Consider the following 72,089-nt stretch of genomic DNA (forward strand, 5'->3'; position numbering starts at 1 on the left):
CCCTTCTACTCTCGTTCTCTAACAGAAGAGAAGGTCCCTGCTTCTACCAAAAGGATCAATGGAGGGTAATGCTTGATTTACCTGGATCTCCCAGATCAGCCTTTTTTTCTGTCTGAGGTCTGGAAAGCAGAGTCTGTATTCTACTTAATCTTGATGTCCAGAGAGCCATGCATAGTGTCTTTACATAGTCATTGCCAAATAAACTGTGATGGATAAATGGGTGGATGAACGAGTGAAGATGATAAAATTTGGGATGAAGGAGGCACAAACTTCCAGTTGCAAAACAAATAAGTCATAGAGGTGAAAAGTACAGCATAGGGAATAGAGTCAATAATATTATAATAATGTTGTAAGGTGACTACACTTATTACGGTGAACATTGAGTAATGTAGAGAATTGTCAAATGACTATGTTGAACATCTGAAACTAATATAACAATGTATGTCAACTATACTTCAATAATAAAAATCCGAAAGACACTGATGTATGCAGTATGTTACAGGAATTTAGAGAAAAAGCTCAAAATTTCTTTATTTTTCATTTAAAAAATTTGGGATTAAATAAAAAAAAAATAAAAAAAAAATAAAAAAAATAAAAAATTTGGGATTAAGGAAAGGAGTTAAGACAACTAGGAGAATGCTTTCACTATTATTTGCAATAAAGGGTATAAGAAAAGGAACACATTTTCTGTACCAAAGTGAGCTCTGTTTAGGACATAAAGCATTTTTGGCTCAGGGGAACATCTATGAGTCTTGGGCAATTATAAACTTCTGGGCTCATGGATAAAACTGAGGGTTTGGACTAGGTGATCTCCAGGTTACCTTCAAGTTCTGTGATACTAAGTATAATGATTAAGGATGAAGCTGACTAGAATTTACCAAGGTCTAACAATAGTTTAAAATGTGGGAATGCTCAAGGTGCCTGGGTGGCTCAGTCAGTTAACTGTGGGACTCTTGATCTCAGCTCAGGTCTTGATCTCAGGGTCATGAGTTCAAGTCCTGTATTGGGCTCCACAACCAGTGTGGAGCCTACTTAAAAAAAATAAAATGTGGGAATGCTAAGTCATCAGCGAGGAGACAACTGTGTGTTGATTTATTAAAGTATCTAGTTTTCTGATGCCTTCTTCCACTCTACAAAATGATGTGTGCCATTTATGCTTAAATTAAAGTGAATAAATTGATCTATCTTTAGCAGACTGTTCTTGAGATTCTCGTCCAACATATTGCAAAACTTAGTTGGACGTTATTCTTTTAATATCTGTAGCTGGATTCTAAGAGAGATTGGGAATGACTAACGAGAAATTTTTCAACTAGTGCAGGCCTGGTGGGTTGATTACCCCATTTACCTCTTACAGATCAACAAGATCTCTCAAATCTCTTTCAACCCTTGGATTCTTTGGTTTTAGTTTCTACCTTCCACCTTTGAGCCAATGTTTCCATTGTCCAGGCCCACCACTTTGCAAACTCTACAGCTCTCTCTGCCAAAACCAAATGCTATCTTTTTTCTCCCCCTGGACGATTAACTCCCACAATCTTGGACCAAAATATACATCTAGATGCCAGCAGTGAATGCTTTAGCTCCTCTTCTATCAACATTGTCCCTCTGCCCAGGGCTAAAAAAAGTCAGAAAGATCAGTGCCAAACAACACTGAGCTTTTCATATTGATTCTCCTTCTTAAAATTAATTTCTTTACAGACTTCTGAATATTTTATTTGTATTGTCTCCTTTTTTTCTTCCTCTTGAGTTCCCTAACTACTTTCTATCTTCTCTAACACTGTAAAGACAAGGGGCGTGGATTTAAGATTTGTTCTGCTATGTCCTATTTATTTGCCCAAGTCCTGGAGATTTCTGGCTTTCTAAAGGTCAGTGTGTACATTTACAACACAAATACCCAAAATAAAAATACCACAGTATTTGATTTTTATTCACTTTTTGAGGCAACTGTCCAAAACAGGGTCATTTAAAATATCTAAGTCCTCTATGTATATTCACACAGTCACTGTGCCCAGCAGAATCTGACCCAATTTGTTTTTGACCAGTACAGAAGATTCCCAAAGTATTGTAATTTGTTTTTTTGTTTTTTAAAGATTTATATTTATTTATTTGACAGAGAGAGAAAGAGAGCACAAGCAGGGGGAACGGCAGGCAGAGGGAGAGGGAGAAGCAGGCTCCTCGCTGAGCAGGGAGCCCGATGTGGGGCTCGATCCCAGGACCCCGGGATCATGACCTGAGCTGAAGGCAGCCGCCCAACCGACCGAGCCACCCAGGCGCCCCTCTTTTTTCAATAGCTGTCATTATAACATTTGTTGTCACAAACTCTTACTCCAAAAGGACACAGAGAGCCATAAAATGAAAACGACCAGGGTTTCATTTACTGTTTAATGCCAGCAATGTTCAAATGGACAACCTGAGACCCTGTAAGATCTTGAGCTACTGTTCGAACCTACAGAGATTCAGATACAATCTGTGATTCACAATCTAAGATTATGTTTGGAGCACTTTCAGATAAGGAACATTTTATTAAAAGATTTGAGTTATTTGGGAATGTGTCCACAGTCTTTGGTATTTATGGTAATATTGGTGAATCAGAATAACCAGTTTACCAGAAAACTCAATTCCTCACTCCGCTGGGGAGAAAGGAGGAATGCGGAGGGGCAGGTGGGGGGGGGGCAGGGAAACCCCAAAGAAGCCAAACTAGCAAGTCAAGCTTTGAACACACCCTCTGGTCTGCTAATTCCAATTTTAGCCATTTTTTTTTTTTTTTTTTTTTTTTTTTTTTAAAGATTTTATTTATTTATTTGAGAGAGAGAGAATGAGAGAGAACACATGAGAGGGGGGAGGGTCAGAGGCAGAAGCAGACTCCCTGCCGAGCAGGGAGCCCGATGCGGGACTCGATCCAGGGACTCCAGGATCATGACCTGAGCCGAAGGCAGTCGCTTAACCAACTGAGCCACCCAGGCGCCCTTAGCCATTTGTTTTTTCATGAACTCTGTCATAAACCTAATTTTTTCTGTGCTGCTGTGAGAGTATATTTTATCTTCTAAATATGACACTTCTTTAAATTGCACAGTGCTATCTTTCCATTAATATTTTGTCCCCAAAATTAAGTTCTCTGGGGGCAAAGCCTGGGTTTTCTAGTGTTAGCCTCAGGTATGCCAGGAATTACTCAGAACAACACTTAACAATTGTCTCCATTGTTTAGTTGAGATAACCGAGGTTGGTAGAGGGGAAATAATGTGGACAAAGTCAAGATCTACAGTTAGCAAGCGAGTAAATTGGAATTTTCACCAAGATCTGATATGTACTGAGGGTCATGCTCAGTGCCTCAGTAGTATAGGAAATTATTACATACAGGTACTCTCTAATTTTCATTTGATAGAATTTTCATTAACAAGAATCCAGATAACTGTGACTCGCAATTATTTTTTTAATTGAATTTCTTTTTTAAGAGAGACAGAAAAATTACAGGAGTGGTAACTTTATTAATAGCAATTAAAACATAACCATGTATATATACAATTCCAGGGAATATTCTGTCATTCCCCTGAAACATATTAGGTCTAACATTCTATTCTCTAATATTTATAAATATTGTAGAATGATTAATATTTTCGGAGATAACCCCAAGCCTTTTAAATAATTCAAATCAATGCCAAAACATTAATTAAACTAAATAATACGAATACAGGGAAGTAGTCTTCTCTATTTCATTTAAAGACTGTTTAGATTTCATGCTTTTCTTTAATTTCTTGATTTATAGAAGCCTAATTGTTCTCAGATATGTTACTTTAAATAACATATTTTCTAGTGTAAACAAATAATTATTTATTGTAGAATATTTAGAGAACATAGAAAAACAGAAATTCGACAAACCAGAGATACTTTTATATTTCTTCCTGTCATAAATAGATACAGGTATCTACATGATTCCAACTTACAAAATTGAGATTATACTGTATATATATTCTTTATTCTGCTGTCATTATTTTATCAAGTCATTTGTAATTCTTTACTTGCGTGAATATAGATAGCCTAAAAATCCTCATGTGGGTATATTTTACTTAATAGTTTCTTTTTTGAATATTTGAGTTGTTATATATAACATAACAATTAAGTTACTCATTCCTATCTTTTTTTTTTTTTCCTAGGTTAGATTCTTAGGAGTAGAATTATCGAGTCAAAGACAGAAACATTTTTGAGGTTCCTGAGAGGTATTTTTAAATTACTCTCCAGTAATGTTGCACCATTTTTCACTCCAGGATCTACCTCTCCACACCATTACCGGCAATGGGTATTATCGTAGCCTGTGAAGAGTCACAGTACGGCTTCATTGTAAATGATTTGCTTTATCAAGTTTGAAAAGTGATTCTCTTTTGGTTCATGGAATATGTTTCCCTAAAGGTTCTGTTGTCTAAGGTAATAACAGAAAACATGCGGTAGCTATTGTGCTAAGAAATAAAATGATCCCTTAATTCTAACCACCCTTTGTTTACATATATATGTATATAATAATTTTCAAGATGAAAAAAATTATCTCAGAGAAGTTTAGCCACTCACCCAAGATAACCCAACTAGTAGTCGGTACAGTTTCAACCAGGTCTGAGTCCAAAACAAATAACATTTTATTTATTTATTTTTCAGCAGATAATTCAAGATCAGGCACCCAAGATTCGCTGACCCTCAACATTTCTCTACATTGTTAAAAGGTTCTGATCTCTTCCTTTCCATTTGTTTTCCAGATGAGCTATATAATCATTTTATCAATTCCCTCAAAATTGGCATTTTGACTGATGTTGCATTAAGGGTATACACTGCATTTAAGAAATGTAATGTATTCACAGTACTGGATTTTTCAGCAACGTCACAGCAAGACTTTTCTCAGGTACTTCATTTAGCTTTGTGGTTTCCTTCAGCATAGCTTCATCACCTCCCCTGTTTAGGTGCTTTGGTTTGCTTGCTTTTCTTTTTTTTTTTTAAGATTTTATTTATTTATTGACAGAGAGACACACAGCGAGAGCAGGAACACAAGCAGGGGGAGTGGGAGAGGGAGAAGCAGGCTTCCCGTGGAGCAGGGAGCCCGATGCGGGGCTTGATCCCAGGACCATGGGATCATGACCTGAGCCGAAGGCAGACTCTTAACGACTGAGCCACCCAGGTGCCCCGCTTGCTTTTTTTTTAATGAATGGCCTCTTTTCTTTATTATATTTTGATTGACTATAGTTAACATTGAATGGTGTATATTTGTGTTCCTTTTTATTATAATTATTATAATAGTTTTCTAACTCATTTACTAAGGTTTTCCAAATAGACCATTGTGTACCTGTGACATTTTTTTCTTCTAGTTTCTATTATTTTTTTTTTAGGATTTTTAAAATTTATTTATTTTGAGGGGGGAGGGGCAGAGGGAGAGGGAGAGAGAATTTCAAGCAGCCTCCAAGCTGAGTGCAGAGCTGGTCGCGGGGCTCGATCTCACGACCCTGAGATCATGACCTGAGCTGAAATCAAGAGTCAGAGGCTTAACCAATAGAGCCGCCCAGGCGCCCCTCCTAATTTCTGTTTTTTATCTATCTTTTTCTATGTCATTGAATAAAACTTCTAGAACAGTGTTAAATATTGATGAGACAGTAGTTATAAGAAACATCTTTTTTTTTTTTTCTTTACTGTCATGGAATTATTTCTAGTATCTTGCCTTCAGGTTAATGTGGGGGTGAGTGTGTGTGTGTGTGTGTGTGTGTTAAATTGTGGTAAAATATGGGGATAATGCAGTTAGTAGAAATCCCACCTTGACTTTGGCACTTTTATTTATTTTTTTTAATTTTTAATTTTATTTATTTGACTTTGGCACTTTGTCAGTTTTTAGTTTTCAGTATTTTCATGGCCAATTTAATGAGGAATTGGAAACAGGTATATGGACCTAAAAACTTATTGCTATTGTAACTCTGAAATTGAACACATAAATTTTAGAAAGATTTTTAACAAATGGTACAATATATTATTGCCTAATTAACTTTAAGATTCAATTCACTTCCCTAAGCATCTCAGTCTTCTGAGGTAAAATTATAATTGGCTTTTCCTAATTAAGTTTATCCCACACTCCATTATTTTTCATTATACGTGCTATTTTCACCTCCCACTAGAATGTGTAGTTTTCCAGACCCGGACTAGAGAAAGTCAAACTTGGAGTTAATCAGGAAAAATCTCTTGAACTGAAAGCCCACCATCTATCTCACTCCAGTGCCTTAGAACCCACAGATTTCTGCTGCACAGCAAGAGGACTTGGTTCTGGCTGTTCTTGTATCTGGAGCTCTTGATGACATCATGGTCAAGTCTAGCCACATGACTCTAAGGAACTGTGATTTTCTTTTATATATATATATATATATACTTTTTAAAATTTTTAAAAAAGATTTTATTTGCCAGAGAGAGAGAGAGCACAAGTAGGGAGAAGGAGAAGCAGACTCCCCGCTGAACAGGGAGCCTGATGTGGGGCTCCATCCCAGGATCCTGAGATCATGACCTGAGTCAAAGGCAGACGTTTAACCGACTGAGCCACCCAGGCGTCCCAGGAACTGTGATTTTCTGAAGATAAAAATATATAGGCTTGTCTATCAATGGATGAATGGATAAAGAAAATGTGATGTAGGTATATGCGTGTGTATATATGTGTGTGTGTATAATATATATATATACCTATTTATGGAATATTTATATATATGGAATATATATAACGGAATATTATTCAGCCATAAAAAGAATGAAATCTTGCCATTTGTGACAACACGGTTGGACTTTGAGGGCATTATACTAAGTGAGATCAGTCAGAGAAAGACAAATACCATATGCTATCACTTATATGTGGAGTCTTAAAAAAAAAAGCCGATAAATACAGAGAACAGATTGTCAGTTGCCAGATAGAGACCAGGGATGGGGGTGGATGAAATGGGTGAAGGCGGCTGAAAGATACAAACTCCCAGTTATAAAATAAATAACTCAGGGATGTAATGTATGGCATTTGACTGTGGTTAATGACACTATATTACATATTTGAATGTTACTAAGACAGTCGATTTTGAAAGTTCTCACCACAAGAAAAAAAAATTTGTAGCTCTGTATGGTGACAAATGTGAACTAGAGTTATTGTGATGATCCCTTTGCAATAGACGCAAATACCGAATCATTGTTATACACCTGAGACTAATAGACTGTTATATGCCAATTATACCTCAATTAAAAAAATATGGGCTTATAGTGGTGAATACATGTCATTATACATTTATCAAAACCACAGGATGTACAATATCAAGGGTGAACCCTATTGTAAACTATGGGTTCTAGGTGATAATGACATGTTAACATAGGTTCGTTGATTGTAACAAATGCACCACTCTGGTGGGGGATGTTGATACCAGAGGGGGAGGCCGTGCATGTGTCGGGGGCAAGGAGTATATGGGAACTCTCTATACTTCTGCTTATTTTTTCTGTGAACCTAAAACTGCTCTAAAAATTATGTCTCTTACCAGAATGTATGAAACGTATAATGTTATATGTCAATTATATCGAAATAATAAAGAAAGCAAACACACACATAGTGTGTATAGACTTAATAACCCCAAACACTACCCGATGCCATGCCCAGAGAGCCCACGGACTCCAGCTCTGCCTCCACTGAATGTCTAGCATCTTCTAAGGGACATCCTCCGTGTCATGGTGTAGGATTCTGAATCCAACAGGGTTAATTCCTCAGGACAATTCTCTGCTCCCTCATCTGTCTTGCTGCCTCTCCTTCTGTTTCTTCTATTCCTGCACTTTCAGCACACACATTTTCCTTATAATGAGAGATCTGAGAAGGGTCTTTCTATTAAATAGCCTGACCTCTACATTCTGAGGCACATCACGAGGGTCCTTTCTTCATGCATCTCATTTTAAACAGTTCACTTGCCATCAATTGGTAATATTGCTATGCCTGAAAGTAACACAAACCCTCATCTTTCTGTAATACTCTAAATAGGATTATTTCAAAATCTGCCCCTTTACTGAAAACCCAGAAAATTATCGAAAAGAATAAATGAGTGGCGGGGATCACAAGACTAACAACAGAATAGTCCCCACTATGTAGTTCATGGTATCATTTACTACATCATACAGTGTGCCCTGTATGGGGATCCACAGAAATATCTGGAACAGATCTCCAGAGCTGGTTATTTTTCAACTCAAGGACATTTCAAATCCTATAGTTTTGTTTTCCTCTTGACTTTGGCTTCCAGGGAACTCAGAATCAAGTATGAAGAAGAGCTCAGCTTTCAGAAACATAGGACCATCTGGCACGCATTATGAATAGTGAGTGTACCCTTGTTGTTTTCTAATTTTTTTTTATTTTATATTCCCTTTGCTCTTATTTCCTAGTCAATTTATGTGGTATGAATTCTTGCAAGCCCCCCAAGATATCAAAGGAGAGTATAATACTTTTTAAAATGACAGTTAAATTCTCAGCATGAATGTCTCTGGCTTTGCAAATTTTTTTGGCCAGTTTAATTACATACTGTCTTCCCTCTGCCTTCTGGTACATACCTGGATCATATAAGCTCCCAAATGCAACAGCAGTGCAATGTTAGTTTAACTCAAGCATAATTAGGAATCAAAGTTTTCAGAAAAGCATGTCATGCAGTGAATTCCAGAAGCAAGTGAAAATGACTTGGGGTATTTACTGTATGATTACTAACACTATTATTACCTGTGCTATTCTTTCTTTTTCTGGTAGGTATGTATTTTTGAGAAAAAAAATCCAACCAAGATTTTGTGTGGAGGAAAACTTCATAACACAGTACATGAATCAGTCAGAATGTTGCTGCATTCATCCTGTTTTCACTGTTTTTGTTTTAATGTGACCATGGAAACATGGAAAGCAGCTAATAAATCTTTGATGATACTCAGGCTGCATATGATTTTACTGTCGTTCGGTATCTGCTGTTAGTGTTGGGTTAATTGCAGCACATAATTTACCAGATGGCAACAGTAGGTCTGTGTCCTATAATTTTTTATTCAGATCTGTAACAGTGTCTCATATATAATAGATGCTTCATAGTTGTTGAATGAATGATTGTGAGAATAAAGGAATGAGTGACTGAGGAGTGAAAGTAACCAGGCTCAAGCTTTAACAGGAGCATTGGCAAGGCTGTTGAAGGGAAGGAAATTCCACTGTGGGCAACTCAGAATCCATATTAGAAAACACCTGTTCAAAAGAGAACCCAGCTTTCTCTTAATGTTGGAGGTGCTGGGACACAGCTTTAGGCTTCTAGCATTCCTGTGAAGGGATATATTTAATGCTGAATCCCAGGGGCACCTGGTTGGCTCAGTCAGTACTGCCTGCAACTCTTGATCTTGGGATTGCGAGTTCAAGTCCCATGTTGCGTATAGAGATAACTTAAAAATAAAATCTTAAAAAAGAAAAAAAAGCTGAATCCCCTATTAGGGTCTCTGATGAGATGCCTTAAACGTTTGCAGGCACCTGAATTTTACCTGATGGGTCAGCTGATCCCCCTCACTCTCTAAGGACTGTAGGGGAGGAGGCTGAAAATGAACCAATCTCCAGGGAAGGGAAACAATTCAACATCCAAGCTCCATCTCATATATGCAGGACTGGCTACATAGTTGAGAAGCCTGGTGGGTAAGTGCTGAGTCCCTTGTTCAAAAGTATTAAGAGTTGCAAGATTGTGGCAACAGAGCATTAAACCAAGCGTGGAGTCCTTCTTAAGTGCAGGTCCCTTTATGACTACACAGATTGCAAGCCCATGAAATGAGCCTTGCATATGTGTTCTTAGACTCTTATTGTTTCTGAGCAAAGAAAACTGAACAGGTCTGGTACAAATGATTGTTATTGTAACGTAGGGTCGTTGAATAGAACTTTCTGCTATGATGGAAATGGTCTCTATCTATCCGGCCTAATACATAGCCATTGACTACCCATGACTATTGAATACTTAAAATGTGGCCAACGTGACTTGAAATTCAAGTAGTTCTACTTGTACTTTAAAGAATTGTACTTTAACTTTATTTAATTTTAATTAACATAAATTTAAATAGCTACATGCAGGTGTGGCTAATGGCTGCCATATTGGACAAAGAAGTTTAATGAATCTACTAACCTATACACAATAAAGAAAACAGTTCCATATAGAAAGAATTCGTAACAACTTGTAACAGTGAAAAACAAACAATGCCTTTTATATTAACTGTTTTGAGCAACTACAACAGCTAACTTTGCATGATACCGCAGTGGAAGGTGGCAGCAGAGCTTCTAAACTTCTAAACAGAACAAGAAATTTCTTTAAGATCCAGAACTGTGAAACGTGGTGCAGATCCCTGCCTCCAAAATTTCCCAAGGAGAGAGTTTCCATGGCAACGGAGGATCCATCCAAATGTAATTAAAAGTGAGTAACTAGGGTATCTATATTGTTTGGTTCTAGTACATTTCACCTTTAATTATATTTTTCTAAGCCACTGATGTGCTAAAATGTCAGACGGTATTTGTTCAGGACTAAGGCTGATAAGTCATTGTAGGAAGAAAGAAAAGAGGACACAGTCATCTTGGAGGAGCATTAGGAATTCTGCAGATACAATAAAACAAGAAGAAAAGATGTATTCTTTCGCTACTCTTTGGAGTTCATTCCAGGAGTGATGAGAAGGCTGGCCACTCTGTTAGGGTTTCCCACTTCTTAGTATGTCATTTCCCATCGAGCACTCCTACCAGGCCTTATCATCCAAAGCCCCACCCTTGAATCCCAAGAAGCATCTGCCCTGGTTCCCCAGCCAGGTTCTAGCATCCGAGCCAATCCTGCCTATGGGATGTGGACTTCTTTCCTACCTGCCCCCAGACCATGACATGGCAGCTTCAGGAGACACAGACAGAGAAGTCCTGACAGACACCAGGATAAACATTAATTACTGGTCCTAGTTTAAAGTTAATGACAAGAAATTGGTTTTGTTGCCCATGATATTTGCGACAACAACAACAACAACAAAAGGTTTGTCATTTAACACAATTATACAATGAAATACTAGCTGTATGAGTGAATGAAAGGAGTGTAGAAAATTTTTAGTTTGTTTTGTTTTAGTTGTAAATCACATGTCCCTGAGTGGTGAATGAAAACTCCCAGAGATGCTAAAGTGAACTAATTTATTACTAGAAAAAACCACCAGAGCAACCACCGGCCCAAAATCATTCTCAAAAGGAAATACTGTTAATGACTTAAATAGCAGTTGTCTGGATTTAGGATGTGGAGCAAATCCAGCTGCGTGGGTCCATGGAAGATACTGGTGGTGATGTAGGAAAGACATTAGGGTTCGAAGCCGTCGGCCAAGAAAGAATTCCTGAGATGTCTTTGGCGCAAAAAGGTGACTTTATTAAAGCATGGGGACAGGACCCATGGGCAGGAAGAGCTGCAATGGGGTCATGAGGAGTGGCCCATTATATACTTTCAAGTCGGGAGGGGGTTGGGGATAGTGTAAGCCTTCCAGGTATTTTGGAAACAAGGTTTCCAGGATCCTGAGGGGGCTAGCTGTTGTTAGGAAAGTTCATTTATTACTGTTTAGTAGAAACTCAGATGTATATCAGGGGGTCATATGCTTGGGGATGATTGCCAACATGTATCTTGGGGGGTTTAGAGATAAAGGAAGTTTCCAAAGGAATTTTTATATGTTAAAGTAGACTTACAGGATCCTGGGCGGGGGGTGGGGGGTGGGGGTGGGGTTGATGTTGGGGGGGTGGGGGGGTGCGGGCTCAGGCTAGGATTGCCTTTTGCCCTTAGCAAAGTATTAACATTGAGGCAGTTGAGTCCCTAGAGGAATGTCACTCTGCCGTTTCAAGGACTTGTCAATGGGCTGTAGGTAGTAAGGACATTTAATAATTTTTCTTCTGCCTTTGTTTCCCACATCAGTGGCAAATGAGACAAAAGGAAGTGGGGGAGGGAAGAAGGGAAGGAGGGAGGAAGGATAATGAAATTTTGAGTTGGTTTAAGAGGACATTTGATGTCTATCTTAAATCTTTCATTGGGGTTCACAGGGTAAACTCCGTAATTCCGTATTTGCTCTCTCTTTTACCACTGGGCAGCAGTACCCCGGGCCATATTTAGTTTGTATTGGTCAGCCATAAGGGTGGTGAAAGTTGAACAATTTGAGCAGTGAGTGTTATGAGCATCACTTATGTTAAAGGAAAAGCCCCGACCTAATTCAGTGATGCTCAGCAGGAAAGGGGTAGAGTACAATCTGCAATGGAAGGAGATTTCTGAATTTCCAGATCAGGGGAAAGACCAGCTTTTTCTACACATACCCACACATAGATTTTGATGCATTCGCTTGGGGGTGGAGCCCCATATTCCTTTTTTTTTTTTTTTTTTTTTGAGACTTCCTATATGCAATCAATTTTTGCTAATGGGACCACATTGTACCTGTGAAGAACAAGGAGGCAGGGAAGATGTTGAGGCATTGTTTCCATTCTTTTCTTCTTAAAAATATCTCTCTAGTCTCCTTAAATGTAGAACAGCACCTCATCCTCACTCTACTATTTTTGTCTTTTGAGACAAATGTTTTTGAAATATCCAGACCTATTCTTGTGGAATGTCTCACAATGTGGATTTGTCTGATTGCTTTCCCATGATTAGGTTCAGGATGTTTGTGGCAAGAACACCATACAGGTGACATGGGGTACTTCCCGTTGCCTCACAGCAAGGGCCCATGATGGGTTTCATCCCACTGTAGGGGGTACGAAGTTTGATCTCTTGGTTCAGTTCGTGTCAGCTAGATCTTTCCATTGAAAAGCTAACTCTTTCTCTTAACAATTAAGAAGTGCTTTGTGGAATAATACATTGAGACCATGTGAAAGTCCCATTTCCCTATAACATTTTTACCCAATGGTCTTAACATTGTTGATCCTTGCCTGATTCCACTTTTATGTGAAAAATTGTAAAATGATGACTTCTTGATTCTATGTCTTTCTATATTTACTAACTAGATCCTCCTATTAAAAAAATGGCTACTCCCCCTCATTTTTAGTGACATTTTAGTATATCACTATGGATTCTTGGATTCAGTTTTTTTGACCTCTTTTTTGTTGGATATCATACCACTTCTCTTAGATATACCTACCAATCTAGTGACCTGAGAAACACTAGTCCTGTGAAATGTTCTGAGGAAAAAAAGCATTCTATGGTCAAATAATTTAGAGACAGAATGAATCTAACATCTCTCTTGAAGTTATATAATGTATATTAGGATATTGAAGACTCCAAGGAGTTCTATAGTAGAAAACCTGCTTAACTTTGTTTAACCAGGTGTTTCTCAAACTAATTTGATCATTAAATTCTTTTTCCTATTTAACACAGACTTAGTAACACAAACTTGGTAAAATACATTTGGGGATACACTGGCCAAGAGCCAAACCTGCCAATTAAATGTTTCAATATTTCATCAGTAATATGAAACAAAGACTAATTAATGATGGCAGCTCCATCTTTATTCAACAAATTCTGTATGATTAAAGTAATTATTCTAGGGACACCTGGATGGTGTCCGACTCTTGATCTCAGCTCAGGTCTTGATCTCAGGGTCATGAGTTCAAGCCCCATGTTGGGTTCCATGCTGGGTGTAGAGCCTATTTAAAAAAAAAAAATTATTCTACAATGACTCTACGCATAAGGTCAACTTAGCATACCATTGAGGAAACTGAGGTCAAGAACAACCCCAAAGTAAAGAAAGATGTCTTCAAAAGAATAAAAATAACTATAAAAGAAAAGATTGGTATATTGACTTCATTCAAATTAAGGACTTCTGTCAGGAGACTCCAACAAGAGTGTGAAAAGGAAAGCATCAGACGAGGATGGTATATCTGCAAATACATATCCAGGAAATATAAAGAACTACAAATATACAAGGAAAAGACAAACAGCACATTTAAATGATGGGCAAAAGACCTGAACAGGTACTTCACAGAAAAGGATAACCAATGGCCAATAAGCATATGAATATTATCAGCCTTCGAGAAAAGCAAAGTAAAAGCCACAATGACATACCACTACACACCCACCGGAATGACTCAAATGAAAAACACTGACAGCAATAGGTATGTGTGTGGGTGTGTGGAGTTGGTAGATGCTGTGAGGCATCGCCTCGTTCTCCTTTCAATAAGGCGATTGTTGCCCCAGCTGCTGACATGGCTGAAGGCCTCCATCTCCGGTCCTTCAGAGACTGTCTAGGCTGCATCTCACCCAAGGTCACTGTGTCCGGTGGATGGAGGGCATAAACGATTAGCCAACTTGACCCAACCTGGGACAATTCTGAGGGGCCATTCTAATTCCCCACCCTTCTCCCAGGTTGTTAGCCCTGCATGTCAGCTCAGCCTCTTTGTCCAATCTTACTTTCTCCCACGGAAGTGAGAGATCCCAGTGGCACTTCGTAAAAAAGACCCTGCACCCTAAGCTCTGTCGCAGAACGTGCATCCCAGGGAGCCCATCCTGTGACATGTGCAACTGAAGTTGTCACCCATTGCTTGTTAATGTGTAAATTGGTACAACCACTTGAGAAAACTGTCTACCCAAGCTAAATAACAAGCCTACCTGGGATCCAGGAGTTCCACTCCTAGATATTTACCTGGGAGACATAAGCACTATGCCTGTCCACCAAAATTACATATAAGAATGTTCATAGCAGCTTTATTCATAACAGACCCAAACTAGGAAAAATCCAAATGTCCATTAACTGCAGATTGTATCAATAAAATGTGTTCATAAACAAGAACACTATACAATGGTAAGAAAGGACAGACTACTGCTACATGAACAGCAAGATTGACTCTCACAGACACAATGCTGAGCAAAAGAATCTAGACACAGAAGAATACATACTGTATAATTTAATTTATACAAAGTTGAAGAAGGCAAAAATAGCCAAAGGTGAAAGAAGTCAGAACAGCATTTACCTCTGGGCTGTAGGTATTGACTGAGAGGGGCACGAAGAAGCCCTCTGGAGTGACAGAAATGTTCTAAGTCTTGATGTGGTTGGTGGTTACATATGTAAAAGTCCATGGAGGTATATGCACAAGTTTGGGGCATTTTACTGTAGGTAGGTTATGGGTCAGTTAAAAAACAAACACACCTCAAACTATAGTAAATTCTTTATTAGCCAGTTGCAGAAACTGTTTTATAGACTATTTGGTTTGGTTAAGGTCCCACGGTGACCTGTGATATTGTCATCTCCTGGAAATAGGGGGGGTGGGAGTGGGGTTGGTAATGAAGTAGTCCTGATTAGTGCATTGCCTAGCTCCTCTGCAGCAGGAAAAAACAAACTTTGGGGCTTGTGGTCTAGTGGGGGAAGAGAGGGCCCCCCCCCCCAGGTCTCATGCTCCTGATTTAATCAAAACAGTTCCTCCCACTCAGATATCTACCACGAGATCTTATCAGCTGCTTCTTAATTACCAAGGCTCTCTGAAAGAGAATCTCTGTAGGGAGGAAAATAATCTCATTTCATGGGCCTCTTAGGATAGTCCATAAACCAAACCAGTTAATCTGCAACTGGGTAAATGCAATGAATTGACAGTTAAATCAACTGTCACCAGAGACTTAACCTGCTTTGTTACTGACAATTACGAACCAAATTTACAAAGGAAAAAAAAAAAGAAATCAGATATTTACAATTCTTAAAATTAATTTTATTAATTTGTCTGGTCAGTCTTGAGTAAGAGAGGTTAAAGGTAACAAGTTAAAACTCAACCCTCCCATCCCCTCACTGCCAATAGCAGAATTGCTTCTAAAGTCCACCAATGGAAGACTACTCTGTCGAAATGCTAGTTTATCACTTAATGAAGGCCAATCAATTTCCTTTGAAAACTGTCCTGGTTTGGTACACTGGGGAAATGTATTTGGGAAGTGATTTGGGAATACAATTTGGGAATTATCCCAAATGGGTATTTGGGAAATTATTTTACTTGAATGGGGAAAGCTAAATTTAACTCATCCCTATGTAATATTCCATACTTAAACATAATCGGCTCCTGCCCTTCTAGTTAGCATTATAGTTGATAAGGACTTCCTATATGTCTGTCGTGCACTGGACATTTTTTCTAGATATAGAGGTATACATGATGGTAAGGGAGGAATTGAAATCAAGATAAATGGAAAAAAAGAGCACACACTGAAATCCTTAGGATTGTGGGACCTAATTCTCTAAGTAGGGCAATAATATGGAATAAAATTCATAATACTATGTGGTAGGTGGCCTTCTAAGGTGGCACCCAATGATCCTTGCCTCCTGATATTCACACCTGTGTTAGTCATAGTTCTCCAAAGAAACAGACCAATAGGATGTATGTATGTATGTATGTGTGTGTGTGTATGTATGTATGTATGTATCACCTATTTATATAGAGATTGATTACATGGAATTGGTTCATGAGATTATGGAGACTGGTAAGTCCCAAGACCTGCAGTTGAGTCAGCAAGCTGGAGACCCCGCAGAGCCCATCAATAATGCAGTGCCAGTCTGAATCTGAAGGCCCGAGAACCAAGAGAGCCAATGGTATGATCCCAGTCTGAAGGCTGGCAGACTCAAGGCCTAGGAAGAGCCAATGTTTCAGTTTGAGTTTAAATGCAGGAAAAAGTCAATATTCTAGTGCAAAGGCTGTTAGGCAGGAAGAATTCACTTTTATTTGGAGAAAGGTCAGCCTTTTTGTACTCTTCAGGTCTTCAGTGGATTGGAAGAAGCCCACCCCCATTAGGGAGGACAATCTTGCTTTACTCAGTGTACCAACTTAAATGTTAATCTCATCCAAAGACGCCCTCACAGAAATACCCAGAATGTTTTGCCAAATATCTGGGCACCCCATGGCCCAGTCACTGTGACACATAAAATTAACCATCCTGAGACTCTTTTTTTTTTTTTTAAGATTTTATTTATTTATTTGACAGAGAGAGACACAGCAAAAGAGAGAACACAAACAGGGGGAGTGGGTGAGGTTGAGAAGCAGGCTTCCCGCGGAGCAGGGAACCTGATGCGGGGCTTCATCCCAGGACTCTGGGATCATGACCTGAGCCGAAGGCAGATGCTTAATGACTGAGCCACCCAGGGGCCTCAACCATCCTGAGACTCTTGTGTGATGTCCTTTTCTTGAGTGTGGGCTGAACACAGTGACTTGCTTTTAACTAAGCGAATAGGGCAAAAGTGGTGAGGTATACCTTCCGAGATAAACACACAAGACTCTGTGTGATTCTGTTTTGCTCATATGCCTCTCTTGCTCTCACCTGCTGGTTAGGAGAAGGCCAGCCGCCATGTTGTAAGCTGACCAATGGCGAGGCCCATATGGGCAGCCTCCGGCTGACAGCCAATGAGGAAGTAAGGGCCTCATGGTAATGGCCCTACAGAAACTGAACCCTGCCAACAACCACTGAAGGATCTTAGTGGTTGATCTACCTTGAGTGAAACCTTCAGATGACTGAATGCCCAGCCCACAGCTTGATTGCAGGCTTGTGAGTGACCAAAGCCATGCCTAGACTCCCACCCCACAGAAACTGTGAGATAATAAATGTTTGTTGTTGTAAGCCGCTAAGTTTTGGGGTCATTTGTTACACAGTGATAGTAACTGATACAGAGTGTAAATGAACTGAAAGGTAGTGAATAATGAAGCAAATGAAATAAATTGAGGGAAAACATATTCAAACTCTACTTACAAGAAAGGTGTTATTGGGCTCTGGTGGAGAAAAAGCTGCCCCCTAACCTGTGTTGGTTTTCACCTCCATCTCTGTTCCACTCTCAAAAGGAGGATGGCTGCTGGAGGGCAGTCAGATCAAGCTCCCTTTAGCCGTGTAGCAGGCTGCCCAGATGGCACCTCCAGGATAAAGGCCAGGGCCTCCCTGCTCTTCCCTCTTCTCCCTGTGAAGTGAAATGAGTCTGGAGGCAGCTCCTCCTGGGGTGTCATCCTCCTGTGAGCTGCCTTCCCTTCTCCCAGTCAGGCCCTGGGGAGGATGGCCCAGGGGAGCACTGTGCTAGGTGCAGGACTGAACTCGCTTTTGGTTTGGTTTCTTTCTTTTCTTCTCGCTAGCAGAGGTGTTCTCGCCATTGCATTGCAGAGGCAAGATTCAGGATTTGGATTCAGGCTTCAAGATGTAGACAGAGGCCTTTGGTCTGCTTCTCCTTCTAGGCTCCTCTAGCAGACCTGAGTCTGTTGGGGTCCACACAGTGTACCAGAGTTCTGCACTTAGGCTTTAAAAGGAAAGCTCCAGCAAGTAATTGTCATTCCGTCACCCTGGTGTTTTAGGGTGGGTGTGTGTGCACACATACATGTGTGCATTTGTGTGCATGTGTCCCTGTGTGAGGGTGGTTTCACACGAGCTTATACCTCCCTCAGGGATGACGTGGTGAGGGCTGCAGATAGGATTCAGGGATTCCTGGATATTTTGGACAGTGTTCTCTCAATGACACCCCTAACTCATCATTTCCTGAGATGGGCCAAGGTCAAGGACACTGGTGAGTCAGCATTTTTCAATGTAGTATCTGAAATACAGCTCCCTCTGCCCCTCTCAGCTTTGCTGGTATCCCCAAACCTGCACACTGCCCCCCAATGCCCACCATCGAGGATCCAGCCCCTTGCAGATCCTATTGTCAGCCTGAGTGCTTCCTTAGGAAGTAGACACGCTGTGTAACAGCAGAGCCCTGGAGCCCTGCCTACTGTCATCCACCCTCATCCATCACACAGACTCCTCAAAGTTCCCAGGAGGGAATAATTCGGGCTGGTCCCACAGGCCTTGGGAAGAAAGGAGCCAGCTATGGATTCTGTGGGCTGTGCCCAGGACTTTGGCGTGGCCTGGGTTACCGGAGTTCCGGTATGTAAAAGTACGGAAATAAATTATTTCTTGCCAGGGACCTAATCTGTATCTGCCTTGATGTAAAGGGAAAGGCCAGAAGATAAGACTGGTACAGTAGACTGAATGTTTGTGTCCCTGTAAAATTCCTATGTTGAAACCTAATCCCCAAAGAGATAGTATTAGGAGGTGAGGCCTACCGGAGGGGATGAGGGCATGAGGGTGGAGCCCTCACAAATGGGATTAGTGCCCTTACGAAAGAGACCTCAGAGAGCCACCTTCTCCCTTCTGCCCTGGGAGGCCACAGTGAGGAATCAGCAGTCAGCTGGAAGTCGGCCCTCGCAAGACACCAAACCTACCCCTCTCGATCTTGGATTCCCCAGCCGCTGGAACTGGGAGGAATGAACGTTTGTTGTACTAGCTACCCAGTTTATGACATTTTGTTATAGCAGCCTGAATGGGGTAAGACATTTACGATGTCTTGGATATCGGGGATTAGATGTCTATGCCTGTCTGTGTATTGCTGCACCAGGCCTGATGTAAGAGTAACCCCTGATGAGTAATGGCTGAGTGAGCTGGGCGCCTGGGTGGCTCAGTCGGTTAAGCGTCTGCCTTCGGCTCAGGTCATGATCCCAGGGTCCTGGGATCGAGCCCCACATCAGGCTCCCTGCTTGGTGGGAAGTCTGCTTCTCCCTCTGCCCCTTCTCCTGTTCGTTCTCTCGCAAATAAATAAATAAAATCTTAAAAAAAAAAAATAGCTGAGTGAACCTGAAATGAGTGGACACCATTCAAGAGAAGGAATGAACAGTGGGGAAAAAAAGGATCTAAAGTTAGAACTTGGGTCTGCACCTCAACTCTGCCACTTTATTAGCATAACCTTGGGTGATTCATTTTTAGTACTCAGAGCCAGTTTCTCAAAGTAACATGGAATCACTTATCTCTCTACGTGTATGTGTGTGTGTGTGCACGCACATGTACGTATGCATAGAAAGACACTTACACCAAATGTCAACGTGGTTGTTTTGGAGATTTGGAAATTGGGTGGCTTTTCCCTTTCTTCTTTGTATTTTTTACTAATATCTGATTTTTTAAAGATAAAAATGTAAACCATACCCTAAATACTGTCCATGTAAACTTGCAATCATATGATAAAACAATGAAACCTTTCATACGTCGGAGTCTTTGAAATGGAAAGATTTTGTAAAAAAAAAAATTCCCATAAACCAAACCAAATAATCATTCCTTCAGTTTTCTTTCTTCCTAATTTGTGTGTACTAAATAGATGTTTGTATTTAATCTTTCAAGCACGTAGTCTTCTACCTTTTTCTTTACTAGTAAGTCTTGGAGGAATCTGTAGACGGTAACATGAAGACGACTATTCTAAGAAAATACCAAAAGAAATAACACATCACCTGACCTGGAAGAGCAGCAAATCTTTCAAAAACCTAATACCACAAAGGAAAAACAAACACCAAAACCAGGAAAAAGTTAAGATTAAACAATGTGAAACTAGTTTATCTATTTAACAAATGAAGTATCCCTATGTTTTATTAGTTTTTTTTTTTTTTTTTTTTTTTTAGATAGAGCATGTGTGGCACACACGGGGGGAGGGGCGTGGAGGGAAGGGCAGAGAGAGAGAGGGAGAGATAATCGTAAGCAGGTTGCACACTCAGAACGGAGTCTGACGTGGGGCTTGATCTCCCCACCCTGAGATCATGACCTGAGCTGAAATCAAGAGTCGGACGCTTAACTGACTGAGCCACCCAGGAGCCCCTGTTTTATTAGTATTTACATGTAACCTATATTTTGAAAATTAGGAAACAAGTTAGCAGCTTTTTTAGGGAGTTTGTGACCATTTTCTCTGCTTCGCAGGTCCTGCGGGATCAGATGGGTTCCAAACTGGGTGGCCCTTTATTCCTCCAGCTACCTATATTTCCATTCACGGACCTCTAACTATCAATAAAAGGCCACTTTCTCCCAAGTACTTGCTCAAAATACCGCTTTTCAGCCATAAAGAAATTCTCCCAATTGAAATTAGAATTCAATAGGTTTAAATACTTCACAAATGCTTCAAATGAGATTATGAAGCTAACCAGCAGATATTTATTACACTAAAGTTTCGGCACATTTTCCTTTAAATATTTGAGATTCTATCTACAGTGCCTCTGTTATATTCATTCAAATTATTCTTATATTCTAAAACAATGAAGCCTCTAAACCGGTGGAATGTTGCCAGAGAATTTCAACAGAGTTTGAAGGCGACATAACCAAAAGGCATAGTTTAAATTGGCTTAGGGAATGAATGGGCTCCTTATCAGAGCAGCTGAAGGCTGCACATAATTAACAGCATCTGTCAACATTCACAGGGCCCCGTATAGAACAGGCGGGCCCTGCAGCCCTGCCGATCAGCAACCTCCAGCTTCTGGCACCTTAAAATCCACCAGACCTCAACAAAAAGACAGCCCCAACCCACCACTAGAAGGACACTGATACATTTTAGTGATACGAGCAGGACCACAGAGCTACTGCTAATTAATGTTAATGATCTAGAACAATTCTGTTCACATTAGCACTGAGACTTCAAATTAGCTAACTATCATAAAAACATATAAAATACTATTTACAGGGAGATGGTTATATTTATAATTACTGATTTTAAAGTCTCTCTTGTGTTATTATTTTTAAGGGGTATGAACATGGTCGATTAACCTCCCTTTTTATCTGATGCATTCTCGATTTAATTCAGCTTGAATATTTCTGTATCAAGTGTATTAAACTTGTTCTATGGCAACTTTTAGTTGTTTTCCTACATTTTGAACACATTTCCCTCACGAACATGTACAAAACCACACCGAACCAAACAAATCCAGAGGAAGTTTCATTAAATAAATTTATTTGTTAAAATAATTTAACTCCAAATACAACTGTTGAATTTGCATTGAGTTATAACTACAATTCATGTTTTAATCGAAATGTCAAGGTTTAACAACTGACATTGTTACAAAACAATAAACTGTTGTTCAATTTTAAATGGTCAGTTGTATTAGAGCTCAACAATTAACTGTGAACTATATCTCTGGGAAACCCCAAATCAATAATGATAAGTCTGTTTCCAAAACCCACTGCAGTCATTCTTGAAACCCTGATCAAGATTTAATAGATGCACAATGACACGTTATTTAAAAAAAATAAAATAGAAAGACCCCCATAGTCTTTAACATTTGATTGGCAAAGGAGACAAGTAAAGCTTACCAGTGTGAACACAAGGCTAGTGAGAAGAACAACAGCTAAAAAACAAAACAAACCAACAAAAAAACCAACGGCAACAAACAAAATACGCACTTTTCACATTCAGACATACGCAGACAACATTCCCACTGGAAAACTCCTGAAAACAAACAGCAGACATCCTTAGGCAACATTTCCTTATAAAGAAAAAGCAAGTATCAGTAGTTTTACCACAGAAAAGTGATGGCAACTCTAAGCGCTTAGTCAAAAGTTCAGTTCTAATTCTACAAACCAAAGGAGAAAATCATCGAAGCACCTTTCAATAGTTTAAGGAAGATTTTATGTAATGCTTTTGATCAGATGCTGGCTTGTTTGGTGTAAATTGAACAAAACGAAAGGCATCAGTTACCATCACTATCACAGCTTAAAAAACAACCCTGCCCTCCCCAAAAAAAGCTGCAACGAAAAAGAAAAAAAAAAAAACCTTCTAAAAAAACGCCGCCTTTGTTGAAAGTAAAATGAGGCAAAATGAAAACAAAAGAAAAGCTTATCACAAACAGCTAAAGAAAAAGTGGGTCTTTGGATCAAACCATAACATTTTTTAAGGCATGTTAGAAAAACTTTCACTTAACTAGTTGCTAGTCTGATCAGGGCATAAAACCAACAGCGACACAAGGTCGCCGACTTTTCTCTTGTAGCCACTGTGACGTCGTGTCATTTCATCCTGTTCTTCAGCTTGTTAGTAACATCTCCACCAACCCGTTCATTCAAACCCAGTTATATTCCTACCAGATGGAACACCAACAGGAAGGGCACAAGAGGGTTCCCACGTTTCTGGGGATCTCTGATGCTTTGTCACTAATCACGGAGGGAGATGTGGGAACACTGATCAGGCAGCCAGATCGGTTCTTGGCAATGTCTGTGCAGGAAAAGCCCGCCTTCTCGTCTGACACAGACACTTACTTCCCGACGGACATCCGAATGGTTAGATAATAATCTTCTCCACCTTACGTTTTTGCCATACCTTTCGTATTATTTAACTTCTTTTTCTGGTCTGCATAGCAATCCATAGTGTAAAACTTGGAGTCTTTACAGATGTGTTTAATATGTAATCTTAGTTGTCATAAATTGCTGTTAAATATGGAATTCTAAAAACAAAAACAAAAACAATCATTCTGAGAAGTTAGAGGCTTCAAATCTCAGCCGATTCACTAGCCAATATTTCTATTTCTGTAGACAAATCATACTTCTTGAATCTCTGATTTCTCTAAATGTTTTCAGTTGAATCAACTGTGACATACCGAAACTGGTTTCAAGAAAACGGGTTAGAACTTTCTGTCCTGTAAACAAGGTGCTTCCCAATTGGGGGTTGTAAGAAAAAACTATGTTGAAGAATGCAAATATTCACAATTCAAAGATTTTTCACAATCACGACCTGTACCCACATATCTGTTTTCTCATCTGTGAAAAGTACTAGCCACCTTTTTGCTATCCTCTAAGCTCAGTGCCAGCTTACCAAGCATTCGGGGGCCAGCAGTGATTTCCATAATGTGTAAAAAAAGCCCACGCAAATAATTTAAACAGAAAAAAAAATGCTTTTGATACACGATATTCTGCAGTACGGATTCTCAGTATAGGCAATTATCTCTGACTTGTGCCAAATTCTTAGGAACAATAAACACACATGCACACACAAACACACACTCTTCTCTCAGGTACACACGTAAGACCAGAGGTTACTTGCACAAGTGTGTGAAGCCAGCAAAGTGTGAGGGGAGCACGCAGATCGCAGGCTCGGTGACAGTGCAGTTCTGAAGGCCAGATTCATCTCCAGAGGATTAGCTCAGGAGACTCTCTTCAGCATTTATGACTCTGAAGTTGGCTGAAAACCCTTCTACGCTTGATTGTAAAAACTTATGAATAGGTTTTTTCCTGTGCCATTAGTCATGCAAATGATAAATACTTCACGGCTATGAAAACCAAAAATGTCAGAGCTTGAGCACCTTTTCAAAACAAAATATTCACTCTAGCTTTGCCACTTCAGTAATCAGGGCAAAATTGTTATAAGAAAATCTTTATATAATTCCCCAGGAAAATTAAAGATAAAAGGTTTTGTGGTTTTGTGGTTTTTTTTTTTTTTGTCCCTTGCCTTCCACTCTATAATTTATGTTCTACTTTTAAGCCCAAATTATTTCACATGGTTATTCAATTTTTAGATGCCTGCAATAAAGCTCTGCTATAGCAAACTTGATTTCGAAAGCAGGTTAGCCAAGAATCACACCACAACCATAGCCCTTAAAGGCAAGAAGGAATTTGCTGCTTTAACGAGCGTAAAGATGCAAGATATCTGTGCTGTCCTGTGAGGTTTCTGCGAATGGGAACATGTGGATACAGCATGGCTTCATTTTCCTTACATGATGGTACTAGTTAATCTACCAGAACGCGTCTTGTGAGTAAGGCTAGGCAATCTTCCCGTTACAGTTGCTTCCTTCTTGTTCAGTAAAGTAATTAAGACCATCCCTGCTTTGTTAACAGAGGGTGGGCTTGGGGTTTTAATGCGGATCACACCCTTGGGAGAGCCTCCATCTTCTGTGGCAAAGCAGGTGATTTTAACACACTCTAAAGCCAGACTGTATTCCTACCACAACCTGTTCTGACCTCTGCTCTATCAAGGACCGATGCACGAGTTAGTTCCGTGTCACAGACTGGGATCACATCTACAATTAAGCATCAATTTTGAGAAACAGGAACACGTCAGCTGAGGAAAGATTCGCTCCCTGTAATGCTGTCGGCAGGTCGGTTGTTATCATCTTACTTGACGGGATACATTGGTTAGAAGCACTATCTCAAGTCCTGAAATTCAGTACTCTCCTAGGAAAATATTTCTCCTTTACTTATTTATTTATTTTTTAAAGAAGACAAAATATTTTAACTGTAAGTGGTCACAGGGCTTCTTCCGGTTTCTCTCTCATGGTTATTTTTAATGCATACAGTAGGTGCTTCTGTCAACCCAGTGACAAGGCCATCGTAGCTTTCGGAGGAGATCACCCTGTAGACCGACTGGCTAGGCCTTCAAATTGCAGGTGCACACAGGAGACCGAGGACCGTGGCGGAAACTGGAGTTACTGAACCCAAATGTTACTCAGAGATAGCAACTGACAATCACTGCTCAGTGCTGAATGAGGGCTGCTGTCTCACTGTAGATTCACACCACGCGTCCTGCAAGCGCCGCAGCCGCGCGGAGGAGGCGTGTGTCGCCTACGGCAGCAGGCGGGCCCCGTCCAGGACAGCCGTACTTGAATGCTATTGTATGTTACATGCAGAACAGCACGGGTCGTCTTTGTCGGGCTGCGCGGCATAGTTCATCTGCCTCACGATTTCTGCAAAGAGTTCGTCCACCATGGTTTTGCTCTTAGCGGAAGTCTCCATAAAGGGGCAGCCCCACTCCTCCGCAAGGGCTCTGCCTTCGTTGGAGGACACTTCTCTCTCACTTTCCAGGTCCACTTTGTTCCCAACCAAGATGACTGGCACTTTCTCATATCTACAAGAGAGTACACGACACACATGAATTGTAGAAGTTAGCACAAAGTTCAACGGCTAAAACGCATTTTCTCTTTTGTCCTTCTATTCTACTACAAATATTGTCTTCAGTTGCGTGAGAAATTATTTGCTCCACTTGGCTTGACGCCTACCTGAGGGCATTTAGAAGCTGCTCTCATAGTGGATCGTAAATGGGTTTTTTGAAAATGAGGTTAATTCATCAATTATACATCTTTGAAAATCAATTTACCTTTCCAGATATATTTGGAAAATTATTCTCAGAATCTCAGAATAAATCTTGTTAGGTGGATTAATTTAAATTTTTTTCATTTTAAGAGATGCTTATTCAAAATATCAGTTGATGAGGTAATAGCTCTACTGAAAAAACAAACAATTTGTAATTGTCAGCATTTTTACTCTGTTCCATAAATACACACACTGGTCATGTGCGAATAGTTCCTGAATATGAAAAAAGAGAGGAGAGATCATTAGGAGGGAAACTATCAAATAAGACTACACTCTATCCCTTTATAAAACTGCTCTAGATTGGCCAGTTGAAAGACAATCATGGTTCTTTTCAGCCTGGCATGGATTAAACCTTTCAATCATTAGCTTTATTTGATGTTGTCTCTTCTTTTCCTTCCTAAACAGAACAGGTGTGTCATAGTGTCCTTCCTCCCTGCCAGACGTTGAAACCTAAGGCCCACTGGGATTGTATTTAAGAGGTCGGGCCTCTGGGAGGTGAATAGGTCATGAATGGGACTGGTGCCCTTTTGTATATAAAGGGGATAGGTGAGTACTCCCTCACCCCTACCGCTGTGTGAGGACACAACATAACGAAGAGTCTATGAACTAGGGAAGCAGGCCATCATCAGACCTGGAATCTGCCAGAGGCTTGATCTCGGACTTCCAGCCTCCAGAACTGTGAGAAATGAATTCCTGTTGTTTAAGCCACATGGTCTATGGTATTTTTGTTACAGAGCCAGACAGAATAACACAAGGTGACTGTGAGTTATGACATTAGGAAAAGGCTCGACTAGTAAAGATAACAAATGATACGAAGGGAAGAAAGAAGAAAGGCCCTACATCATTTTGGTACCTAAAGATGATTCTCTTTACGATGCTTACTCCCTATGTAAAAATACATGGTGTTACTCTGCATGTTTATTTACTATTTTTATGTTTATTGTAAGAAATGTTGCTCATATATTTTCATAAGGCTATCATTTTTACTCTAAACACCATTTTAAAAGCTTCTTGTGATTTCATAGTAGAAATCAATGCGTGTGTGTGTTTGTACTGTCCCCTGAGCAGAGTGCCTCTCTAATTTATAAACAAAGCAAACTGCAAGATGGCACACAAGCAATAACAACGTGACTGGACACAGCTCATCTGCCAGAAAACTGTCACGTGGCGGAGACCTCACCGGGGCGGGGCTCGTACAGAGTTTCTAGCATTCAGGAAACTGAGTGAGGGCCGATGGCCACGATTAGCGAGAATACTTCCACGATCCCATCATCCTGGTAAGACGGGGTTCTCCCCGCACTCTAACCTGTAAAGCAAACTATATTCTCGGCAGAGGCTCGCTTTTTTCTCTGGCACGAGACCAAATGGAGAGTGGTTTCAACAGAGGGCACGTTCCAGGCAGCGTGCCACGTGGCGGTCTGAAACGTGAAAGCAACTTAAAGATGTGTAGGGGTAACAATATCAACGGTCAGTCTAGAACTTGGGTATCGTTTCGGCAGGAAACGGATTCAGACAACTCCAACTTCTATCGGTGACTTTGCATGAATTCACTGTACCTCAACCGAGCCTCACGCCTTCTGGCCCCATCCTACCGAGAACTCTGAACACAGGACCCGAGAGCCTCTCGTATCTTCCAGGACCCTTACCCACCAACAACTCTGTGTAGCCCGCGGCCTCGGGAAGGACAAACGGCCGCAAGATGAAGGCGCATTACAGACACTGTGTATCGGGTGCTCTGCATGCCACCCTCCTGACCTGCTGTGCAGAGAAGCCCGGCAGGGGCTACTGGTGCCAGTCACGTCGGGACGATGCCCCTTCCTTATGCGACTCGCAAACATATAATGCGCTTCATTTTTCTTATGAGAGTATATACGCCACAGCGTGTTTGAAAACACTTTGTTTGGCAGTGAGGTAACATAAACACTAATACAATTCAGTCACTGTATTGGTTGAATGTAATTAGGTTAAAAACTAATTTCAATCTGTTTACAAGACTTAACGACAAGGACAGCGATAAGATGTCACTTTCTAGTAGGAGTTAAGCATGACATATTTTAGAGAATATTTTTTAGTTTAAATACAGTAATATATCGTGTTTTATATGTAAAGAAATATTTCTTACACTCCTAAATAAAAACCACATATATGTGGGTTTTCAAAACTTGTAAAAATATCAAATCATTAACAGTTGTATGATACAATGTTTGAATAAAAAATCTGAATAAATGTTACCAAGAGAGTCTCAAAAGGGCAACCAGAACACTGCAAACACAGGTCCGTATGTAACAGCGTTTAATGACTGTCAAATGAAGACGACAATTTAGTTAGTTATCAGGGAGCCTGTCCATTATATCGCTATTCGAATTGTCAGTGGTCTTTTCTAAGACCAACACGCTAAAAATGCTAGAGAAATCCAGACTGATATCCTCAGAAGACTTTCAAAGACTGAATAAGGTCTTCAGGAAAAAAAAGGTATTATGTACATTTCACAATAGCAGACGGTGAGAAATTTTTGTCTCTTTCTGTTAACATTAAAATATGACACAGTAGAAAAGATTCTAAACTAGGATTTGGAGGCTCAGCTTCCAGCCCCACCACGGAGACTGCGAGACTGAGCAAACCATTTACTCGATTCACCTGTATTTCACTTCCTCGTCAGTAAAGGAAGGAGTAAGAGCGTCTGCTCCCACTTACCACACGGGGCTGCTGTAAAGCTCACGAGATAACCTAGAAACCCCCGAGGACTCGATCAAAGCAGGGTGGCGCTTCTCTCCCCTCCCGCCCACTGCCTCTCCCGAGTGTCAGATGCAAGAGACGCTGATGGGGGCGAGGAACTCCTGAGGACAGATGGGCAGGGCAGACTGACCCGGAGTCACGGAACGAAGGCAAGGGGAACGAAGCAAAGCCTTGTGTAGACGGAACAGAGAAGAGCCTGGGGGAACCTTCCTCCCTGCTGTAGCAAAACGGTGTCCTTAAAAACCAGCAAACAACGCCAGACCAGGACTCCAGTCCCAGAACTGCTTCCAGCTAGTCCTGTGAATTTGGAAAATTAACTATCTCTTGGTTCTCCAGTTTCTTGAACTATAACACGAGCTGTTCTAGACCATTTCTAAGGCACTCTTAAGCTAAAAATCAGAACATAGTGGGCCACTCCCATAATCAATCCGTATCATTTACCGAGTGATTGCTGAGCGCTGATCTCAGCACAACCCCAACAGGCTGATGTCTACAAGGGATGTGAAAGTATACAGCACGACTAAGGCCAAAATGTAGGGGAAACCCCACATCTCGTGGGGACCAGACACCAAGCAGTGGAGGCTTCCAACTCTACCCGTGGAGCGGCTCCTGCCCGGGCGCTGGGCTCGGGACCCGGCTGAGGGACGGCTGCAGCTGCGGGAGTACGGGAGGCTCTACTGAAAGCAGCCTGCAAGCAGCATAAAGAATTAGTGATAACCAACCAAGGCGTCGTATATCTATGCACCCACGTAACACGTGATTATTTGATAAGAGCCTACTACATGTCAGATGCTATTCAAGACACTTAAGATACATCGATGAACGCAACAAAGATCTTTGCCCTCACAGTGATGACAATCTAGCAGAGGAGACAGACATCCGACAATAAACACGAGTAAATAATTACTGACGGGTTAAGTGCACTGGAGAAAAGAAAATGTAGGTCTGGGCAGGGACTGGGGGACAGGTGCAATTTTAAAGTAGATGCTCAGGGTAGGCCTCGGGAAGGTGGTGTGTGAGCAAAGACATGACAGGAGTAGGGAGTTTGCCGAGTGGGTACCTGGGAAAGAGCATTCCAGCAGGACCTGGAGCAGACAATGTGGAAGCCGGGGGGGAGGGGCGGTAGGGGAGCGCGTGCGGTGGTTCAGCGAATAGCCCACGGCCTGCGGGGTCCATCTGTGTCACCTTCCACAGCTCCTGCGGCCTGAAACCCTCTGGTGCAGGGAACTAGCTCACTGGAGGCTAAAGAGAACTTGGGAATCTGGGTGGCAGAAGTGACCTCAGAAGACAAATGTGACAGTTATGACAGGGTCAACTCTATTATTTAGGAAGCCTAGGCACTTGGATAGTAGGTGATGGCAGTTCCTTTTATGTTCTAGATCTGTTAATAGTTTTACCAGTTGCCTTCAATTCCCCCCTAACTAACATCATTTGGGAGTGAAACTGAAGATGCAAAATTCCAAAAAATATTCAGTTGACATATTATTGTTAACCTGATCACGAGCAGGATACCACCTTGTCCACGTCTTAAACATCAGCTGGTTTCTCTTCAACTTTAGTGTATCTTCCTTGACATTTCCTTTAAGGGCATGCCCAGGGTTATGGTTATGTAGCTCAAATCAGTTTAGAGTCTGCAGACAAACACATGTTTTATCAACATGCATTTTCAGATTGCTTATCGTGTATTCACGAGCATGATTACATAATGTATTGATAAATAAAACTCGTTCTTTTAAGTAGGTCTGCTTAATGCACTGAATGGAACATCAGAAATACGGCTCCAGCATCACCCAGAGGGAGAACGTGGATAGGCTTCGCAGTGAGGCAGCTTTGTAGAGAGTTCAAAACATTTGATGCTTTCCAATGGTCTTTATTTTGTTTTCTCCTTTTTTGGTTAACTGTCCTGATACGTGTGTATGTGTATGTATGTATATCTTATTTGTGGTTGTGTCTAAACTTGGCCGATTGGCAAAATTACTTGAGAATTAAAACATACTGATCCCCAGGCCCTACTCCAGAGCTACTGAATCTGAATCTGTGGGGTCAGGACCCACAAAGAGCCTATTAAAATATGTATCTATATGTGTAAGCTCTGAAGACTAATTGTGAGGTTCAGCAGGGCTTAGAAATCACTGGCCTCATCTACTAGTTCGTGACCCCAAATAATACCATATTTATATAGTTCTTGGTTTTCCACTGTGGCAAGTCCAGAATCATTCCTCCTTCCCTTCATTTATTCACCCGTGATAAATTGTAGACAGAAAACCCTACTGTCAGCCCCTTTAACTCCCTTTGGAAGGTGTTACATTGTAGCATATTTTAAAAAGGCCATGTTTCACGTAAATTTTATCATGCTGCTTTCTTCTTAAGTCACTTTTTCACAAGCAGGTTAAACTACAATTCTCTCTGAATTCAGGAATGAACATCAGAAAGATTTTTATAGGTCCCCTTATTCAACCTTCTACCCGTGTTAAAAATCTCATCTACCGAGAGAGTCTCAAGGCAAAATGTCAAACCACTCGATGCTCCAATCACTTCCATGACAACCTTACCAAATGGTTATATTTGAACCTCATTAGTGATGCGGAACTCCTATCTCAAACAACCCGTTCTGTCCTTTCTGTCAGTTCTGTGAAACATTAGTGTTAAAAAGTCAATGTTAAAAACTTTATCCCGATCTCATGAGCTGTCATTTGTAACATCTTGGCCCTTCCCAGAGGTTCTAGTTCTTTTACCCTTTTGAATATAGAAATCTTTTCTTTTCTCCAAAATGAAAATAGGTTTTCTTTCCCCTCTCCCTGGTCAGATTAAGTAAGTACAGTTGACCCCAAACAATGCGGGAAGTGGGCTGCTGACCTCATATAATTTTTTTTTTCGCATATAACTTCTGACTCCTCCAAAACAGCTGGTAGTAGCCTACTATTACTGGAAGCCTTACCGATAACATAAACAGTTGTTTAACATGTATTTTGTATGTTATATGTATTACATACTGTATTCTTACAATAGAGTAAGCTAGAGAAAAGAAAATGTTAAGAAAATCATAAAAAATACATTTATAGTACTATACTGTATTTATTGAAAAAAATCTGCATGTAAGTGGACCCGCACAATTCAAACCTGTGTTGTTTAAGGGTCAACCGTAATACATAATGATAAAAATCCCCAGCAATATTTAAATAGGTAAAGAGGAAAATGAAAAATGTTTTTAGTCGCATCTCCGTGAGAACAATCTAACTATTTTGGTATATAGCCTTCCAGACTATTTTCCCATATGAATCTATATAAACATAGATATAAATTCTTGTAAAAGGCGATTATACCAATCATATTCAGTAGTTTCAATGTTCACTTGGTATCATGGAAATTTCTATTTCAATAAATGATATACATTTTAAGGGCTAAGGAGTATTACATTTTATAGGTCCTATACTAAACTGTACCATAATTTAATTATTCCTTCCCTATTAGTACATATGAAGGGCTCCCATCCCCCCATTTTTTTTTTTACTAACATAAACAGCAATCTGATGAACTACACCTAGAAGTGTGATTTCCGCCTCAATGGTATACACGTGTGTCTGTGTGTGTACAACATAACCCTTGAACCAGAAAACTCATATTTCTAAGTGAGTGCATCAGATTGTTGTGTACACACACATAGACTTAACTGACATCCCAAAATATATATTTCAACCAACAGTGCTTAAATTAAGAGTGTCTGTTTCCCCACCCTTGGGGTTGATATTTTTAATCTTTCAATAAAGTCTTGAAGAAAAAGGACTGTTTCTGGCTAGGAGGTGACGGCTCTACCACAGCTTGCTAGCATGAAACATCAGTACTTCTTGTAAGGGTGGAAAACATGAGCTAAGTAAGGCTGCTCTCTTCCTCTAGACTGACTTGTTTTGAAGTGACTGAATATTCATCTTAAAAGGGCATTTCTGGTAATTTAGTTTGAATAATGAAAGGAAACCACAGTCCTCCACTCTGACTTTCTCTTGGTTACAGAATGCATACTGAAGAAGAACAGAGAGAAATTTGTAAATGTAATATAAAAATTAAGCAAGGAGAGTAATGACATTAAAAAGATATTCAAAGTTACCAGGGATACTTCATACCAAGGTTAATAAAGATAATCTGCTTTCCAAGAAATTAAGAGCTGACACTCTATCAGAAGAATGGATTCCTAATAGTTTGTGAGGGACCAATTGATCATGACAAAGCTACTCAGGCATTTTAAATGTATTAAATAGCCACTTGAGGGAGAAAATATTTTTACAGTGACTGACAAAGACACATCTGATAAAGGATTATAATCCAAAATATACAAAGAAGCCTTGAAACTCAACAACAGGAAAACAACCCAATAAAAAAACAAGCCAAAGACCTTAACAGACATGTCATCAAAGAAGATATACAGATGGCAAATAAGCGTATAAAAAGATGTTCCACCCTCATACGTCATCAGGGAAATGCAAATGAAAACAATGAAATATTACTACACACCGACTAGAGTGGCCAAAATCCAGAACACTGACACCACCAAATATGCTGGTGAGAATGTGAAGCAACAGGAACTCTCATTTCTGGTGGAAATGTAAAATGGTAAAACCACTTTGGTGGTTTCCTACAAAACTACACATACTCTTACCATACAATCCAGCAATGCTTAGTATTTACCCAAAAAAGCTGAAAACTTATGTCCACACAAAAACCTGCACATGGATGTTTATAGCAACTTTATTCATAACTGCCAAAACTTGGAAGCAACCAAAATGTCCTTCGGTAGATGAATGGATAAATAAATTGTGGTCTATCCAGACAATGGGATTTCATTTGGCATTAAAAAGAAATGAGGTATCAAGCCATGAAAAGAAAGGGAGGAATACTAAATGCACATTACTAAGTGAAAGAAACCAATCTGAAAAGGCTACATACTGTATGATTTCAACTATATGACATTCTGGAAAATGCAAAACTATAGAGACAGTTAAAAGATCAGTGGTTGCCAGGAATTGGGATGGGGAAGGGAAGGGATAAATAGGTGGAACACAGAGTATTTTTAGGGCAGTGAAAATACTCTGTAGGATACCATAATGATGGATACAAGTTATTAAACATCTGTCTAAATCCACAGAATGTATAACACAGAGTAAACTCTAAGGTAAGAGTAAACACTATGGACTTTGGGTGATTATGATGTATCAATGTAGGTTCATCAATTCTAACAAATGTACCACTCTGGTGGGGATTGTTGATAATGGGGGAGCCTATGCATGTGTGGGGTCAGGGGGTTATATGGGAAATCTCGGTTTTTCCTTCTCTTTTCTCTTTGCCCACTTTACCAGGAAGATGACCACAACTGTGAGAACTGTGTGGCAGTGCAAAAGGCTATTAGCCAACTTTAATTAACATTGATAGAATACTCCACTCACTAAAAGCAGAATACAGTCCTCCTGAAGTGTGGGGAACAGTCACTAGGATAGACCATATTTGAGCTAATAAAAACTGTAACAAATGTCAAAGAACTGAAATGATACAAGATATGTTCTCAGACCATAACAGAATTAAATTAAAATCAGTAACAGAAAGATATTAGAAAATCTACAAATATTTGGAAACCATACACTTCTAAATAACCCATGGGTCAAAGAAGACATCACAAGGAAAACTAGAAAAGATTTAAGAGAAAGAAAATGAAAATATAACACACCAAAACTTGTGGGATACAGTTAAAGCACATCACAGAGAAAAATCATAGCCCCTCCTCAGGGGCTGACATTAGCTTTCCACTGTTAACCATATCATACCTAAACCTTTCTGTTTAGTTCCTCAGCTAGCCAAACTCTTGCCCTTCATATCTAATTCAACCTTACTTCCTACAACTTTCCAAAGAGAATCTTCTGCTCTAAATTCTGTTTCCTTGTTCACAGCGGTCATTTAACCGTAGTGGCCCTCACCAATCAAATTGTTATTTTTATTATCTTTTGATTTTTTTCAAGTTTTTATTTAAATTCCAGTTAGTTAAAATACAGGGCAATACTAGTTTCAGGTGCAGAACTCAGCAGCTCATCACTTCCCACCAAATTCTAGCTACCACTCAAAGCTCAGGTCAAATTTCATCTCTTTTAATAAATATCTTCCCTTACTTTTGTAACAAATTAGCTCATTTGTCTGAACTCTCATTTACATTTTACACCATTAAGAATGTGGGGTGCACAGATTTTCATTAATGTATCTCTTGAGTATCCACTAGGCATTGTGTGAGGGACTAGGGATATTAGACAAATGAGAGGTCCCTGAAGTTTACATTCAAGTTGGAGGAAACACTATAAAACAGACAATATAAAGATCGTGATGGCTGTTATGAAGAAAACCGATCGTGATTATTATATAGTTAACCTGGGCAAGCCACTATTAATTACCCTGGGTGATTAAAGAAGGCATTGTGGGGAAGATGAAACTGAAGCACAAGCTTGAAGATAGAAAGTTGAATGAACCATGGGAAAAACCTGGAATTAAACATTTGAGACAGAAGAAAATATAAAAGATAGGCAGTAGGAAAGAAGCAGGCTTATTCAGGAACAAAAAGGAGACTGGCATGGTTACATCATAAAGAGCAAGAGGAGAGAGTATGAGGGATCAAAAGGCCCGAGGGCCACTATTCTAAGAACAGGAGAAAACCACTGAAGGCCATTCAGCAGGGAAGTTACAAAGCATGTGTGTTAGAGATCAGTGTGGCTGCAGGGAAGTTACAAAGCATGTGTGTTAGAGATCAGTGTCGCTAACAGGCAGAGAATGGATCCGGGGGGCACAACAGGAGCAGGGAGATAGGAGACACCTGCAGTGTTCTGGGCATGAGACAACAAGCACTCGAACTGGGATGATGGCAATGACAATGGAAAGAAAGAAGATATAAAATATATTTGGAGTTTGTACCGACAAGATATACTAATAGACTGGTTGAAAGACACAGGGCAGGCCGTGGTTTTGGCAAAGAGAAATCAGAAATGATTCATAGGTAAGCTATTGTTTTTACAAGTATACTTTTGTCTCACGACTAAGAACATAGGACCCCAAAGGGAACTACCATATGCCTATTACCCTGTTTCTAATACGCTTTCACTGTGACCATGTTTAAAATGATCTTGGTTATCAAATCACTACTGCTTACTAAGAAGATTTTGGTTTATCATGGAGTTCTTTTTTTTTTTTTTAAAGATTTTATTTATTTATTTGAGAGAGAGAGAATGAGAGACAGAGAGCATGAGAGGGGGGAGGGTCAGAGGGAGAAGCAGACTCCCCGCTGAGCAGGGAGCCCGATGCGGGACTCGATCCCGGGACTCCAGGATCATGACCTGAGCCGAAGGCAGTCGCTTAACCAACTGAGCCACCCAGGCGCCCTCATGGAGTTCTTAATAAGCATTAAAGATCACCTCCTCTTGGCTTCAAGTTTACAAAATGATTATTTTCCCGGAGAATTAGCTACTTCTTTTTCCTATAAAAGTTTTATTTTTAAAATATCCTACTCAGGTTATTCACTTCATGTTTACCTTAATATTTTCTGGATTTCCACCTATCATTTACTGACTATACCTGTGAGTTTCTTTAAAGATGTATGTTGTCTCCAGAGACAAACTTTTCTTTCACTGTTTAAGATAAAAATCATTTGCCACTCAAATTGGTCTTCGAAGGTCTTCCTATATATTCTCAAATTATTAATAAAAAGAGAATGATATTTTAGCTTTCAACTCTTACCAAACACTTGGACATTTTATTTCTGAAAGTTTGTGAATGATAATTACGCAACACTATAAATGTACATTTTTTAGCTCTTTCTAAATTATTACTTTATTAAAGTCTTTAAGAGTCTTAGAAAAATATATTAAATAGGACACAAAAAAGAACTCATCATAAAAGGAAAGGTTAATGAACTGGACTTCATTAAAATTAAGAATTTATGGTCATTAAAAGAAACTATTAAGCAAGTGAAAAGGTGGGAAAAGGTATTTGCAACACACGTATCTAACAAAAATTGGGAAAAGGTATTTGCAACACACGTATCTAACAAAGGACTTCTATCCAGAATGTATACAGAATTTCTACAAGAGAAAACAACAATACAGTTTTTAAATGGACAAAACACTTGCAGGTATTTCTTTTAAGAAGACACCCATCATCATTAAGTATGTGAAAAGGTGCTCAACATCATCACATACCAGGGAAGCAAAAACTAAAACCACAATGAGGTACCACTAGAATCTTACCAGATTAGCTAAAATTAAAAAGACTGACAGGATCCGTGGAAGAGGAAATTGGTACAGCTACTTTGGAAAATCACTTGGCAGTATTTAGTACTGCTGAACGTATGCATCTACAACCCAATAATTCCACTCCTAGGTATACACCAAGAGAAAGTGTCCATGTATGCAGAATCTTCAAAGAGGCATTAATCATAATAGCCCCCATCTAGAAACTACCCAAATGCCCATGCGCAGGAGAGAGAGTGAAACCATGGTGTATACATACAAGGGGACTACTGCAGCTCAGGGAGGAATTACCTGCTGCTATATGTAACATGGATGACTCTCACAAAGAGGATGCTGAAGGACAGAAGTCAGCAGCTCGGGAGTAGACACAACTCATCTGTGTTGGTCTCTCAGTATGGAAGTGACAGGGACGGAACATGAGGGAAACTGCTGTTACTTGAAATGTCTGTCCTGCCTCTTCATCTGGGATTTGTCCAGCTGGACCCCTAAGATGGATGCACGTTACGGCACAGAAGTGATACCTCAATAAAAAAATAAATTGAAACTGCAAAAAGAAAATCAATAAATAATTATCTAAATGATTTCCTCATTAAAATAGGAACAGAAAATAACCTTCAAGACAAACTGAGTGAGCATGCATGTTGGCTACGGGGTTTAAGGCACATAAAGCGCATGATTCAGTCGATCAGTTAAGTTTATTACTCAGCTGAACGCTGCTAATCAACTTTAAATTTCCTCCAGGTTCTATGCTGTTTAATTTATATTCGAAACTGGCTGAAGACTGAAAGCGTAAGGAATACTAATACTGAAGTACATGTCATTGGAAATACAAATGATGATAATTTTGAACATTTTCTTCACTCTCCGATCTATAAATTGGATTCATCTGACCACAGTTCTTTTCAGGCTTATCAAGATAACCACAGCACTTCAAATACCTCTATTAAAAAGAAAAAATACAGGGATGACTACACATTTAATTTGGCTTTTTATTTATTAGAAATGGAGATTTTCTACCCCAATAATGTGTTATTTGTAAGGAAGTGTTTACAACCAGAGGCCTAAAATCTTGTCACTTAAAAACCAAATGCAAAAAATTATCTGAATAAACCAGTTGATTCTTATTTTTTTTTTAAAGCGCAATATTCACGATACCCAAAATAAGGTAGAAGAAAGCAGTGATTGGTCTTTGATACTTTAATGTGTAGCTAAATTTCAATCTGTATTTTAATATATATTCAGTCACCAAATCAAAATATATCATTTTAAAAATCTGTCAGCAAAGTATGGGTCTTCCTACATAATTTAAATAGCAGGGAAAACTCAAGCTTGGATGCATATATGAAGAACACACAGCTTTCATCTATCAAAGGAACAAATGTGTTCAGACATAAAACATGCGTTTTACCTTTAGTGAGAGTTGCAATCTGAAACCTGTGCATTTAAAAACAGGTCTAACTATTGTACTTGAAGAGACTACACTGAGTCAATTGCTCAGGAATAGCAAGTTTTCTGAACTGTTACATACATTTTTACCAGGTTAAGTTACAGAATACATCTTCTTGGCACCTCTTCATTTCAGAATTTCTGACAAAAATGTTTACGAATGAAAACTCCCATGTCTCTGGTACACAGTTAAAGATCAATTACAAATACTGTTTAAAAGCTACTTTTGAATGAAGAAGATTTAAAGATGCAGCAAAGCGGGCGCCTGGGTGGCTCAGTTGGTTAAGCGACTGCCTTCGGCTCAGGTCATGATCCTGGAGTCCCTGGATCGAGTCCCGCATAGGGCTCCCTGCTCAGCAGGGAGTCTGCTTCTCCCTCTGACTCTCCCTCCTCTCATGTGCTCTCTCTCATTCTCTCTCAAATAAATAAATAAAATCTTTAAAAAAAAAAAAAAAGATGCAGCAAAGCTATGAAGAGCTAAAACTTTTTAGGAACTTTTAAATGATGAATAGGGTAGTATTTGTCCTGGGAGATTGTTCTACGATTGTAGTATAGGATATCAAAACATTTCTACTTTCCAAGTTACAATACAAACAGCACCAAATAAAACTGAAAGAAAAAGCTAACCTCAAAACCCAACACATTGGATGTCTAGAAAGCTTGGTTTCTAGACAAGAGAATTAGGATTTCTTCTCTCCAGCAATAAAGACCTTGGGGGAAGAACACATCAGTTACGCATGGTGCTATAATTGGTTGGTTCAACCAGCGTAAGACCAACTGGTGGTATCTATTAAAGAGGGTTTTTTTGTTTTTTTTTTTGAACCAGGAGAATAACAGGTGACAGATGGAAAACGCAACACCAAACAAATGCACAATGAAAGAGCTGTAAACTACCACTATTGGCAGAGGTTAGGGTGCCCACCAGCAGCCAAAGGAGAAGGATGAGCTACAGACACTGATTCAAACCAACACCGAAGTAAAAGAAATTAGAAACAGTTGTAAAAAGTCTCTGTGGGAGCCAGCAAGGAAGAATGGCTGGTGAGCACAAAGTCTTCAGTAGCCTTTAATAGTCATCAGGTTTGGGATAAGGGGCCGTAACAGGTCTAGTACAGTGAGTACAGAGGATGGGGAGAGCAAGCATTAGTGGATGTGAGAAAATCTGTCCCTTCACTTTCATTCCTGCTACAGAAACCCTTGAACTATGCAATAGTCTCCTAGCTGATCCCACCTCCAACTCCTCACCTCTGTATTCTATCCTTTATGCCACCGCCACAGTATTTATCTTAAAACATTGCACACAGTTTTCTCCCCATCCCCCTGAACCCGCTACCTCAGGAAAAAAAAAATGTGTTGGCTTTGCAATGACTAGATAAAGCTTATCCCTAGGCTAAGAGTCAAGGTCAACCACAATTTGGCCCCTGGCTAAAATCCTAATGGAGTGCATTATTATAAGGGAGAGAAAACTGCATTTGGATTTAGGGGACCTAGAAAAAGCCCAGCTCTGCTCCCTTGGATGTCAGGTGACCTTTCTGAGCTGCAGGTTCCTTATTTGTGACACAGAAATATTAATGATACTCAGGCATTATGTTGAGGAGCACGACGGTGGTGATTTTCCTAATAATAGCTGGCATCTGTAGACAGCTTAGGTGCCAGACACCGCTAGGCAGTTTACATGAATTAGCCATGAAAGTATTATGGATACTGTAAAATACTACAGAAATGCTAATTATTCTTTTCGAAATTCGCTCAAACCATCTGTTAGTTAAGTCAGTTCTAGAATCTTAATTGTGGTGATAGATCTGTAAAAAACGTACGAAAAATGTTACATAAAATCTTCTCTCCTCTATCTCTGGCTCCCGTTGGTCTGGCAAGCATGAGTCAATCTAACCGTCTATGGAAGACCGTTCGATTTGAGAAAAAAACAGGATAAATGTGATTCCTTCTACTATCAAAGGCTGACAATTTCCCATCTTCTCCAAACAGAAGTTATCTTTTCTTATTCTAGTCATCTTCTCACTCCAAACACTGCTAAGTCATTAGATATGAGCCATGGCTCAGCCCTAGTGAGATAATGAAAGAAAACAGAGAACAACACAAAACAAAACTCCGAAGAGAGTTAGGAGCTCTGGGATAAAGTCTGGTGTCTGCTTCACACCAGCCGTGCTCCCTTTGCAGTCAGATCTGGGCCCTCAGGAAAACAAGGGCTAGGAATGTTTTCTATCTACGTACCTCTATCGCAGTGCTGCAATCAATTCTTCTATAAACATGCAAACAGAGGAGTACATAAAATGAAGATCTTCAAATACAACAGTTTTTGCATATAGACCACAGTGGAAATGTCACAGAAACAATATCCCTGGTCACCAGTCTGAGAAAAGCATTTTTGGATGAACACTATCCAGAATATTTTATTTTTTATTCTTTATTATACCTTGCATTAGATACTGAAATGCTTCATCTGATTCGTGGTGGGGGGGGGGGAGGGTGTCTCCAGATATTTGGGAGGAAAATGGCCAAAATGCAGAACGTAATGACCTGAAGGGACCTATATTCATTAATTCAACAAACTTTCTATGTGCCAGATGCCTGATAATCAAAATCAAAGCAGTCTACCACCAAATAAATACATGGAAGGAAATTTTTTTGTTAAATTAGATGGCAGTATGTCAAATATACTTAAGATTTTCTGCTGAAACTAAACTTTAATATGTTATATTTTCTTTTTTTTTTTTTTTTTAGAGGAGGGGGAGGAGAGGTTGGTGGGGGAGGGGCAGAGGGAGAGGGAGAGAGAGAGAGAGAATCCCAAGGAGGCCCCACTCCCAGTGCAGAGCCTGACGTGGGGCTGGTCTCACGACCCTGAGATCAGGACCTGAGCCGAAATCAAGAGTCAGAAGCTTAACCGACTGAGCCACCCAGGCGCCCCTAATATGTTACATTCTCAATAAAATCAAATGTGATCTTCAAAGTTAATTATGTGTGGGTGGGGAGAGTAAAATGACACAGGGCAGATAAAATGTGAGGGCAGATAAATGTGAGGCCAGGTGGTAGGTGCTTACATCAATTTGCCACCTCTTAAGAGTTAAGATACATCAACTCATTGATTCACTTATCATTTATCTTTAATATTTTTTAAAGATCTTCACAGAGAAATCCAAAAGATCAATAGTACTCTTTTATCAAAATAACTGCTAAAATAACATGTGTACCTAAAATGTTTTGTTGTTTCAGATAACTACTGCTGCATAAAAAACCACCCCCAAAACTTAATGGCTTAACATAATCATTTTACTATTTTTCTTTTTTTTTTTTTTAAGATTTTATTTATTTATTAGAGAGAGAGAGCACAAGCAGGAGGAGTGGGAGAGGGAGAAGCATGCTCCCTGCTGAGCAAGGAGCCCGACGTAGGGCTCGATCCCAGGAGCCTGGGATCATGACCTGAGCCGAAGGCAGACGCTCAATCGACTGAGCCTCCCAGGCACCCTCATTTTACTGTATTTTATGATGGTATGGGTCAGGGACTTAGGCAGAGCTCAGCTGGGCAATTCTGCTGTTCCCCATGGCACTGACTGGGAACAGTCAGTGGTGTTCAGTTAGGGCTGGGCTGAACAGAGGGTCGAAGATGGCCCTCACCACAGGCCTGGAATGCTGGCGGGCTGGCTACTCTCCATCGTAGTCTCAGCCCTCTTTATGGGATCTCCAGCAAGTTGGCTGGACTTCTTTCATGGCAGCTCAGGGCTCCAAAAGACCACAGTGGAAGCTGCTTAGTCCTCTTAGTGACTAGGCCCAAAACTTGCTTAGCATCACTTCGGCCATCCTCTGTTGGTCAAAGTAGTCACCAGCCAGCCCAGACTCAAGGGGAGGGGAGACAGAGCCTCCTCTCGATGGGAGTTGTGTAAAGACTCTGTAGCCATCTTTAATCCAGCGTGTTTAGAAAAAAATGTCATCTTTAAAAACGGAATAAAAGTCCCAGTTTATCAGGATTTGTTGACCCACATCAACAAATGCAATACAAAAGGATGTTGGTCAAAAAAACAGACTCTATATAGACTAGATATCACAAAAATATATGTAAAAATGGGATTTAAATGGTGATAGATTCTAAAAACAGGGAATTTGAGGTAAGAGTCTAGAATGACCATATAATCTATTGCCCAGAGATACTCGAGATGGAAATGGGCACTGTACAAAAATGTGCCACAGCAACAGACACCTGAACTGCCCCAGGTAAACAGAGACACGTGGTCACCGCTGGAAAAAAGGGACGAGATCAAAACAGTGATACTTAATCAAAGGAAAAGATGCATGGGATTGTTTGGAGCCAATCAGTATGGCCAAAAAAAAAAGCTTCCAGACTTGTTATTTTAATAGGATGTGTTGATGAGAGCCATGGACCAAATCTCCTTCCCCCAAACAACCCTTTCCTTCCATCAGTGTCCAAGTGTTTCCCTCAATCAAAACAGATGACCTGTTCAGAAAGACCTTAGGAATAAACACTGTCTGTCATCAAGGGCAGCCTTTCAAATGTATGTACCTCTGGGAGGTATCCTCCCATAATCAGGGCGCTGACATGTTAGGCACGGATGGGAACAGGCCACACCGGCTGCTTCCCTCAGGGTAACTGCTGCTGGTGGGCACAGCATTCACCCTGCTGAGCCCGCACGCTGCCGGAGGGTCCTTCCCACCCAGCGCTCCGAAGGGCAGCTCCATCACTGAGATGAATACTCTGTTTAGAGCCTTCCTCACTAAGGAACCAGCACGCTGAAACTGGTTAATGTCCATTTGAGAGCAAGAACAGACATTTTTTTTTATGCAAACATTACTGCTCCTCAATGCAAGACCACTGGAAAAAAAAGTTCTGTCTCATTAGTAATATTATATTAGTCAGTATGCACGAACTGAATTAACCACGGAGAAATTCTTTTCTCATCCCTTGCTCTTCAAAATAAACTAAAAAAAGTTATCTTAATTTCCAGTTAGCTTTCATGTATGTGTGCATAAATGTATTTAACTATTTTCTTACCACGGGCATCCAGCCCTTCACTGTACCAACATCACCGGTGGCCAAAGTTTGTTTGAAGTGTTGGTTCAAAAGCAGATAAAGAATAGTCTTGACTGTATGTGGATCATTTGGGTGTGGGGGGGAATGATATTTTGGACAGTATAATTTTATATACACTGTAGTTGGATATTTACTTTGCTAAATGCAAAAACAAAAAATGATATAAAGATAAAGCTTATTTTTTGTTTCTTAATCTATATTAGATTATCCTTGATAATCAACTTTTATCTTTAGCTAGGCTCCCAGCTATCTTCCCTGACGACTAGCTATTCTGTTTTTTTCTCAATTTTCCACAAATCAGTTTCCTGTTCTAATGCTTTCTAAAATAACAATTCTGCTCAAACCATTCTATAACCAAATACAAACAGAAACTAAGATTTCATTTCCAGGGAGGATCGAAATATACTAAACATAACAAAGTGAATGTACCATTGTGGGCACTACTCTTATAGACAAATTTTTCATTTCTACAAGTTACAATGCACGAAAAAGTCCTTAGAAAAGGTGGCCTAGTAAAAGCAATGTTTTCCGGTGGAAAAATATTTTGAAACTTAGAAATCAAATTGTTTTAGAGAATGCATTTTGTCCCTCTCTCTATATACCATCAACTCAACACTGTCAAATATATATTCACTTACAGAACATTTTGGCATACCAGAAGGACAGATACCACCTTGTACTGATTTTGCATAACGCCCAGAGCAATGTTATGCAAATGAAGTGAGTTAAACTATAGTATTTAATGTTGACAGTGATGACTTTTATACAAAGACAGATAAAACTTCTGAAATCAATTTATTAAAAAGCTGTCAACATATTTCTCTCTCTACACTAGCCATCTGTCTTCTGTCTACCTATCTAAACTGGCCATATAGAGTGTTAAAATTGTCTTCACCCCCTGTACAGTTTTTGGTATTCATAAAAAGGTCTATTATCATTATCAACTTAAAGACGTGTTATTTAACAAATACTTATTATATGTCTCATCACTTTTTATAAAGTACTCCTTATGCTTAAAACACATGTACTAAAAATCATCACAATTCTTTGTGAGTCACAAAAACACACTGTCACCATTTACAGCCAACAGAGTCTCTACGGGAAGGCAAAGACAAAACACTCAGGGTCTATGCTAAATTTCTATAACATACCGTACTAGCAACTTCAGACACAGACGAGAAAGCAGTGGGAAAAAAAATGGAAAAACACTACCAGATTGGCTATATAGTTTATCTAGATATGGTAAGGCAATCACAATTGAGTCTAATTCTTAAGAAATCATGTGGCAGTACACTGTTTTATAAAGTCAGATAAATGCTGGAGTTGCATTCCTGTGTGTGTGATTTTTGGGGAAACTTTACTACGGATATTTTAGGGTTACTACGTAAAGAAACACTACATTCATTATCTCGTTAGTATTATACCCATATTACAGAAGTTGAGGAAGTTGAGGTGCAGATAATGTTAACTTGCCCCAAATCATGTGACTAATAAGTACCGCGAATCAGCTTTAACCGGATTAACACTGTCTTCATAAATAAGATCAGTATGTGTGGTAAAATAAAATAATAAGTTAGAGCAATTATCATATATGCAGTATTTGTTATAATCACTGGAAACCTAACGATGGATGTATTTAGAACTTAGAATAAAACAACAAAATTCTCCATCCCAGAATAGAGAAAAACACTCTCCAAGATTTCATTGACAGAAAGCTGTAAAGATACCTAATAAAGCAGAAAATACTAATATGTACTGAATTATTAATATGATGTAGTATTTCCACATCTGAATTATTAATTTTTAAGGGTTGCTCCTAGAAAAGAATGAGAAATAACACTCATAAATGCTTTAAGTAAAGGTTTATGACCTTTCTCTTGGGTAATTCTACTAAGTGATATTAAGATATATATAATTATGGTCATCTTCATCTATTTTTACTGTTAAAGGGAGAGCTGAATCAATGTCATCCTGGACAGATGCACCAAAGCTCTAATAAAGATCACTTTCCCAAATCTCCTCAGCAACCTGTTGTAGTGATGGATAATCCTTGTTAATAAGCACACATCCCGGGCTGAATCCTACTACATCTCTTTCTGTTTAAAGTCTTCACAAGGCAGGACCTCTCCTGCCTTACCAGAATGAATAAAATTCCACGACAAATGAGAAATAGGTCCCCATATTTCTAATATGCACAACTAACAGAAATAAATGCTTCTTCAAAGATAGACTTTACATGTCTTTTTGTTTAGTGACTAAATGTTATCTTTCTTTGTAATGGAGAGTGCATTTACTAACTCATGTTAGGAAGCACTTCATTTTGTAGCGTTTATATAGGGTTGTTGGAAACTGGAAAAGCAGGAAAAGATAAATGCTGTTTCCAACAATTACAGAGATAGTTCTATTTATTTTCCTTAGAGTACAAATATTGTAGGATAGCAGTTGTCAAATTGTGTGTGATGAGATCAATTTAGTGGATCAAGAGGAACATTTAAAAACAATGAAATAAAATTATAAGAATAAAATAGAAAATATAATACAAGGAACATAACAAATTTAACTATTATTTCATGAGACTTGTATTTATGCTGTGTGTACCGTCACAATGTAAAATGTATTTCTTACTGAGGGCCATGATTAAGAAAATGTGAAAGCCACTGCTGAGAGAATACATAGAAGTAGGCAGGGAGATGTGTTATTTTTTTCAATACTTTGTTTTTTGACAGAAATAACAATTTTAAAAAAATGTGAGATACGGATGAAAGAAACTGAAAAAGACACAAATAAATAGAAAGATATTCTGTGCTCATGAATTGAAAGAATACTGTTAAAATATCCATACCACTCAAAGCAATCTACAGATTCAATGCAATCCCTATCAAAATCCCAAGGGCATTTTTCACAGAAATAGAACAAATCTAAAATTTGTATGGAATCACAAAAGACCCTGAATAGCCAAAGCAACTCTGAGAAAGAAGAACCAAGCTGGAGGCATCACACTTCTGATTTCAAACTATATTACAAAGCTACAGCAACCAAAACAGTATGGCACTGACATAAAAATAGACACACAGATCAATGGAACAGACTAGAACACCCAGAAATAAACTTATGCATACATGGTCAACAAATTCACAACAACAAAGGCAAGACTATGCAATAGGGAAAGGATAGTCTCTTCAGTAAATAGTACTGGAAAAATTGGACAGCTACATGCAGAAGAATGACCCTGGATCAATATCTCCACCATACACGAAAATCGACTCAAATGGATTAAAGACTTGAACATAAGATCGGAAACCACAAAACTCTGAAGAAAATATAGGGGGTAAACTCCCTGACACTGGTCTTGGCAGTGATTTTCTGGATGTGATACCAAAACAAAGGTAACAAAAGCAAAAATAAGTAAGTGGGACTATATCAAACTAAAAAGCTTCTACAAAGCAAAGGAAACCATCAACAAAATGAAAAGGCAATCTATGAAATGGGAGGAAATATTTTCAAACATAGATCTGATTAATATCCAAAGTATATAAAGCACTCATACAACTCAACAGAAACAAAACAACAAACAACCCAATTAAAAAATGGGCAGAGGATCTGAAAAGCCATTTTTCCAAAGAGGACATATGAATGGCCAACAAATACATGAAATGGTAATTTAATCATCAAGGAAATGCGTATCAAAACCACAATGAGATACCACCTCACACCTATCAGAATGGTAATTATCAAAATGGCAAGAAACAACAAGTGTTGACAAGGATGTGGAGAAAAGGAATTCTTGTGCATTGCTGGTGCGAATGTAAACTGGTATAGCCACCATGCAAAACAGTATGGAGGGTCCTCAAAAAGTTAGAAGTAGAACTACATATGACCTAGCAATTCTACCTCTGGGTATTTATTCAAACAAAATCATTATCTCGAAGAGATATCTGCACCCCATGTTCACCGAAGCATTACTTACAGTGGTCAAGACATGGAAACCACCTAAGTGTCCATTGATGGATGAATGGATAAAGAAAATGTGGTATGTCTGTCTGTAAACACATATATCCACACAGACACACAAAAAGAATATTATTCAGCCATAAAAAAGAAGGAAATCCTGCCATTTGAGACAAAATGGATAGACCCTGAGGACATTATGCTAAGTGAAATAAGTCAGAGAAAGACAAATACTGTATGAGCTCATGTACACGTGGAATCTTAAAACAAAAGAAAACAAAAACCTGAACTCACAGAGAACAGATAAGTGGTTGGCAGGATGGGTGGGTGTGTATGTGAACACGTGCACGCGTGCATGTGTGTTTGTGTGTGCGTGTGAAAGAGAGAGAGAGAGAAATGGGTGAAGGTAGTAAAAAAGTACAGATTTCCAGTTACAAGATAAGTAAGTCCTGGAGGTTTAATGTACAGCACGGTGACTATAGTTACAATATTGTAGTGTACATCTGAAACCTGGTAAGAGAAAATTGTAAAAATTGTCATCACACACACACACACACAAAATTGCAACGATGAATGGTGATGGATGTTAACTAAACATATTGTAGTGATCATTTTGCAATGTATATACATATCAAATTATCATGTTTTATGGGGAGTGACACTTCTAAATGTTTTAAATAAATTTTACAATGTTTCTCTTGCATAATTCTAAGTGGAAAAAAAACTAAATACGTTGTATGTCAATTATATCTCAATAAAAATCAATTTTTTAAAAACACAAAAATTATAGATTATATTTGCCCTTAAAATATCAGTTTTGGTATGTTTTCAAACCTTAAACATATTAAGAAAGATTATTAGAGAAAGTAAAAAACAGAACAAAGCAAAAACAATAATCTATCCAATTCTGACAGTGAATATATTTGAGCATTTTGAGTAAAAAGAATGTATACTTTACAAGTGTACTTAATTTACACACTGTCATCTATTTTAAATAGCTTATTCAGATAAGAGTTTTCAGCAATGTGCAGTATCTTCAACATTAAGTAATAAAATGAATCAGATTCGAAGACTCCCAATGTTGCTTTGTTACTGGACTTACCAAACCATGATTTCAATACAATATGCTGCTGATATTTGATTCAGATACCCAATAATTTTATTTTGACTCACAGGCCTAAAAAAATTTTTTTTCACAGTTGTGACCTTTAATATAAACTGAAATGTATTAAAAATCAGGCTCATGTAGGTATTTTATTAGGGTTTTCCTACAAGAATAAAAGGTGAAATAGTTGGAATATTGGGCCCAATAGTTCCAAAGAGATTTCAATCTTTTGGAAGTATAAAGTTAAATCTATTGAAAGAGTATTCGGTATATACCATGTTAAAATCTTCACAACTAGAGATATGCTATTTTTAGATATTTTGATAACCTTAAACTTTACCAACATATCTACATTTTACTTACACACTTTATGGAAATGTAGATGTCTAAGATCATCGCATTACCATTACTGCTATTATTCTACTGAAGGGCATAGTTTGATCTGGTAAAGCATAACGGTATGTTTAAGAAACTTAACTTTTCTCTGCCAGGCTGAGAATAATTTTTAATATAATTAACCACAACTGTGAAAGTAAGAAATAAAAAGTATTTCTGCACACTCTTAAAATTTCATGATGCATTTCCTATGGAAATAATATCTCTACATTTATACTTTTGTAATTATTCTGTCTCCATCAGTTTTATCTCATATTAGAGGCTACTCATATCCAAACCCAGATATTTTTCCAAAAAAACTGTAGAGTACTTACAATTCTTTTTATTCCATAAGCCAGAAAAATATAAGTACATAAGAAAATAGTGGGTAAGAACAGAGAGAGAGAGAAAAACAGATAACAAGGAAAAGTGAAAACAGAAGCAAAAAAGAAAAACCCTAGAGTAGAATCACACATCCTTCCCCAGGGGCTTAGGTTTGAAGACAATGGCTAAGGAAAAAACTGTGTAACCAAAATTACCCTTGATAAAAAAAAACAAAACCTCATGAATTAAGTATGGTGTACATGCTTTTATGTAAAGTTCATTGCTTAGAAATATACATAAATGTATAATCTATGCATTTTAGTGTGACATATATAATTTAGTGGAAGAGGACCCAGAGAAAACACTCAAATGTATTACTAACTGGAAAACTTTAACAAATAACAGGATTCCAACTTAGTTGGGTCTTCCTGTTGGCTGAGTCATCTAGAGACATTTTATCAGTTCCTCCACCTTCTCCTTAGTGTTTACCTATTCATTACTCCACCTTTTCCTAAAGGAGCGCTAGAGAGTCAACATCATCCACTTGCCTGGCGACCTTAATATTTCTCATTGGGTGGTCAGTGAGGTCACCTTCAAATCATCCATTTGTTCCTGCCGGAGGAGTTATATCAATATGCAGGGACAGGCGATGTATTTTGTCTGTGTGCAGTAGTAGAACGGTTGGCTACTTAAATTACTTTTGCCCCCTCTCCCTTTAAAAAAAAAAATTATAGGAATGATCCCTCTGATTATAGATTTCATTGACACAATTATCACCAAATCTTAACTAGACAAGATTTGCGGGTCACAGGCTGCTCATTCGTTAAGGCTCATATTGAACCCTACCTCTTCCCTCATGGCGCCCACTAGAGAGAAGTACCAACAGCATGTTAGAGCCGAAGGGAGATCATCTGCTCCATCTGCAAAGCGAACTTAAACAATTCCAATCTCGGGATAGCAAAGAGAAAGGCACAATATTGTAATGTTCTAATTTCATAATGTGGCAAATACAAGTTTCCCCTTCAGGAAGACAATACTTGGGGCTATAAAAAGTGACTCATGGCTTCTAGGTGCTCTGTACTTTGGAGGCCCAGCTTCCAATGACAATTTTGGTTACTAGAGGTATCAAACTGGGGAAGAAGGTGTTTGTGGAGGAAGGAGTGGTGGGAGACTCTAGAAATTCCACTTACTTGGGACAAACATTTGATGTATTCCCTGGTTTCGGCTCCATAGCACCAATCTGTCATGGGTCAAGGTCTGTGTAGCAATTGGCCACCTGCCTCTATTTTAGAGAAGGTTTTTATGGCTACTTATTGTGAGGAGAAAAAGTGCAAACGATCAGTTTGGTCACTTAAAAGTGATCGCTTAAATGATATAGAAATATTAGTAATAAAAGTAAAAAAAAAATAGTAACGAATTTCGCTTTGGGTAGTGCAAATCAGCTGCCTCTTCCCGTTCTCTTGTTCCCAATCTTAAAATGCCCCCCATGCCTTCTAGCCTATATAGTAATGCGTGAAGCCTCCTCTATGTATCTTAACAACTCTCAAGTGCTATCCTTGGCCATATTCATTTACAATTTCTATTTCTGGCCATATCCATTCATTTCCCTCTCTGTCTATTCTACCCAGGAGGTCTCATCTACTCTCCACATCTGAACTACAGGGAGGATCCTGAGTTCTTACATTCATATGTAAAGTGATCTTTCAGGTTTTATTCAAATATTCTAATTACTTATTAGGTGCATCTATACGGATGATTACCATCTCCAACACAGAAATAATGTCCCCCCATTATTCCTCTGTAATCCCGTTCACTCATGTTCAAAGTGTCCAAGGTTACATTTGACCCTCCCCCCCCAACTAAGTTTAATTCATTCTTTACAGTATTATTCGCATCCCTTCTTTCCTTTCTGTTCCTGCAGATACCATGCTAATTCAGAATCTTTCTACTTCACACAAAAACTAGGATAGATGATCACAATATTGCAGGATCATTCCCCCTAACTCTGGTCTATTGTCACCAAACCTTCTATCACATCATCTCCATGTTATCATTTCTATACCAATTTTGATCACGGTCCTTTACTACAAGATCAAGTCCAAACTGTTTAACCTTCTGTAACTTAGCTTTACATTTTTTAGCCTTACCTCCCTCCTTTCACACTTGTATATGAATTCCTAGTTCAGCCAATCTGGTCTATTTAACAGCCAACAAACACACTGTATGAGTTTCCCATGCCACTTCCTCCATCTGGAAGGCTTTGGAGCTCCTGATGCTTCAAGATTCTTATTAAATTTCACCCCTTCCGTTGTCACCCCAAGTAGGTACAATACTGTGAGAGAATGTTAGAGCTGAAGGGAGACCACCTACTCCACGTGCAAAATGGGACTTTTAAGAATCGTCTCCCTCATCTATAAAATTAAAATGTTCGGGGATACCAAGGCTAAAGGACAATAAAAATAGTTTTCTTTCCAAACACTGGTTTTCTTTCAACACTTTTTTCTTGAACGTTTCCTCTCTGCCAGGAGCTGTGCTAGCCACACAGGACTAGAGTTTAATGAGAAAGACCAACTGCACGTTTATCATCACACAAATAGTTCAACTTCGGTGAGTGCTACAAGAAGAGGGAAGTTCAGGGTACCAGAGAGGTCTGAGGTATGCATGGTTCAGGGAAGGCGTGAAGCATGACATTTCATCCAGTGTGGGAACACAGGAAGGAGTTAACTCAGCTTGGGAAGGGGAAGAAGGCTTCCCTGAGGAGGAAATCTTTTAAGTAGGGGTGAAAATGAGTAGGAATTAACTGCAAAAGGTAAATGCTACATGTACAAGGAAAGCCCAGACAGGTACTTTCAAGGAACTAAAAGCAGGTGTGGGTGCTGGAACCTAAGGGACGAGGAGATTGAAAAGGTGAGGCCGGAAAGGCAGACACGGGCAGGAGCATGCTGTGCCTCGGAAGGTCATGTAGAAGATTTCTGGGCTTTATTCTGAGAACAACAGGCCTTGAACGGCATGTTCCAAGCACTAAGTCAGGACCATGGCCTACCCGGGGAGGAATGGGAGGAGCAATTATGAAATCAGAAAAAATTCTAGTTTTATTTCAACTGAAACATATTCTATATCCCTATCACACTTCCTTGAGTGTGTGTTCTCATCTGAAGTCAAGCTGAAAAAGGAAAGTATGTGAATTAACAAATACAGCCTTTTTAGTTGGGCCACTTGGCTTGGACGGGAGGTAGTATAAGTAGATGAATGCCTCTGCACCTGTAAACACTTGAGGGAGGATGGGCTTGTTCCACATTTTCTAAGAGCACAACATTCCATACAAGAACAATCCAATAAAAAGCTCCATTTCACTGTCACTGGCCATGAATTGGTGCTATTCTTGAAGTTAAATCTTCAGTCTCCTCCCCTTTCCCATAAGGCCCTTAATAAGGGAAAATATTTTGAGAATATATGAGCAAAAGTTTTCCAAGGGTTGTTTTAATCCCAGTTGCTTTTTATTCTCATCTTGTCTACATCAGGCAATGAATTTCAAAAGGCAGTCACAAATTTATTTCCTCTAAAATTACATTTATATCAAGGATAAAATTTAAAGAAGGTAGGGTGACAAGGTTATTAATAAAAGAATAGCTGGAATTTTGGAGCAATTTCTGTGTTCAAGGTATTGTGTCGGACACCTTAAAATAAATTATCTCATTTAATCCTAATAAAGACTTTGAAGGGTGCATCTCATTCACAGATAAGGAAGCTGAGGCTTACTGCTTCCCTGCAATACATACACCTTAGACCCGTACTGCCCAATATGGTAGCCTGCAGCCACAGGTGCTTTCTGAGCACCTGAAATATATCTGAATTAAAATGTGCTGTGAGTGTAAATTACACAACAGATTTTGGAAAATTTAGAATAAAAAGGAAAGTAAGATATCTCAATTTTTGAATATTGGTTACACGTTAAAATGGCAAATAGTACATTAAAAAATGCCTTATTAACTTTATCTGCTATAATTAAAAAAAATAAGCTACTAGAAATTTTTAAATTACATATGTGGCTCACATTATACTTGTATGGAACAATGCCACCCTGGACCAAAAGCTGGGTATTGAATTTGCCAGTAAATAACAAGTTCAAAGCCAGCCTGGTATAGAAGAGTACATGGATTGTAACAGATCTTGGTTTAAATCCTTCCATCAGTGACTGGTCTTGGGTAAAATACCAAACCTCTCTGCACTTCACTTTTGTCACTGGCATTATGGTGATATTAAATACCCCCAAACAATGGCTGTAATATGTAAAGCAGCTAGTGGGCAGAGAGGAAGGAATAATTACTGAATACTTCCTATAGCAACTGCTTAATTTAAAAACTGATTCCCAAAAAGAACAGGAAATTTACTTATTTGAAAATCATGTTTTATTCTCAAGTGGGAGGAGTTAAATTACTAGCACATTTAATGCTTACTTTAGCATCATATAGGCATTATCTATTATCTTCTAATATACATAATATACACAGATCCTCTCTTTCTATGTAAGTTATTTATAATATGTTATAGGCTGGGAGGCCAGATGATAAAATTAGGGTGAGGTATATAATGTCAGAACACAGAAGGGCCCAAGGGGTCCTTACGGATACGATGGATGAATTCCAGTGAAAAGAGTTTATGAACTTGACGTCAGCTGACCCATGGTTTTTTTACATCAAGAACTGAGACTAGTGAGTAAAATGACACCTAGGCAAGTAGAATTTTACTTTTTTTTTTCTCCCTTGGTTGTGGTGCAAACAAATAAATAGTTTCACCATACCAAGTTTAGATTAGCCCACTATTAGTAATCTCCACTAAATCATGAGAAACTACAAAATCATGTGGACTAAAATATCTGAGGATATTTTGCCATATTCTGTCCCCTAGGCTTTTGTCAAGAAGTTTGCCCTTTTATCAATGTTTGAATTTTATGTATACACTTAAATGTAAAGTTTGGAGCAGCTGGGGCATTCATTTTATTATTTGATGTATGTATATGGCTTAAGATTGACATGTGACAATGTATTAGACTGCCCTGTTCTGTATTTTTTTTTTTTTAGTAGTATGGGGGGTGGTGTACTAATTAAGGATTTCAGTCACTGCAATGTAGCCCCTTAAGTATACATTTATTAAATTTAGCACCAAAACTGCTCGTTTGTTATCTACAGCAATTAACTTTAAGAAAATGAGACTGGAGAAGTAAAAAACTATCAGATTTACAGATCTTAGAACGGCAACAGAGACCATGAAAATATTCACTTTATTCTAGTTTGAGTTTTAGCAAGAAATAATATACAAAATTTTATTTTAGCTATTAAAGTGTATGCGCAATGAGTTAAAGGGGGATGGGGACAGGGCATCCCCTTTGATCATATGTTGCATTAAAAATCCACCTCTTGTAATGAATTTTTGAGTACCTACTGAGTACACATGACTTGGTCTTCGCTCTTTCAAAATAAGTGACTCTGACTTACAACATGATTGTGTCTACAGTTCACTTACAACTATCTTTCAGTAAATGTCTTCAAATTTAGGGCTAAAGCTAGAGTTAGGTAGGAAAAAAAAATTACACTATATCAAAATTATTAACAATTATTAGCTAATAAGAATCACAGAACAATAATGTGCAACTAGTAATTAGAAAAATTTGCTAAAACTTTGAACTGAGATATTATTACATTTTTGATGCTTGAAATTATAGGAAAATATATACTCATATTTAAGAGAAAACAAGTATTTTAAGCCATTTAAGCTACAAGCCATATTTTCAAAATGCACACTGTAAAAAAAAAAAAAAGAGTTTATATCAGGAAAAAGCTTGTTTGCATTAACTTTAAATTAGCTAATACTTGAGTTACACCTTTGAAGAAACTTCAGTTTTGTTTCCAGGAATGCTTTTTTCCCTTTCTTTCTTTTTTTTTTTTTTTTTGAGGGGGTAAGGCAGTTGGATTAAAAAAAAAGTTAAGCCGCATTCTTTAATGTAAATGGCATATCTGGGCTCCTATATGCTAATAACTCTCTCAACCTCACTGAACTGTTAGGACGTCTTCAAATAATTTAATGTCTTCAAAGTTTCGTCTTAATTGCACAGTTCATTTTTGTAAAACGCCTTGGCACCACTCAATCTTTTAAGAGAGGAGAAAGGTGTCTTTCCTCTGGACTTGACATTTTTACCATATATGTGTGAGCAATTTTGCTGTCAAGTATTGCCAAGGTAGATTTTTTTGTTGTTGTTCAATCTGAAAATGTCTCCACTATGCCTGCAGAGCTCCCCTCTTCCCAACACAAACCTACCCAACCCTTTCCCCCACTGCAAGTTTTAAACTTTGTTTCCTTTGGGGTTCTGCACAAGTGCTACTAATAATATCCAAGAGACAAAGAGCTGTGCTGTAGGTTCACGGGATGCCAAATTTGAGTTGTGAAACAAAGCACTCAAATTTGAGATTCAAGATGATGGTGGTGGTGGTGATGCTGGCAAAAAAAAAAAAAAATTATTACAGAGCATGAGACCCCCAGAGCCATCTCCCCAGACAGCTCCCCCTGTCCACGGCCACCCAGAGCACGGGGGAGTTCTGGCCCCGGGACGTCGGCTTGCCGGCAGCACCGCGAAGCCCCCTGCCCGCTCCCCCCGGCCCTCTCACCGCTTCACTCGGATGATCTGGTCCCGCATGGGCTTGATGTCCTGGAAGCTCTGCTGGTTGACGAGGCTGTAGACGAGGATGAAGCCCTGGCCGTTCTTGATGTACAGGTCCCGCATGGACGCGAACTGCTCGGTGCCCGCCGTGTCCAGGATCTCCAGCACCGACGGCGACGAGTCCACCTCGATCTCTTTGCGGTAGAAGTCCTCGATGGTGGGGTCGTATTTCTCGATGAAGGTGCCGGTCACGAACTGCACGGTCAGGGCGGATTTGCCGACCCCGCCCGAGCCCAGCACCACCACTTTGTACTCGCGCATCGTCCCTCCGCGGCCGCCGCCGCCGCCGCCGCCCGCGACATAGACCTACGCCCGCCGCGCTGCGCCCCCGGACCCTGCGCCGGCGGCCGGCCCCGCCGCCTCCCGCGGCCGCCCCCACCTCACGGCCGCCGCGACCCCCCGGGCGCCGGCGGAGGGAGCAGCAGCCCTGGGCATGGGCCGAGCCGGGCGGCAATGCGGCCCGCGGGCGCCGGCGGGCACTGAGCACGAGCAGCGAGCGAGAGCCGCCGGAGCCACCGGAGCCGCCCGAGCCGCGGGCCCGCAGTGCCACCCGCCCGCCCCGCCCCTCGCGCCTCCACGCCCAGCTCCCCGCCCGCTACCGCCGCCGCCACCGCAGCTTCCTCGGCTGCCGGAGCGCGCGCCCGAGCGGGAGCCGCAGCGCTGCCGGGGGCGGGGCTCGGCGGCACGAGGCGGGGCTCCGCGGCGCAGCCCCGCCCCTGCTCCCTGTCGCCTAGGCGACCGGCCGCGCGCGCTCCCGGGAGACTGCGCCGTGCGGAAGCCTCCGCTCGCGGTTAGATAAACAACCTCCTCTGCCGCCCAACACCACCCTACCCCGCACGCCCCGTCGAACCCCAGGGCCTGCGTCCTAAGCATGCGCAGTTCGCTTGCCTGAGCCGGGAACCTGGTCAACTGGAGAATCCCACGCTCGGTATTTGGGGGAGACAAGATGTTAGCGGGGCCGGAGCAATCTGCAGGCTTTAACGTGAGGCGAAGAGTGAAAAGAAGAAACGGGCAAGGCCCAAAAGGAGGTCTTGGTGAGGGATTTTGCTTGACACCACCCAGTCTCTCAGTACTGGGAGTTTTGGTTTTTATCCTGCATCAACGTAAACGAGAAGCTTTTTTGAGGGGACGAACATAAACACAACGAAGCGAAGCTTTGTTTTAAGACTCAGAACGCTGAGGGAGGGGTTGCAGGGCCCCTTCTGCCCACTGCCCGAGGTGGCAAAGGCGAGTCCGCGGAAGCCAGGCGCACGCCCGGTGACGTCGCTGGGGGTCCCGCCCAACGCCCCCAGCCCCGCCCTGCTCCATCGCCGGCCTGGTGTCGAGCTCTTCCCACGCCCTCTCAGCTACGGGCGCTTGGAAAACCGGGAGAACGGAGCTCCCACCCGCAACAGAAGGCCCAGGGACACCTCATAGCAACAGCTAGCTGGGGCACCTAGTAGGAAGCTGGGATTCGGTCCAACCAACCAGATCACGTTTCTGTACCCCATGGTATCTTTCTCGGCCAATCGAGAGCCACTTCATGCCACGTGACACCCACCCGTCAGCCAATGGGGGAGACTCTAGTCGCAGGATCAACCAACTCACCTCCCTTTGCCTGGCCAGGCTGGGCGTTTGCTCCTGCGCACCTCTGCCAACCAATCGTAGGTGAGCTGGCGAATGACGGAGTTTCGATGTGAGCCAACCAGGACTCGCGATTCCCTTGCCACCTAGGGCCGGTGGTATGGAGACAGGGAGACTGGTGGGGTCCGGGAGGGGTCGGAGAATGAGGGGCCGGTCGCCGTGCCCTATGCTGGCAAGGAGCAAGGTGTTTTGCAGGCGAGAGTGATGAATTCTGCGTTTAACGTCGTCTCCTTGGCATGCTGCCTAAATGATGGGCATGGAAATGGTGCTGAGGGAATGTGGGCTGAATCGTGGGATGAATCGAGAAAACAGGGACTTTTGTCTTTAGGGTGAGAAATTTTCCGGTACTTAAGGAGACATACTGCAGCAGTTGGCACGGGTCTTCCATGCGTGCCTCCTGAAACTTTTTTTTTTTTTTTTAACTACTTAGTTTTTTAAACTTACCGTTCGGTCTCTGTAGCATATGTTAGTTGCACTCTCTCATACCCGCAACGTCAAATTTAGAAGTTATATTTCCAAGTATTCCTGGATTATATTTTGTAATAACTGGTTATTGGATTTACCTTACTTAAACTCTGTCCTTCTCAGACTAGTCTACACCCATCTGTTACTAAATCACATTTCTTGGGAATAATAAGTTTCTGCAGTTCTTACGTTTGATCATGGCATACCTCTTCGCCCTTTCTCTTTCCCCACAAGGTCATCATGTAGAGAGGATGTTGGTCTGAGTTCCTGGAAAAACCAGGTGTTCCTTTACCATCTTTTCTGTCAATTATCAAACTACTACAAAGGTGTACTTAGATTCAGCAGTGTTCTATTGCTCTGTTAGTCCATTATATTAGAATGGAGAATTTATATTTGCATTATCTTGCTATAGTATAGCACATACCAAGTTTTTGCTTAAAATAATTGAGGGCAAGTGTCATGTCAAAATGTGTAATAAATATAACTCAGTCTTCATTTCTTGATTAAATGTTGTCAAAGTATGAGAGGTAATATCTGAGCCTCTGGAATCAGCAGTGAAGGCAGATTGCAAAAAAATTCGAATCAGAAGAATCTTTTAAGATCATGGAAACCATAGAGGATCTGATATCTGATTCTAGATTAGTAATGTGAAAAAGTGAATTAAAATTAAAGGAAATCACATCTGAGCTTTTTTGGCAGGGATATTTCAAGAAGATGTTGTAGATGAGTGCAGTGTTCACCTAGCTTTTTACAAGTCTCATATTTTGTGTGAAACTTGTATGCTGATTTGAGGTTACTTTAGCTTTGTAACAGTCACACTTCTTTTCAGAAGAAAGACAGACTGTCTCTTTAAGATCCAAATTGTGCATCATGGTGATAAAATTCCTAGGCTTTTTGAGAAGACTCAAACTTTCTCTCTTTGTATAGATCATTACAATCTGTGTAGTACGTTGCATTGCAATGGAGCTGAAAAATCATTTATTTTGGAAGCAAATAAAGGTCCAGTGGCTTTTTGTTTTTGTTTTTTGTTTTGTTTTGTTTTGGGGTTTTTTTGGAAATTTGCATTGGGATTGTGAATCCACAATGTAACCTTAAGCAACTTTTCATTTCCTAGGTCCCCAGAAGTTGAGAAGCTCTGGATTGCAGTGCATCTGATAGAAGTTGTCACACAAAAAATAGTGAGTGGGCTCCCTAGTCACCCCACTTAGCATAATAAAGAATTAGGAGAGCTTTTTGACATTTTCCAGGCTGTTTTCTCTGACCTTTCATTACTGCTGACTTTTCTTGATAAGGAGAAGTATACAGACGGCCGCCCTTAGGGTAGTTGCGCCTCATTTATATTTCTCATCTTGCTATTCGATATTCATTCTCAATGAATTCATATTCATTTGATATTCATTCTCAATGTTCATTCTCAATGTTGCCATAAGGGTAGATTTTTAACCACTAATAAGCAAAAGAAACATGATAAGCAGGTCATATTTTCTTTCCTCTTCTGTATTATATGATGGTACTTACCTAATTTGAGCCTTTATGTGAAATACTGGATGAAGGATTAGCTTCCATAAGAAAGGATGTCAGAACGTGTAGAGAATTTTGAAGATTTGGTTGGGAGATGGGTGTCTGTCTCCTGATTCCTTAATCATGTTCATTTTTATGCCAGCATGAACTATCTATTCTGAGAGTGATTTTAGAAATAAAAACTTATGTCTCCATTTGTTTGTGGGAAAGACAAAATAAAAATGAGATAAAATGAAATTGAATTTTCTCTAAGAGCTATAAATCTGTATGATAGTGAAAACTTAACACTGTGCACTGACACTTTAGGGTTTCTTTAGCTTCAGAAGGGCATTACTGGAAGAAAAAAAAAAAAACTTCATTTCTCCTCTCCCCACTAAATCTGAGAGTTATCTTACCTATACCCAGATACCCTCAACTGTCACACTTGTGTTACTATGGAAACCCAGCTCCTTTGCTTCTGTGAAAGATGTTGGAAAAGGTGGGATGAAGTGGGAAATACACTGTGTTTGGGGACTTTCTGACTAGAGCAAAAGGCAAGTATGCGAAGAATTTAATATAAACAAGTTAGAAGAGGATGTCTGTAATATTAGCAGTGCTACTTGTCTATGAAACCCTGATTCCTATTGCTTCCTATTAAAGCCTACATGTGGGGGCGCCTGGGTGGCTCAGTCGTTAAGCGTCTGCCTTCGGCTCAGGTCGTGATCCCAGAGTCCTGGGATTGAGCCCCACATCAGGCTCCCTGCTCTGCGGGAAGCCTGCTTCTCCCCCTCCCACTCCCCCTGCTTGTATTCCCTCTCTCTCTGTCAAATAAATAAATAAAATCTTTAAAAAAAAAAAGCCTATATGTGTGTGATTAGCCATAAAGGGGAAGGGTAAGTCAAGTACATTTAGAGCAGAAGACGTTTTCTTGGCCTCTGAGGCTCCTAATATAGTTGAGAAATGGAAGTATATATAAACAGTGGAAAGGAAGGGGCAGAATAAACTTGTTTCTTTTTTGAAAATGCAATATGTCTCAGCACTTTTGAAAAGAAAAAATGCAGAAATGAAGTGAGTATGTAAACAAGTCAACGAAAGAAACCTTCTGGTCGAAAAAGTAAATGTTATTGAAGGAAAAGGCTTAATGATTAAGATACAGGAAATAAAAAGAAAAAAGCCTGAAGAATCTTAAAAGCTTGAATGTTCAGAGGAAAATAGAGCTCCAGTATGGTTTGTTTAACACGGCTGAAGAGTAAACACAGTGTTGCTGCATTCCTAGCAGTTTCCCTTTCTTCTAGCTGAAAAATATAGGGATGAATCAGGATTGATCATTAATGGCAGTCCTCTCGTCTTTGCCCAGTTAGTCCAACAGTAGGCACATGACTCAGTTCTCATTATTGGAACTGGAAGAAGCCACTGGGACTGGGGGATTCCCGGGAGTCTGACAAGAATGAGTAGATATCCCCATTGTTTTGGTGCCACTCCCCTTGCTTCCTGCTTTGCACATTGAAATAAGAGAATGTGGCCACCATCTTTGGGCTGTGATGCCTTATGGCTGAGGTTGCAAACCAGCGAGCTTCAGATGGCTAAGAAGGTTGAGAAGAATCCAAGTCCTGGAAAACAGTATTGAATGGGCATGCTGATACTGGAAATGCCCACCTTTGGACTTACTAAGTAAACAGCTAGCCTCCTTTGGTTTAAGTCTGTGTTAGTTTAAGTCCGTGAGGTTTTCTGTGTCTTGGAGTCAAATACATCCCAACTACCGTAGAAAGTATAAGAGATTCGAGACAAAATAGTATTTTAAAAAATCAGCGAGCATTTATGATATTCTGATGGATATCCTACTGATATCCTGAATGGCATTTCAAAGACATTATGGTATTAATTGAGCACTTACTATGTATATTATTCTAGGCTCTGGGGATACAAAAATAGACAATTAGCCAGAAGAGCTTGTAGTTATAGACATTATAAACAGAAGAGACTGACGTTAAACAACTGATTGCACATTTACATTATGTAATAACAGCTTATAATTCATGCTAACAAGAAAAATTAGAGATTACAAGGATGTAATAATATAAATAGTAAAATATTACAAAATATATAACCACATAACTGAATAAAATTATAATAACAAGCACTTTCAAGGACATGATAATATGTATAGTTTATACATGAATTCTTAGAGGTTAAGAGAAACAGAATAAACTGAAGTGGGTTTAATAAAGGAAAGCTGTCTGAAGGAAATTAATATGGAGCCAGGTTTTGAAGGCAGGGGCCAAAGAATGGACTAGATGGGGCAGAAAGGAACACTCCAGGTGCAAGGAATTGAGAGAACAAAGGGAGACAGCAGGAATGAAGTAGGAGTGAAATATGGAAAATCCAGAATCACTTGATTCTTTAATTCTCTATAGCAGTGCCATTCTAGGGACAACTATCAGGGAAAAAAAAAATCAGAGGCTAGAAGTGTCAAGGCAAGATTACAAAAAGGTATATAAATAATCCGGGAAAAAATAATAACAGAGGAAAAAGTAGAAAGAGTACAAGGGTACATTTGAAGAAGTTAAGGTATTATTCAAAATGATGAATAATTTATAATGTGGGCATCATGAAAGAATTGTTATAAGAAGTAATTATGGACTTGAGGGCATCAAGAAGGTGGAATTCAAACTTTCACAAACAGAAGTAGAAAGAAAAATGAGGGGTAGCAAAAAATGAAGACAGGCAGCAAAACAGTTTTTGCTTATGGTTATTTTTTCACGGTAGCTGTTACTGACATGCATTATGTAAAAATGAATGGAATTTGATTGAAAAGAAAAATTTCAATAGACCAGGAATATATAAAGATAGTCTTTTAGGTAAATAATGTAATTTAGAATGTTTTTCCTAGAATACCTTTTTGTACCTTGCCATAGAAAAGTCTTTTCAATAAAGAAGCTCTAAGGAATAATAAGTTACAGATTAGTGACATATTTTGGAAATTTAAAAAAAACCCTGTAGATGTGCCAAATGTAATAGTATAGCAACAATAATAAATACTTGTAAAAAAATCAGAAGTTTGTCAGATTTTATGTGGTTTCTGGTCAAATATGGTTGTAGTATTTTTCTAATGCTATTTTATGTAAGAATATTTCTTAAAAATTAGGCCACCATAGGCATATGAACATATCTTGATATTGTTTATAATAATGTAATTAATATTTATTGTGCTTTGCCATTTCCAGAGCCCTTTTGCTACATGTCTGAGAAGCTTGTAGTTTTTTAATAAAAGATGTAAAAATAATTAGGAACCACCATACAAATATGTGATATGAAGATGCTGAACTAGCATTATTACTGCTCCTTCCTCCAAGGTCATGGAAGCAATGTAGAGGTACAATACCATCAAATGAAGAAAATTATGAGAAAACCCTGGTAATGAGAGGATTTGAGGGAACTGTTCGGTAAGGCGACTGGGAGAGGAAGGTGGTGGTGGTTTAGGCCTTGGGCAAGAAGCAGCCAGCCACACTGCCGCAGAATAATAAAATAGGAGAAGAACTATTACACATGTGCTCATGCTTCTCACTCACTATTGCCTTGGGAAAATCAGTACCTGCCCCTACACGTGTGGTGACGCAGAGCTCTAGTCCAAGTGGACTCAAGAGGACAATCAGGGCCACACAGGAGCTTGTAAGGAGCTTGTAAGGTGCTTGTAAGGAGCCAAGAAACTCCTTAGGTCCTAACCAACTTAGGGCATTTGCCCACCCACACCTCCTACTCTTACTTCCCTGGGCTCGTGAATTTCAACCTAAGGCTTGTTCCTTCTGATGTTGCTTCTCTCCTCTTGGGGGAAGCAGAAGATGAACTCTAGACCTAAAGAGTGATTGGCTGTGATGTTCCTGGACTTGGGTTCTCTGCTCTAGAGCTCATTTATTCTCATCCCTGAGCAACTTGGTGTGGCTCAAAATGGTGTCTAGAAAGGTGATCAACTGTTTGGCTTGCTTGGGACTGTTATGGTTTTAGTACAGCATCCCCCAAACTCCCCTCAGTCCTAGTGGGTCACCCTGCATCTGTTCTCATATGCATTTCCAGAGGAAAAAAATGAATGCACATGACAAGATATTTTGAGAAGTACAACTATTTCAGAAGAAAAATAATTATAGATGTCATCAGAAACGTAAACATTAGAATGGACCAAGCATTTAAATTTAGCCCCCAATAAACATGCTAAAAAAGGTAAGGGATAATGTTAGACATGAAAACCAAGAAACACAAAAGGAACCAAGTGGACATACTACAAATGGAATGTATAGTAGTTGAAACAATGAACAAAGGAGAATAAGATGGCAGAAGGGACACCTTTAAGGACCACATGAGGGAATTGGAAGACCAGATTGAGGTCATGTCACAGAATGAGGAAGGGAAGTTCAAAGAAATAGAAAAAGGAAAAATCAAGAGATACGGAGAAGAGAAGAAGTGGCAGCATACAGATAATGGGAATCCCTATAAGAAAATGACTTCTTAGAGAAATGATAATGTGAAATTTCCCATGAATGGACGGATAAACAAGTAAAAGACCTCAGGGGGGAGGGCCTATGGAACCTCAAAGAAAAGTGATCTGGAAAACCTACACTTACAGACATAGTGAAATTTGGGATATCTGAGACCAAAAGTTTTTAAAAGTTTACAGTATGAAAAATTAAGATCAGATTAAACATCAGATTTCTTAATAGCAGCATTAGAAGCCAGAAAAACAATGGAGTAAGAGTTTTAAAATCTTGAAGGAAGAAGAACTAGAAACAGAAATTTAATATTCAGCCAGAGTGACATTTAGGTATGAGAATGAGATACAAATATTCATAGGCATAGAAGGCCTCAGAATCCCAGAATATTGCTACACAGAGACCCACGATGACAACAATGGATAATTCCACTCTCATAGTGCATCTTTTTCTCTGTTACTGATAACTCAAGCAGACAAAAACTACAGGGATACTGAAGATTTGAATAGCCCATTAACAAAACTGGACTGGCAGACATATAGAGAATTCTATAACCTATGATTAGAGCATACATATTTTTTTCCGAGCACGTACAGAACATTGGCAAAAATTGATCATATACTGGACCATAAAGAAAATCTCAATACACTTCAAAGAATAGATACCATTCAGATTGTGAATTCATAATTACATTAGAACTTTAAAAACAACAAAAAGACAAATGAAGAACCATACATATGGAAATTAAAAATGCTTATAATGCTAAATAACTCGTGGGTTAAAGAAGAAATTTAAAAACATTCGGAATCTAGTGATACTGAAAATACTATCTATCAAAACTTGTGAGATACAGCAAAGTGGTTCTTTGATGGAAATTTAGTCTTAATGTGTATACTGAAAAAGAAGATATAGGAAAATCCTGATCTTACCTCCTCCCATGGTCACCCTGAGTCTGTAGCTACATACGGGAAAATTCTCTCTTAAAAAACATTTAAAGGCTGGCTGAGTGATGACTACACATTGGACAAATGAGAAGAAAACCACACTGAAATGGGTAAGAGAGGCTGGAACATAATCCCTCTCTAAGCCCCATGGGATACCTGGCACAGTATCCCACAACGAGGAGGGAACCCAAAATCCAGCGCTTCTTCCTCAGTAGTGAAGGGTTCGAACCCCACATCAGAAAAGGAAACACTAATTCGAAAAGATCTATGCACCCCCCATGTTCATTGTGGCATTGGCTGTATTACAATAGCCAATAGCCAAGATATGGAAACAACTTAAATGTGCATCAATGGATGAATGGATAAAAAAATTGTAGTATATATATATATATGTATATTAGCCATTAAAAAGAATGAAATCTTGCCATTTGTGATGACATGGATGGACTTTGAGGGTATTATGCTAAATGAAATAAGCCAGACAGAGAAAGAAAAATATCATACCATCCCCCCATTTGTGGAATTAAGACAAAATTTTTTAAAAAACAAGCTCACAGATTCAAAGAACAGATTGGTCGGTGCTAGAGGTGGGGAGTTGAGAGGTAGGAAATATGGGTAAACTGCTTTTGTTTTAGTTTAAATAAATTGAAATTTTTTTTTAAAAAGAGGGGCATCCTACAGTTTACCCGGACCAGTGCTTCTCAAAAATAAGAAAAGCCTAAAAAACTCTCATAGCCAAGATGAATCTAAAGAGACATGAAAACTAAATGTAATGTAATATCCTTGATGGGGTTCTGAAACGAAATAAGGACATTAGGTAAAAACTAAGGTAATCTAAATAAACTACGGACTTTAGTTAATAACAACATATAACAAAAAAGAAAATCCTTGGGTTTTAAAAAATCACATTCCAAAATAAAATATATTACATATCGGAAAAAAGTAAAAAGAAACAGATGAAATTAATGTTTAAAATGTATTTTACTTAATCCAATATATTAAGATATTATCATTTCAATGTATAATCAGGACAAAAATTACTAAGATATTTTACCTTTTTTCATACAAAGCTTTTGAAATCTGGTGTATATTTTACACTTACAGCATCCAGACTGGACACATTTCAAATGAGCAATAGTCCTATGGGGCTAGCTGCTATCATATTGGTGATTGACAGTGGATTGTTCAGGGGAGCAATGGAGATGAGGTTTGAGATGCTGTTTTATAGGTCATGTTGACAAGACTAGATGATGGTTTGGATGAAGGGGTGATGGGAAAGAAGAGGAATCAAAGAAAACCTCCAGATTTTTGGCCTGAATGTACACTAGTCTATGTGTAGTCTGCGTGGTTGGGTCAGATTTTCAGAGTGGCTGTGCTGTGGATTCTCCAGAGTTTTGCTTCACTGGCTCCTTCCCATTTCCCACGTTTCTCTTCAAATGTTATCTCTTTGGAAAGATCTAATCTTTCCAATCTAATCCTTACTTATATTCCTGTTTTAGTTTTTTCTACGATGATGAGCATAAATTATCATTTTGATTATTTGCTTATTGTCTGTCTACCCCATTAGAATGTAAGGTGTTGGTCTGTCTTGTTCCGTGTAATCCTCAGTACCTAGATCTGTGCCTAGTACAAAACAAATGCTTAATACATATCTCTTGAATGACAGAAAGGAATGTAGATAAATTATAATTCTTACCAAAAACTTAAAAGATCAAATATCAAATATTTGAATATCAAACATTTCAAAAGTCAAAAGAGATTTAAGAAGACACCTGTGTTGGAGAAAAAGCAAATTCTTACACAACTCACATCATGCTATTTGGTTTCTAACATTAGCATTCAAGGAATAATTCTAGACCACCGACAATGTGCAGGGCACTATGCTAGGAATAAAAGGAGACTTCCTCCTCATCAGATAGGTATATAGATAAATATATAGGTAGATGACCAGGCATAATGTTCAAAACTAGGTTTTGCTTTGAAAAAGTGGCTTACAGAAGTGTAGGTGCAACATTATTTAGGATACATCTCTATGTATGGTCTATAATCTCTTTTTTTCCTGGTTTATGTTTAAGTTGTAAGTTTCATAATTCTTATCATACTTCTGTGGTTAACCTAATGATTTTGAATGAGAACATAATTTTCCAAAATAACTTTTCCCATTTGAAGTAAGGGCAAGTGCTAGTTTCTTGCTGGGTTGACACTATTCTATCTTTTTACACAGTGGAAGAAATGTCTTCTTTTCAGTTCGTATGGTAGCATGTACTGGAGACAGAATCTACTACTTACTTCTTGTGACCCTTGGTGTAACCCTGAGCAGACTTCTGTCTTAACACCAATAGCACATTGTTGCACTGTCTCCTCGACTAACTGAAGATAGGAACAGTGTTTGGTTCATTTGAGTTTGAGCAGCACTTGGCACATTGCATAAAACATTGTGGGAACTCATAAAATGTTTGCAAATGAATGAACGATTGAATGGACTATAACTTTGCTTCTAAAAATCCTGTAAAACAGAGAAGATGAAAACAAGGGAAAAGAATCGGGAGTTTCTCAACATCGAGGAGGAGATATAGACATTTCCTCTAAAACTGGCTTTATCCCCAAAGAAACTCCCAGCTCAAACATAGTAGGTCTTCAGTAGGCAAAGTAGGGTCGGTCTATGGGCTTGGACTTTAGAAGTGCCAGGAATGATTTGGAAAATCAACTTTTCTATCTACTGACTGCTGCCTGAAATTTTACATGGGGGGTTTTAGTCTTTTGATATGAAAGCTTTTTTTTTTTTCCAGTTAAAATATAAATGGGAGAAAGGCAGTTAAACTGTACTATCTATAAACATTGTGGCATTCAGCTATGCTCACTTGGTGGGAAAAGAAAATAAGGAAAATAAATTAGAAGAAAAGAAGTTAAATGGCCCAAGTATGTGCCCAGAGTGAGCATGAACAGGCCATGGGGATCCATCGTATTTTGTGTCATACAGTAATTTTTTTTTTTTTTAATGCTAAGGTTAATCTCTTCACCCGGTATAATATGACTAATAACAGCCTTCACAGTCACTAGATTCTTAAATTAGATTCAAATAATATCTTATTTTCAAGTGATTACAAGAATTTTCCAGACTTGGGAGCTCCATCCCTCATCTTTTTTCCATCAATTTCTTCTGCTTCTCACACGATTACGTTCGACAGTGGTTTGGGGCGCGCTGGGGAAGACAGAACAGTCCCAGCGGAAGGCCCATCCAGTCGTCCTTCTCAGCAGCCAGCTGGTTATTTTGTCAAGGAAAGTGATCCATCCTACTTTTTCAGGGTCATCTCCTCAAAACCCAGCTTCTCGCTCTTACAGAACAGTCCATCCTCTTTTATTATCGTCCTAGTTAATGCTTCTCACACAGCTTCACAAAATACGAGCACTTAATGAGTAATTAGCCACGTTGAAATGGCCGCACTAGTTGAGAAAGAGAAATCTTGTTTGCTTAATCAAAGTACTACCTCAGTGCAAATGGCACTGGTGGCAAAATTGATTCCAGTTTACATCTGAATGAGAGAAGCTGAGGGACACATTTCAGGGATATTTAGCCTTTTTATTTTCCTTGGCATGCCAGGTAGTTGAACAGAGTTAAACTATTCCATCATGCAAGTTGCCTTGACTTGATTCTGTTGGGGATTGGTCTTTGGTATTTATTAGTTGTGTTTTTGTTTTTTCTTAATGAAGATTTTTGGCTATTTCTCATGCAAACTTTCCAACAAAAAGATGATACAACATATGTAAATTATCTAAAAAATATTAATCTGTCGACATAATTAGGTTATATGAACAAGAATGAGCTCCAAGAATAAAATTGAGTATGTCAGTTCTGCACTATATGCTGACAAAATGAAAGAAGCTAAAATGGTCAGCTTATGGCATTCTAAGGTTATGATTATGGTGCTCAAAAGAAAGCAATCCAAGTAAAATTATTGAGAAAGGAGACCAATCAATAGCATATGTTGCTGAGGTTTTTATACTGAAAATGCAAAGCTCCAGGGGCTCAATGCTGTCTGTATTAGGGCTGTAGGTCGTCTGAAGCCTGGGGTTTTTCTAACTGGATCTGTGACTAATGGAGTGGGGGTAGGGCTGAGGCTCAGTAAGACGTTTAACCCTGGCTTGGGGAATTACCTTTGCATGGGATTGGGCCTGTTTATAGGACTTCTCAAACCCTGGCTCTCCAAAAGCAGAAATAAAGACTACCAAGTCATTCAGGTCACTAGCTATCCATCCAGATATCTATCATCAATGTATTTTGTGTTTTGTTTTTTGTTTTTCTGTTTTTTTTGTTTTGTTTTGTTTTTATTCTACGGGGTTCCAGAAAGGACTGAAGTACATTTCATAAATACATATAATGATAAATTTTCCAATTTTAAGAGTTAGATCTTCTCAAGAAACTTGAACATTATCTATCCAAAAAAAAGTATGTATAGAAACAGTATTTTACATTGAAGTACATGTTAAAGCTTTCACCATGGTGTTCACACTTTGTCTTGCTTTCTGCGTATATGTATGTGTAAGGGGAGGGGTGTTCCCAAGCCCCACCCAAGTCTCACCAGTTAAGAATCTGGGGGGACACAGGGGTGGGCTTGTGTTTATTGAGAATGTGTATATTTAACAAAATCTTCTAGATGACTCGGACATGTCCCTGTGTTGAATATCAATGTGACCTATTAATTACTGTATTTTCTGAAGAAAGAAATCATACTTAAAGTGATGATCCTGAAAATTACTACTGAGGATATTGAATAACCAGATTACTTACCTCAAATCCAGAACTTAGTTTAAATTCCATTTCTTCATGTGTCCCTCAAACTAGAATTAATCTCTCATTCCATATTCCCCAAACACTCCATACTTTTCATATTTACTGCAGTTTCTCTGGTGTTATGCTTATTTTATCTCCATCTGTCATGTGGACTCATGGATGTGTGGGCAGCAGGCGAGAAGAATGGAGAAGGTACATTTCCCCCCCATCTTTCTAATCCCTGTAGTGTTTTGGCTAATCAATAGTATGTGTTCAGAATATGTTGATTGAATTAAATTAAATATGAAATGGTATTAAAATTATGATCAAGTTCCAAATTATTGAATTATTGTATTATCCTCTCTATTAAAAGATGTTATTTCTACTTTCATAGTACTTAAAATCAGTGGTGTTTTAAAACTGAACAAAGCCAACTAAAATTGTAACAATATAATTCTTCAAAAAGCAGTAACATAGGCTTAATTCACAAGAACCACAACTGGGTCGCATCCTTTAGGTAATTATTTGTTCATTTTCAAGCCAAATCTTATATTAAAACACAAACTCTGAATTTGACAAAATAATAGAAAATACAGCAAAGCTCCCATTTGCTATCTCTTTGTATGTAAATTCATTCTTAAAAGGAATCACATTAAGCTCTGTTTCAATAAAAAATCACCAATAAGGGCGCCTGGGTGGCTCAGTTGGTTAAGCTACTGCCTTCGGCTCGGGTCATGATCCTGGAGTCCCGCATTGGGCTCCCTGCTCAGCAGGGAGTCTGCTTCTCCCTCTGACCCTCCACCCTCTCATGCTCTCTGTCTCTCATTCTCTCTCTCGCAAATAAATAAAATCTTAAAAAATAAAATAAAATAAAAAATAAAATAAAAAAATCACCAATAAGACAATTATAATTAGATAAAAACACAATTATTATTATTATTTAAAGATTTATTTATTTATTAGAGAGAGAGAGAGCGCATGTGTGCAAGCAAGGGGGAGGGGCGGAAGGAGAGGGAGAGAGGTAGACTCCCCGTTGAGCAGGGAGCCGGACACGGGGCTTGATTCCACCACCCTGAGATCATGACCTGAGCTTAAATCAAGAGTTGGATGCTCGACTGACTGAGCCACCAAGGTGCCCCAAAACACAAACGATTATAAAGCAAATCACAAAGACAGATGAGTTTTAAATGATATGAGCCATCAAGTTTTAAAAAATTAGGATAATTTATAAAAACTTAAGCCTTTGGTATAGTTTTGTCTGTGTCCCCTTAAAATTTCAGGAGCTTTTCATGTTGCTTAGAAGTCAAGGATGTCTGAATGACAAGATTGGACAGACTGTCTAAGGATATATTTATTATGTCTTTAATCCCTTTATCAAAAAGACCCTCTCTTTCCAGCCTAAAGTCTGGCATAGACAGGCTAGGAAAACTTAGACATGGTGAGAGGCACAGGGCTTAGGGAAGAATAGCCAGATGACAGCAGACAGGGTAAAGAGTGATGAACACCAGCCTCCTCACCGCGAGTCCACACTGGGTGCCTTGGCTGACACTCCTCACATGACTCTCAGGAATTACATGATCTGATCTTCTGTACAGAAGTTTCAGAGGCACAGTTGAGTATGCTAAAATGGCAGTACTTTCTATTCAGAACATGATGCTTCCCCGTGCCCATTTATGCCCAACTTATTTCCAAATGTATTTGGGAAAATCAGAAAATAGGCTTCCTTGGGAAATTACTAGAGAAATATAGTAAAAATGCACCCAACCATTTTATACCCATATTGTAGGTTCCTTTGGGAATGTTTGCTCAAGTCAGGCTCTTGAGGACCCATGTTTACATTTATTTGCTTAAGTTCTCTTTGGTCATAGCTCATGACACATCATGCCTACCTCATGGGCCAGTCAGATTTGCTTCCTCCTGGGAATTTAGAATTGGAATCCAGAGGGCTGGGCACTTGAACTAGGAAGTGAACTAGGTACTTGAACGAGGAATCTATAATAGGGATGCCTTTTGGGGGGCTCTGTATACAAATAAATCAGCAGAGAATACTAATATACAGAGGAAAGCCATAGAATCAAGCAGATTTATGTAGAGAGGTAGAGAAAAGCAGTAATGGCCCACTCTGTCCCAGGGGTGGTAGCTTAGTGCCTGAGAGTTTTCCACATTATGAGGAGATCCAATTGCATATGTCGCCATTGATGTGTGCCATGCTTCTCCCACTTCAACCTTATACTAAAGTTTTCTTTACTTTAAGCTAATGCCAGTTGATTTCTATTACTTACAACTAGAATATTCCTGACAAAGACAAGGTTATTCCATTAGGATGTGTTCCTTTAAACCTCTGTTAGGCTTACATTGGAAATGAACAGCATCCTGCTGTCAGTTTGTCACATTAATTATATGTTATAGCCCAAGCATTGTTCAGAACCTAACTATGATTATCACAATGACTTTTAGTTGTTGCCTGACGG

General features: G+C 39.3%; 1 protein-coding gene across 1 annotated transcript; it reads right to left on the bottom strand.

The window, feature by feature from the left end:
* Positions 1–21,707: 21,707 nt before the first annotated feature.
* On the bottom strand, positions 21,708–56,152 carry RAP2A (RAP2A, member of RAS oncogene family). Its single transcript, XM_032402727.1, has 2 exons — positions 55,782–56,152; positions 21,708–25,611 (listed from the first exon to the last, which is right to left on the bottom strand). The coding sequence occupies exons 1-2, from the start codon at positions 56,093–56,095 to the stop codon at positions 25,374–25,376; spliced, it is 552 nt and encodes a 183-aa protein (XP_032258618.1). The 5' UTR covers positions 56,096–56,152; the 3' UTR covers positions 21,708–25,373.
* Between the last annotated feature and the right edge of the window lie 15,937 nt (positions 56,153–72,089).

This window comes from Phoca vitulina, unplaced genomic scaffold, assembly GCF_004348235.1.
Source record: "Phoca vitulina isolate PV1807 unplaced genomic scaffold, GSC_HSeal_1.0 scaffold5, whole genome shotgun sequence".
Lineage (NCBI taxonomy): Eukaryota > Metazoa > Chordata > Mammalia > Carnivora > Phocidae > Phoca > Phoca vitulina.

Coding starts and splice junctions, on each gene's coding strand:
- RAP2A (XM_032402727.1), bottom strand. CDS start 56,095: ATGCGCGAGTACAAAGTGGTGGTGCTGGGCTCGGGCGGGGTCGGCAAA. Junction 25,612..55,781: donor CAGATCATCCGAGTGAAGCG/GTGAGAGGGCCG, acceptor ACTCTCTTGTAG/ATATGAGAAAGTGCCAGTCA.